At 43.6% G+C, this 63,139-nt stretch overlaps 1 protein-coding gene across 2 annotated transcripts; it reads left to right on the top strand.

The window, feature by feature from the left end:
• Positions 1 to 8,901: 8,901 nt before the first annotated feature.
• LOC138978559 (ATP-dependent RNA helicase DDX19A-like) lies at positions 8,902 to 45,460 on the top strand. Of its 2 annotated transcripts, XM_070351303.1 has the most exons (12): positions 8,902 to 8,996; positions 9,298 to 9,362; positions 10,797 to 11,004; positions 17,208 to 17,346; positions 17,662 to 17,754; positions 24,950 to 25,052; positions 25,800 to 25,914; positions 28,247 to 28,424; positions 31,778 to 32,018; positions 33,637 to 33,799; positions 34,764 to 34,955; positions 43,473 to 45,460. In XM_070351303.1, exons 2-12 carry the CDS (start codon positions 9,306 to 9,308, stop codon positions 43,532 to 43,534), a joined length of 1,551 nt encoding a protein of 516 aa, XP_070207404.1. In that variant the 5' UTR covers positions 8,902 to 8,996; positions 9,298 to 9,305; the 3' UTR covers positions 43,535 to 45,460. The 2 variants fall into 2 exon arrangements, with proteins under 2 accessions (XP_070207404.1, XP_070207405.1); XM_070351304.1 differs by lacking the exon at positions 9,298 to 9,362 and having other exon boundaries at positions 8,924 to 8,996.
• Positions 45,461 to 63,139: the final 17,679 nt, after the last annotated feature.

Genomic DNA, 63,139 nt, shown 5'->3' with positions numbered 1-63,139 from the left:
TTTGTATAAAATATAATTAAAGATTATCAAGATAAGTGTTGAAGCTATCACTTGTTCGCCATGTTTTGCTATCTGAATGTGTATTGATTATAATTTCAAGAACGTGTCCATAAGCAATCTGCTTGTTAACGTTCTTAATGTTGTTATTGTTTGAAACGTGTGTATGAGAATTTGAATAAACACGCTTAAACCAAGTATTATATCGCGCGCGTATCTCCAGACTCGGACTCAAGGCGCAGAGATCTATTTATGCCGTGTGAGATGGAATTTTTTACACAATACATCACGCATTCACATCGACCAGCAGATCGCAGCCATTTCGGCGCATATCCTACTTTTCACGGCCTATTATTCCTAATCACACGGGTATTTTGGTGGACATTTTTTTTTATCTATGCCTATACAATTTTGCCAGGAAAGACCCTTTTGTCAATCGTGGGATCTTTAACGTGCACATCCCAATGTAGTTTAGAAGCTGTCATCTTGATTTTCAAGAGCAGTACTTTATTATGGAATGTAGGCTATCTCCACTTGGCTAAAGTAAACATACGAGTCGGTAACAACACGCACAGAGAAATGTCGAATATATTGATGATGGAATATACAACTACCAGGGATTTTAAATGAAACACTGACTTTGGTACCCACCTCAAAGTACGTACTCAGCAAATAAAAACATAAAAATTGAAAGTGAAATGACTTCTGTGTACTTTCAAAAAAAATGTTTCGAATTCGGGGAACTCGTAATCTGCCTTTTTTGGATTTTTACAAAAGTATTATTTAGGGATGAGTGAATGACTGTTTGTTGAGATCGGTGGTCACTGATAATCTAACAATGACAGGCCAGGGTGCACCGTTCAAAATTACACGGATTGCGAAGACGACTCGATATTTTCCTGACTTTTACCAATTCATTCAAAATACCCCAAAACAACATTGGCAACCGGGTCACACTCACTGGTTGTCGACATGTTGTTGACATGTTTTCACCTTTAAATACAATGTCAAATTTTTACTTGTGTCGACCTGTTGTTGACATGTTTGCACCTTTAAATACAATGTCAAGTTTTCACTTAATAATAATAATAATAATAATAATAATGCAAACTTTTATAGCGCTATTCTAGAAAAATGTCTACTCTTAGCGCTTTACAATACATACATCGACCAAGCATACTATACACGCACAGGCAAAGAAACCGACCAAACATAAACAAACATACTATGACCAAACATAACCAACATTCTATACGCGCGCAGGCAAAGAGAACAATCAGCACATGTAATAATTACTGACAACTAATAATGCAGGCATACAATGACAATCCAATACACAGCCTAGGCACAAGAACCACAATAGGCTTCTGTATAAAAACGTGTCAACAATACTATTTACACACACACAAACAGTGCTGACACAAAGCGCAGAAAATATATATACACGTTATTTTAGGCACTAGGTAGGGGGTGAGGTGGGGCGGGATGGGGTGGGTGGGGAGATGCTGGAGGGGAAATCACTTGCGCTGAAAGAGGTGTGTTTTGAGATTTGTCTTGAATGTTGTGAGAGAGTCTGTGTGTCTGAGAGGCAGAGGTAATCTATTCCAGGTCACAGGGGCTTGATAGGCGAAGGACCTCTCGCCACATGTCTTTGTTTGCACTGTGGGGTGTCGGAAGAGTCGAGTGTACAAGTTTCTGGTTTTCCCTCGAGTTGCATGCTTTGTCTTATCAGTACTGAGTGCTTGAGATGACTTATTCTGTCTGAGAGGCTTGTATTCGAACTTGAAAAGAAGTACCGCCTGGACAATGGCCAGAGCTATCCCTTCAAAGTGTGCTTGAGGAACACGCTCATTTACATCACACAGTTGACGCTACGGCACTAAAGTTTTATTGACTGTGGTTCACGTGACCCGCAATACTTGCGTCTCCCACCTGACCAACCTCGGGTCTGAGGCGGTGCCCTTTGCGTCTTCAGGTGTGATATTAAAACAACCCTCAAATCACTTCCACCGCCCCAACAAAGGGTGACCAGTAAATTCGGAAGCCATCCGCTCACAATTACAGGTTAATTCCAGGGTAGCCGTCCTTTGATTGTGGTGCTTATCTCCCTTAGGTGCAGCCTCGTTATGAAAGCTAGCGGTCAGACGTGAGGTGGCGTACAGGTGCGAGAGCCGTTAAATGGTTGTAAAACTAAAAGAGGCCACTTTATTACGGCCTGGACACACTAAAAATCACACCTTGAGGGTGCATTGAAAGAAATAAGTTGAAGCAGGGTGGGAAGGTTTGAAGATAGATAGAGATTAGAGAGAGAGAGAGAGAGAGAGAGAGAGAGAGAGAGAGAGAGAGAGAGAGAGAGAGAGAGAGAGAGAGAGAGAGAGAGAGAGAGAAAGCCGACAGGGGGAGAGAGACAGAGAGACAGAGACAGAGGGACAGAGAGGCAGAGAGAGAGAGAGACAGAGAGAGACAGAGAGAGAGAGAGAGAGAGTGTGCGAATTTCGTCATTTTTAATCCAGCGTCAGTGTCAAAAACGTACGGTTTCCCGCGTTGAAAACTTATATTAGTCATCTCAAAAACATTTAAGTAAGAAGACGAGTTGACATTTCGACATTCTATCTGGTTTTCACCCTTATGTTGTTCACTTCAAAGCTTGCGAGTTGTTCACATCGTTTCTCTGACATTTCGTTAAACGTTCGATGAATAACCGTGGTTTTTTTGGTCATAGAAGCAGCAATCAGTTTCTCACGTGCGTTTAGTGTACACAACTTTGACATATTAAACAACATCATATACTTTATCAGTAAAAAAAAACATCGACTCGATGCACTATACATTTTGCCTGCTGTTTATTCTTTGTGCCCCACAACCTACTTCCGTTTTTGCCGGAAGCGGAAGTGATTGTGTTTGTGACTGATCAGCGGACTATATTCAAAATGATAAGAGACAATGAAACGTCATGCGAATTGACTAGCAGCACGCTTTTCCTCCTGTAATGGCTCTGCCGGATTGATGATCCCGGGTCTAAAGGATAAACATGCTCTACAATCAAGCGTCTTGCGATAAATAATAGGGAAAGGTTCCAGAATAGTGTCGCAATTCACTGAGGTTGTTGCAAGGTATCAAACTCTTTGCAAACAGAGGGAACAGTGGCACTGTCTCCAAAATGAGGCAACACTGTGAAACAAGCTGATTACACAGGATGACCCCAACAATTGCAACCCACAAAAATGGTAATAACTTCTACATCCGTTGACTGAATTGCTTTATATTTGGTGTACATTGAAGGCACATTCAGCTTCACGTAAACCATCAGTTTCTGGTCACAGACACTGTCAGGCTTTTACACACAGTACAAACACCCTTTCGTTTAAATCCTAGGTCCACTCCGTAAAAAGCGAGCATTTTTCAAAGAATTTATTTCGTGCAGTCAGACAAATCGGACGCCTCGTTTTGGCGCTGGAACTAATTTTTAACATCTCAATAATAAAGTGACAGCTTGTTAAACAAACATTCTTAAATCATAAAAGAATTCTTTTTTCATCAAAACAAGATCAGTACAATTCGAAGTTTTGAAAGTTTGAAAAAAAGGAGCCCGGAAGCAGCTCACGCAAGGTCGTGTTTCCCAAGCAGACGAATTATCTGCATAGCGCTTGGCTTCGTTGAAGACAACCGCCGCCGATAAGTTCGTGTGACTCGCAGTCGTTTGTTGCATTTTAGATTCAGAGGTACACAATAATTCGTGATGTTGCAGATACAGCGAGTCGCATTGAAATCACAAACTGACGACTAAATTTTGAAAAAAAAGGAAAGTGGATTACACGGGTTCACGATGGCTCAGGGGTAAAATAAACGAAATATGGTGTGTGGTTTACGCAAGCTAAATAGCCATTCAAACGAACTGTGTCATTTAATGCTATTTAACGCTATTGCAAGTGTGTTCCATAAGGTTAGAACTGCTTTTTCCGTGAGAAGATTTAAATCGTTCTGTAAACCATTTGAGGGAGAATGGGGCTTTAACTTCAGCTTGTGCATGACCAGTCAACATAGTAGCACATTTGGAGGTTAAAGGCACAGTAAGCCTCCTGTAAACCTTCACAGATACTGTCAGGTTTTTACACACAGTACAAACATTCCATTTGAACGCTCACCAAATGGGAACATCCTAGGTAGCGAGCAATTTTCAAATAACTTATTTTTGCGTGGTTCATCTTATCGTGAACCCGTGTGATCAAGTTTCCCTTTTTACATTTAGTCAAGTTTTGACTAAATGTTTTAACGTAGAGGGGGAATCGAGACGAGGGTCGTGGTGTATGTGCGTGCGTGCGTGTGTGTGTGTGTGTGTGTGTCTGTGTGTGTGTGTAGAGCGATTCAGACTAAACTACTGGACCGATCTTTATGAAATTTGACATGAGAGTTCCTGGGTATTAAATCCCCGAACGTTTTTTTCATTTTTTTGATAAATGTCTTTGATGACGTCATATCCGGCTTTTCGTGAAAGTTGAGGCGGCACTGTCACGCCCTCATTTTTCAACCAAATTGGTTGAAATTTTGGTCAAGTAATCTTCGACGAAGCCCGGACTTCGGTATTGCATTTCAGCTTGGTGGCTTAAAAATTAATTAATGACTTTGGTCATTAAAAATCTGAAAATTGTAAAAAAAAAAATAAATTATAAAACGATCCAAATTTACGTTCATCTTATTCTCCATCATTTTCTGATTCGAAAAACATATAAATATGTTATATTTGGATTAAAAACAAGCTCTGAAAATTAAATATATAAAAATTATTATCAAAATTAAATTGTCGAAATCAATTTAAAAACACTTTCATCTTATTCCTTGTCGGTTCCTGATTCCAAAAACATATAGATATGATATGTTTGGATTAAAAACACGCCCAGAAAGTTAAAACAAAGAGAGGTACAGAAAAGCGTGCTATCCTTCTTAGCGCAACTACTACCCCGCTCTTCTTGTCAATTTCACTGCCTTTGCCATGAGCGGTGGACTGACGATGCTACGAGTATACGGTCTTGCTGAAAAATGGCATTGCGTTCAGTTTCATTCTGTGACTTCGACAGCTACTTGACTAAATGTTGTATTTTCGCCTTACGCGACTTGTTACATTTAGTCAAGTTTTGACTAAATGTTTTAACGTAGTGGAATGATCGAGACGAGGGTCGTGGTGTATGTGTGTGTGTGTGTGTCTGTCTGTCTGTCTGTGCGTGTGTGTGTGTAGAGCGATTCAGACCAAACTACTGGACCGATCTTTATGAAATTGGACATGAGAGTTCCTGGGAATGATATCCCCGTATGGTTTTTTCTTTTTTTCGATAAATACCTTTGATGACGTCATATCCGGCTTTTTGTAAAAGTTGAGGCGGCACTGTCACAATCTCATTTTTCAATCAAATTGATTGAAATTTTGGCCAAGCAATCTTCGACGAAAGCCGGACTTCGGCATTGCATTTCAGCTTGGTGGCTTAAAAATTAATTAAGGACTTTGGTCATTAAAAATCTGAAAATTGTAAGAAAAACAATTTGTTTTTAAAACGATCCAAATTTACGTTCATCTTATTCTTCATCATTTCCTGATTCCAAAAACATATAAATATGTTATATTCGGATTAAAAACAAGCTCTGAAAATTAAAAATATAAAAATTATTATTAAAATAAAATTTCCGAAATCGATTTAAAAACAATTTCATCTTATTCCTTGTGGGTTCCTGATTCCAAAAACATATAGATGTGATATGTTTGGATTAAAAACACGCTCAGAAAGTTAAAAAGAATAGAGATAAAGAAAAGCGTGCTATCCTTCTCAGCGCAACTACTACCCCGCTCTTCTTGTCAATGTCACTGCCTTTGCATCGAGCGGTGGACTGACGATGCAACGAGTATACGCTCTTGCTGTAAAAATGCAGTGAGTTCAGTTTTATTCTGTTAGTTCGACAGCTTGACTAAATATTTTATTCATGTTTTTATTACTTAGTTAGTGGAAGAATCTTTTGTAATGTATGTTTGATGGTGTATGCTTTTAATTAAGCGTTGCTGACTATGAATGTAGATGTAAATGCTTGTATAACTGTGTTTTAATTTTAAATGTGTCAAGCGCAAAGAGCATAATTGTAAAGTTATGATGTTGCGCTATATAAATGCTCATTTATTATTATTATTATTATTATTATTATTATAAATGTTGTAATTTCGCCTTACGCGACTTGTTTACAATGTAGTCGTCAGTTAGTAATTTAAATGCGACTCGCTGTGAACTTATCTGCAATAGCACGTTATTATGTACCTCTGACTATGCACGAAACAAACGGCTGTGGTTCACACTGAGAACTCTAGCGATGGCTTTTGACTGTTCAGAGGAACTGGCGATAAGTATAAACCGTCGTCTGCTACGAGAACCACGACCTTTGCGTGACCCTGCTTCCGGGCTTTTCTTTTTTCAAACTTTCAAAACTTCCAATTGTACTGATCTTGTCTTGATGAAACAAGAATTTTTTTATGATTTAAGAATGTTTGTGTAACAAGCTGTCAATTTATTATTTAGATTTTAAAAGTTAGGTCTAGCGCCAAAACGCACCACGGTCTCTGACACTCTCTCCGCAAAATTAATTCTTTGAAAATTGCTCGCTCTTTACTGACGTAGGGCACCTAGGATGTTCCCGTTTGGTGAGCGTTCAAATGGAAGGGTGTTTGTACTCTGTGTTAAAGCCTGACAGTATCTGTGATGGTTTACGGGAGGCTTACTGTGCCTTTAACTGGTCTGACTTGTGTGCTCTTTCGAGAGAACAAATCCGAATTTGGGGATTGACTCAACAGTACGAGGTTTGAAATTGTGCGGTAGCCAAACACTCATTTCTACCTTTGAGGGTATTTGAAGGACTTAGCATACCAACCTTAGACACTCAGTGACTTGAATACAGAAATGACAGGTAGGATCAGGGCATTTCCCATGGAGTAAGGCATCCATGGTATGGATGAATTTTGCGCACCATATTGCGCAAGTCTGACTTTACAATGATCGAAGGGGGGTCATTTTCCAGTCATTTGAATGCAGCGAATATCTTAATAATTGCTGTGCATGAACTTCAGTTTGTCCACGATCATTCCACAAAGTTTACCTTCTGTGGATAAAATGGTCCGACTGGAGAGGGGGTTGTGTACTCGGACATTCAGATAACCCAAAAGGTAACAGTCCGGAGGGTTTAAATCAAGTATAGGCCTATAACCAACGTGTATAACCAACTGTTTTTTCAAATTTTTCATGCATTGATTTTTTTAATCTGCACTCTAAAACTGGCAATCTTTTTGAAGTTGACATTCATTCAAATAAATTAGAAATATGGCCGCTGTGTATTTTTTTCGATTTTTTTTTTTAAACAGAGGTAGTGCACAACGAAAACAGTGTTCGCTCAAAACAGGGGACACGCCTTTTTCTAGAAAAATACGTACACTTCATGAAAGAAAGTTGTAAAGAAAGTTTCACACAATGATTCGTGATCTTATCTCGATTTATAATGTTGAAAATTGGTGAAATGGACCACATTATCCCGGCATTTATTGTGATCACCTCACTTCTACACATGTACTGCTAGTCAAGTCTTGACCGCTCTAATAGCCCGCCGCCGCTTACGTGGGGGGGGGGGGGGGGGGGGGGATAAATACCAACACTGGGGCATTATTCTGCATCGACAACCGTGTTCTGTACTGACGTTAAACACCAAATAAATAAAGAAAGAAAGACTTCAGTAGCGGGGGTTGACAAAAATTACTCCGATCCGTTCGGGAGAAAATGAGATTCACGTGACACGGTCGTTCCTATGGATAGCCACAAATACAGTGATAAATGAGGTAGGCTACACTAATTTGAGGGAGAAAAGCATGTCAGTTTCTTGCAAGTGAAGGAAATTCTGGGGGAAATTCGATAGATCCGCTCACCCAACAAAATTCGATTCCTTCGAAAACTCAGTGATGCACGGCCGGGTGCACCGAGTGGTTACCGTTTCTTGAATGAGAAGCGAACGACTTTGCGATGAAGCAAATTTTTAAGTTAAAATACCATTTCAAGTACATAGTAAGGTCGATCATCAGTACTTTGGGAGAGACTAACTTCACTAAGAGGGGATATTCATCAGTTGTGGAGTTTATACAAGATCAACCACAGGCGGAAGGTATCGTCCACTGGACTACTACTATCACAGAAAGACTTTCTGTGATAGTAGTGGTCCAGTGGACGATACCTTCCGCCTGTGGATCAACAAGGCCCGGCGATTACGAAAACTGGGCGGGACCAGGCGAAACTTGAACCAGGCTCACTGATCATCGGTTTCACGGCTGTCACGTTTGACACTCGCTCATGAACACTGAAACCAACCTATCTTTATTTATACATAATGTACCAAAAAATCGGCGTACATGTATTCTTGAACCGTTTGCACTGATCTACTCTGTGCACTAAAGTTCACTACTGCGTCGAGCACTATGGTAGTCACTGTAGACGTTGATTCAGTGTGTGATGCAAACTGACAATGCCCAAGGTTATAAACTCCAATCGTACCCCCCCCCTCCCCCTTGGTGTAACTCGCCTGTCTAGTTTTATTTTTTACCAGCAGCGTATTCTGTTATTGTTTCATGGGTTTGTGCACAAAGGAGAGAAGTACTGACACAATATTTGCCTGCGTCGTCAGTTATGGTAGTCATTACAGGCGTTGATTTGAAACCTTCGCGGTTGAACTGATTATGTCTGGGCGTAACAGCGCCATTTACAGAACTCATTTATTTTGAAGAGCGAGCAAAAGCGAATAATGTTATGCTATGATTACCATGTAAAGATTATATTTCATAAATAGTTCGCTGATGTGAGTTCGAAACTAACATAGAGGAGGAAGTAAGTGCCAGCTTTTCATACGCCATTTTCGGCGTCATTGCGATTTCCGCTTTGGTTTCTCCGAAAGAAAATATATTTTGTGAAACGATTTACACTATTAGAGAAGTAAGTATGACACGACAAATATTACTTCCTGAATAAATGTACAGAAAATATGTTTATTTATTAAAAGTTAGTGGAAAAAGTGTGTAAATACGTTAAATGTCTCCGTATATTGTCGTCAAAGACTGAAACGAAAGAGCATGTGAATTGTGATACGTGAGTCAGACATTTTCAGTTTCACTTCGTGAAATCGACGCAGTTTCATTCAATTTCAAGCTCGAAAAAGTCTGTATTAACAAAACTATTAGTTCCACTGTACAATCTGAACTGCCCTTTGAATAACTGACTGATTCCCATATTTCAGCCGACACAATGGCTGACGACTGGGGTACATTGGTTGCAAAACAAGAACAAAAGCTTGTTGAAAAGGTACACTTTTGTTATTGTAGTCAATGTAGATGTATCAATTACAGAAATGTATATTTAGTTGATTGTCGAGAAACTACACAACAGTACGATTCTTTCATGGGAAATGGAGTTATTAGAATCGGTAATTTGTCCATAGAATCTGAATGACAAAATTAGTCTCTGATAGTGATAGTGATACTGTTGTGTTATTCACAGGTCACTTTCGTTTGATATGTATATTTTGAGGTTTGACGTCATAAGTCATGCATGGCTGCCTTTGAAGAGAAAGAACAGTGGCGTGTAACTGTAACAGACAGATTATATTATATGCTATCGGAAAACAATTTGCTTTTGGCGAACACTCCTGGTGTCGGTCTCCTTTGTCTGAATGGCAGAGGCCTGTGCCCTTGCTCTCAAAAATGCAGGGGTTCATATCCATGTCGGACATCGGACATACACGGATGTTTTTTCCAAATGTCTTATACATTTTTAATGCAAGAGGACATCTATTGTTTTTGTCACAAAGTGGTCATTGTCCGATTATGCTGTCATTTGATCCGGACATGGTCAGTACTTTCCAATTTACAGTAGTTTGATTTCCTATTTTATCAATGTTTTGCGAAGCGATGTGTCTCTCCAAGCAGACGAAAATTGGGGAGACTTTATGTGCTTTTTATAGAGAAGAGCTTCCAAGAGTCGCAACTCCAATCCGGTTGACAGTTGCGGTTTTTCTCTCCAAAAAAGCAACATGCCGCCGAACCGAAAATTGGTGCTAGAAAAAAAGGCCAGAAGCGCTTATACTTCAAATCTCTGCCCTCATCAGCGGCTAGTACCACTGAAACTGAGCTCCCTCTGGCCTCTGAGCAGCCAGAGCCAGATGAAACCGTCGCTCTAAAAAGTGAAACTTCGGCGCCGAAGGCTTCGTTTCAAGCTGGCCAACTTCATTTTGAAGAAAAATGTCCATGCTTGTGTAAAAAGAAAATGGACATTAAAGTTTTCGTATCTTATCTTATCTTATTCCAATGGGTGTCGCACCTTTTTGCCAAGAAAGTTATTTTATTTGTTCTGTTACCTTTGTGACAAGGAACTAGTCAAGTTTAATTAAATATACGTTTTGTCACGAAAAAAAAGTCCATTGATTTATTTTTGTTCAGGACAAATGTCTTATCACTTTTTCATTGTCCAGGACATTTGTCCTCTGCCACCTCTCATGGATGTGAGCCCCTGAAAATGGTCACTCAAGTACGCCAACAACAAACCTGGACATTGCAAAGAAGTCTTGAAAGAATAATTATATGAGTTTGTTGGATATCAAGATTTGGTTTGTACTGTTAGATTTTGAAGGAATCTGTGAGTGTGAACATGAATGTAATTGGAAATGTGACGCTTAAAAATGTAAAAGTGATTCAACTTCAAGACTCAAGTTCTCAAGAATATTTATGTTTTTGTATTCAGGTTGACACTCTCAGCATTAGACAGCCCCAGGCCAGCAGCAACAGTAGTGGAGGTGGCAGCAGTAGTAATACAGCCCCCGCCACTAACTCCGTACCCGCGGCAACGCCATCAGGGGACAATGCCGCAGCTCAGGCGCCGTCACAAGGAGCCAGCGGTGGTGCTGCCGCTGCTGCTGCCCCTGGGTGGACAGAGGAGGTGGAGGAAAAAGGTGGGTTGATTTTTGTCTTAGGCCAAAACAAAAATAGTCTGTTTACGGTATCCCGACCGACCCGATTTTTTCAAGGGACCCTAGACTTTTTTTTGGCATTTGGGGAAGAAAAAAAAATTAAAAATTAAAAAAAATATAAAAATAAAAAGTCTTTGTTTTTTGGCAAAATAACTTAAAAATATGTTTTTTTGGGAAAAAGGAAAAAAAAAAAAATCCCGACCTACCGACCCTATTTTTTTGCTCATGTTACCGTAAACAGACTATTTTTTTTGGGGGGGGGGGGGGCCTTATTAGTAAATACATGAAAGTGTTGTTGTTTTGTTTTTGGCTCACGTACGTGTAGCCTATGCGATCGTAACTTTGTCTGTCTGTGCGTGCGTGCGTATGTGCGTGCGTGCGTGTGTATGTCTGTGGTAGAAACTCTAACATTTGAAGACGTCACATTAAATTGACGTCACATTATGACGCAAGAGGGTTAGACGTCACGCGAAGGAAGTACTGAAAGTCTCGGTCATTATTATTTTGAGCGGGCCGAGACTAGTTGGCAGTCGTGTCCCTGTAAGTAGGCTACATGCAGACAGACAGATCTAGATCTAGTGTCCCGCTTTCTTGCACAGTTTCACCTATGCTCTTTCTGTGTGTGTGTGTGTGTGTGTGTGTGTGTGTGTGTGTGTGTGTGTGTGTGTTACTGTTTGTCGATTTCTTACGTGAGCCTTGATGGCTTCGCCTCTTGTTTAACATATAAATGATATTTTCAGGGTTTTACAAGCAAAATTTGGCACACATAAATGTTGAGCGTAAACATCAGTGTTGTTCTCAGGCTTGTACTTGTCTGATCTGTCACATTGTGTCGACCCCTGTCTGGTTGACCGTTTGTCAGTTTTGACATGAAGGAGGTTCTCTGAGGAACAATTTGTTGTAGCCAGGACATTTGGAACCGTACATATTTTTAATCTATACTACATGTACCCATCATAAAAAAACCTAAGCAGATGCGTTTGAGTGCAGATCTATGTAATAAGGCCGTTTATCGTAAACCCAGTTGTGTGACTGGAAAGGTCATTCAATCCCCCTACCGCAGTGATGTACATTTTAGTCGGTCTCCGGTCTCTGACCGATCCAATTTCCCCAGGACCTATAGCTTTAACCCGAGCAGGACACAGGTCCGATTAACCTACAGAAGAAGTGGTCAAGGGTCCGATCGTTTTTGACAATGAAGCGGACATGCGGACTGTTCAATTTTCAAGAGGAAAGCTTGTTTCGGTTTTGCCAAGCGAAAGTAAACACTGCGTGAGGAAAGCTGGTTTCGGTTTTGCCAAGCGAAAGTATGCACTGCGTGTGACACGCCGTAGACGGTGGCACGCCCAGTTTTTTCCACCGCAGGAACAACACCCAATTCGTTCCCCCGCAAGACGAACAACATGGTAGGTGTCTCCAAATTAATGCCTTAAAATAGTAGATAACCAGACTTTCTAGTATTGAAGTTTATATCATACTGTTCGGTACTTTATTTTGCATTGGATCAGCTAGTTGTCTTACCATTTACACTCTCGTGTACTACATAAGAGAAGAAATGTCATCAAGACAAGTCAGAAATACTGTCTCCCACGTTAAAAATGTTGAAATAACACAAAGCACGGTCAACAGAAGGGCTTAAATCTTTTTGCTGGTCAAAGTCAAACTACTTGTGGATACTGCTCTTCATTTTTAAGTTTAAGCTTACCTTAGTTTAGACTCACGATCGGTTCAAAGATCAACAGTGAAATTTGACGGGGTAAGATCCCCCGCAGCTTGGTCGATTTGCCTACTACGCCCCACCGCAACACTAGGGTAAGATCCCCCGCCCTTATGTTTATCAGAAAAAAATGACATACAGCTATAATTTTTGTGTAAATCCACTAATTATGGATGTGATTGGACTCTGACATCTTCAGATGTACTCCAACATTTGGCACGAGCAATAAGTCACCGATTAACCATTGTTTTAGTGTGTGTGTGCGTGTGCGTGTGTGTGTGTGTGAGCGCGTGCGTGCGTGTATGTGTGTGAGCGCGTGCGTGCGTGTATGTGTGTGTGTGCGTGCGTGCATGTGTGTGTGTGTGTGTGTGTGTGTGTGTGTGTGTGAAAGAATTGCACATAAATATGTCCACTTTACACAGGAAGCTGTGAGGTTGTTACTTTTTGCTTTGAGTCCAGAGATATACTCTGACAGGCATGCAAGACTTCATATGATGAGGAGAATCGTTTGTACTTGAAGGATTGTGCTTTTTAACAAAGCAGAATTATAAAACAAAAACAAAAAGGACTCAACTCTCTGTCTTTTTTCTTTTTTTGTGGTCATAAACAAAACAAACCTGATTAACTGCGTGTCATATAAAACTGTCGAGCACACTTATTCTTGAATGTTATGGAAATTAAAAGAAGTTGTTCTTCTGCAAGTGTGTGAATGTAGGCATTATAGTAGCCTATATGTGTTACAGCGATGTTAAATATGCTGTTCCATGTAAACAGATAGTCTCAATAGTGCAGTGTGTGGGGTTTGCACACTTCTTTTAGACTTATTTTTTTTCTCAAAAATGTGACTCATGTAAAAAGATTTTTCCATTTCTTTACCAGGTAAAAATCATACATCATACATTACATCATAGTATTTCAGCCACAATAAAGTGTAACCACCCCCCACACACACACAAGCACACACACACACACACACACAAACACACGCGCACGCGCACACACACTGGACGCACACACAGTCAATGAGAACAATGTTCTTTTAACTGTATCACTCTTTTCTTGGACTGATATTTTTTCAAAGTAGACAACGACCCCCCCCCCCCCCCCCCCCAGTTCAACTCCATAGGAAATCAAACAAAACCACACACAAATTACTTGACCGCACTTAAGTGACTAACACACACACACACACACACACACACACCCACACACACACACACACACACACACATTCTGCAAGTACAATTGTCTTTAAAATGTATAACTCAAGAACGCACATAAAAAAATAAACAATCATAGAACGTGATTGTCAAACCATTCTGTTTGAACTTCAAAATGAATGTTAACTGTTGATTTTCAACACAACCTTGCCAGTCAAATTAAAAAGAATGTTTCCGTGTCACAGTGTTGTTAAAAAAGAAAAGGGATTTACATACTTTTTACGCTTTACATTTGAAATAAACAACATCAACATTCCTTGTTGTCTGTGTGTTGTCTGTGAATGGAGCGACAGAACAGGATAAATCTAAACGAAATCATGGTGTCAAACAGCAGTTTCCATCTTGTTGAGCCCGACGCCTATGCCTGGCAAGACCAGAGCGATGCTTATACCGCTTCATGCACGCATTGCATGAATAAGCGTAGCCAGCAGAGTGGGTGATTTGGTGGTCACGAAGATACTTTCTTCTCATGAACGACTTTTGACAGGTTTGGCACTCAAACCCCGGCTTTTCACCCAGACATATATGCTTGTCCAGACTGCGTTTGTGTGCGTAAGATTTTTTGCAAACACCACACTGGAAAGGTTTGGTGCCTGCATGTTTGTTCATATGAGACTGGTAATCTACCTGTCGACCAAACCTCTTGTCACAAACTATGCATACAAAACGAGATTCGTTGCCATGTTTCTCACGTTTGTGATTGTCCAATGTTCGCTTGTGTTTGTATGCTGATCCGCATTCGTCACACAAATGGAGGAGACCAACCTTCTTCGGTGTAGAAGTCTGTAAAGGGACTGTCTCACCTTTTGTCACCTCACTACTGATGTCTATAGGTAGCTGTCGATTACTTCCCCAGACACCTCCCCGGCAGATAGCGTGTGGTCGCTGGTCTCCATCTGTCAAATAAAAACGCTTCAAACGGGTCAGTTTTGCTGTGCATGATGTGCTTTTTCAGCGCGCATGTGCGGGGGGGCGTAGTAGGCACTCCGGCAAAAATGCGGGGGACCTTATCTGGTGTCTGCGGGGGACCTTACCCACTGAGAATCGAGTACCACAAAATAACGCTAGATTAGAGCAGCTTATCCACGATGCTGGTGCCCAAAAACGCGCATACAAGGCTGCAAGGTATCGAAGATTAAACTGTGAGTATTAAAATAGTGCTTTAAATGGTAGTTCTAGGTTAATTTGTACGAAATTGAGACCTCTCTGTATAATTTTCACGGACTTCGGCAGAAAATCGAACGCCACTGTTCACGAGTACACAACAAGACATAAGTTACATATTATACATATAGCCTGGGCAATTCTGCTTCAGAATATCTATACTTGATAATGTGATTTGCCACAACGTACCTTCACAGGGCAATTCCTTTGCGAGATAACAATTTTGCTTCCGTGTGCGGGGGAACGAATTGGGTGTTGTTCCTGCGGTGGAAAAAACTAGGCGTGCCACCGTCTACGACGTGAGTTTGTTGAGTGAACGAGGCACCATATGGGATCTGATTCTTTGAATTAATTTATCCTCAAGTTGGATCAAGAAGAAAACAAGTCGCGTGAGGCGAAAATACAATATTTAGTCAAGTAGCTGTCGAACTCACAGAATGAAACTGAACGCAATGCCATTTTACTCGTAGCATCGTCAGTCCACCGCTCATGGCAAAGGCAGTGAAATTGACAAGAAGAGCGGGGTAGTAGTTGCGCTAAGAAGGATAGAACGCTTTTCTGTACCGATCTTTGTTTTAACTTTCTGAGCGTGTTTTTAATCCAAACATATCATATCTATATGTTTTTGGAATCAGGAACCGACAAGGAATAAGATGAAAGTGTTTTTACATTGATTTGGACAATTTAATTTTGATAATAATTTTTATATATTTAATTTTCAGAGCTTGTTTTTAATCCGAATATAACATATTTATATGTTTTTGGAATCAGCAAATGATGGAAAATAAGATAAAGGTAAATTTGGATCGTTTTATAAATTTTTTTTTTTTTTTTACAATTTTCAGATTTTTAATGACCAAAGTCATTAATTAATTTTTAAGCCACCAAGCTGAAATGCAATACCGAACCCCAGGCTTCGTCGAAGATTACTTGACCAAAATTTCAACCAATTTGGTTGAAAAATGAGGGCGTGACAGTGCCGCCTCAACTTTCACGAAAAGCCGGATATGACGTCATCAAAGACATTTATCAAAAAAATGAAAAAAACGTTCGGGGATTTCATACCCAGGAACTCTCATGTCAAATTTCATAAAGATCGGTCCAGTAGTTTAGTCTGAATCGCTCTACACACACACACACACGCACACACGCACGCACGCACACACACACGCACATACACCACGACCCTCGTTTCGATTCCCCCTCGATGTTAAAATATTTAGTCAAAACTTGACTAAATATAAAAAGAAAACCGAACCCATATGGTGCCTCGAGTGCATTCATTGGCTCAGCAATAAATCGTTTAAACCAATGGGAACCACCCGTGCATGTTCGCACATGCGCAAGGCATTACTTTTCGTCATAATATCCGGAAAAACCGTTGTACGTTCGAACGAAAATAAAACGAAAGAGAAACGACATGGGTCCGAAAAAAAAGCTCAAAGCAGATAAAAATGAAAAAAACGTTCGGGGATTTCATACCCAGGAACTCTCATGTCAAATTTCATAAAGATCGGTCCAGTAGTTTAGTCTGAATCGCTCTACACACACACACACACACACACACACACACACACACACACACACACACACACAGACACACACACACACACACACACACGCACATACACCACGACCCTCGTTTCGATTCCCCCTCGATGTTAAAATATTTAGTCAAAACTTGACTAAATATAATCAGCAGACATTGATGTCCATGCTGCGTTCGCCAGCCACTGTGGCTTCAGCTGAACCAACAACAACGTCAACCGAGAATTTAAACTGAAAAATCTTTTTAAATGCGGTTTTACGAGTCGTGTTTTTGTCCTATTGAAATTGCAATCTCAGGACACTGTGTCCTATTGATTTTCAGTCTTCAGGACAATTGTCCTAAAGGCTGCTAGAAAAATGTACATCACTGCTACCGTATTCAGCAAACAGATTGATTTTACATGAGGTAGTGTCTATACAGTGGAACAGGAAACACAGACGCCCCTGAAAAGAGTACGATGCTTGAGATTTTAGTTCGATTATTTTCATTTATATTTCTTCATTGATCATCTGTCAATTTTGTTGCATGTATATAGAGGTGAAGAAGGAGGAGGCCTCCCTTCTACACAAGCTACTTCACTCCGGGCTAATCAACTCTAAGAACGACATTGAGGTTCTCCGCAAAGATCCAAACTCTCCCCTTCACTCTGTCAAGTCTTTCGAAGCCCTCAACTTGTAAGTCAGAAAATGTTATCATTTCTTGCGTATTGTGTGTGTGTGTGAGTGATAAAAGTGTGAGTGTAATGGATAAAACTAAAAGTTGCTTTCAAAAACAAACAAAAATCCAAAATAATTCCACCCTGTACAGAAAACATCCCGACTGTTGATTGTTGGTATGTATGCCCAGATGGAGGGATCATATACATCCCATGCCAGGACCAATGTGAGATGATGAGCTAAATCGTATACACAGGAAGAACTGTGCTTTAAATTGGGTTGTTTTTGATCCATGGTGTTATACAATCATGCTGACCTCCATTTTTGCTGCAGAAAACCGGAGTTGCTGAAAGGTGTGTACGACATGGGTTTCAACGCTCCGTCCAAGATTCAGGAGACGGCTCTACCCACGTTGCTTGCTGACCCGTAGGTTTGCTTTGTCTCCTTGTCCGTTAATTATTTTTGAGTCACTTGAGAAAAAGTGACTCTATGTAATCGGTCAGTGTTAGTCTGTCCGGCCGGCCGTCCGTAGACACCACCTTAACGTTGGACTTTTCTCGGAAACTATCAAAGCGATCGGGCTCATATTTTGTTTAGTCGTGACCTCCAATGACCTCTACACTTTAACGATGGTTTCGTTGACCTTTGACCTTTTTCAAGGTCACAGGTCAGCGTCAAAGGAAAAATTAGACATTTTATATCTTTTCTCGGAAACTATCAAAGCGATCGGGTTCATATTTTGTTTAGTCGTGACCTCCAATGACCTCTACACTTTAACGATGGTTTCGTTGACCTTTGACCTTTTTCAAGGTCACAGGTCAGCGTCAAAGGAAAAATTAGACATTTTATATCTTTGACAAAGTTCATCGGATGTGATTGAAACTTTGTAGGATTATTCTTTACATCAAAGTATTTACATCTGTAGCCTTTTACGAACGTTATCAGAAAAACAAGGGAGATAACTAGCCTTTTCTGTTCGGCAACACACAACTTAACGTTGGGCTTTTCTCGGAAACTATAAAAGTGACCGGGCTCAAATTTTATGTGAACGTGACTCATTGTGTTGTGAATAGCAATTTCTTCCTGTCCATCTGATGCCTCATATAATATTCAGAACTGCGAAAGTGGCTCGATCGAGCGTTTGCTCTTCTTGTTATTTCAAATTCTCATACTGAAAATTATCCCATTGTTGGAAAGTTGACATCACTTCCTCCTTGTGAAAAGCTATCAGCAACAACAGTCGTTCTACCCAGGTGTGCGCATGTTAAGATTGAATGATCCACTTGCACTTATGACAGGATAGCCAAAGTCATTTACGTACCATGGCAATAACATAGTGGCAGGACATGAGACTGATGAGTACTTTCTCTGAGTTGTCACATAAAGTTGACCCGTGTCTGTCCCGGCCTGGATTCAAACCTGTGACCCTAGGATCACAAGTCCAGTGCTCTACCAACTGAGCTACCAGGCCCTAATTGTGCATTAAATTACATATCCATACCCAACTCACAAATAGCAATTAACTCTAGTTCAGTGCTGGTAACGCTGTACGCGTCCCCTTGGTAACCAAGGGAGACCACTCTAAAAAAGAAAGTGATCCATCCCATAATGCCCGACTATCAACAGTCAGACATCCGTATGCGTGCGCATACGCCGCCATCTTATCATTCCACTCTCAGCGAGCGACGTGTCTGGTCGCGTTTTGTTGTACGCTCCGGCTGTGTTCAGCCTTGGTCTTTGTTTCCTGACTTTGACTTCGCCCCTTGGTCTGCCGCCGAGCTTTGTCAATACCCTGGCTGTTTTTGGGTGAGAGATTTCTTGTTTTATGTAACTTTGGCGACGTTTCTGTCGCACGTTGTGAACTTGTAAAATTTTTCAGTTCGAAAATTTTTTGTGAGTTCGTTTTGACATGGCGGAGTGCGCCAAAAATAGGACTAGTTCGAGACAGGCTGCTGCTTCAGCTTCTCCGGCTGCTAGTTCTTCTTCCTCTAAGAGAAGTTCTTCGTCTAGAAGAAAGAGTGATGGAATTTCCGCCACTTCTCAGAAAGAACCGGGAAATGTAGGATGTGATGTTGATGTTGTTGTTGACAAGCCTTCGCCCGCCATTTTGTCCGCTAAGAAGGACAAGGTCACACGTAGTGAAAAGGATAAGGATGTTGTTAAACCGGTTGTTTCGCCGGGGGCCCCTGGTGATTCAGGTGTGTCTCCCGCCGATATTGCGTCATTGCTTTTGACTTTAAGTACACAGGTTTCTACTTTGGCGGCCGATTTGTCGTCGACGAAAGCAGAGATTCGCGCACTTCCGGCTGGCGTCTTCGATGTTTCTTCCTTGGGTAGAGTCAGGTCTTCACCGACTCCTTCCACTTCCGGTTTCGCTTCAGCTCCTGCTGCGACTTCCGCTGTGGCTGCTCCTATTGTGGTTCGGGCGGAGGTACATGCGTCTCAGCATGCTGATGGACGGCGGGTGTCCCTTCTGCATGGGCCGGTGCGCTCTAAAGGTATGTCTAGCCCTCAAGTTACCAGGTTCTCTGGTGACGAGGGTTTGCGATCACAGGAGAGAGTAAGCCACATGCGTGGTGAAAGCCCTCCTGCAATTCCTGGCCAATGGCATTGCGCCGATCCAGCAGTTGCAGGGAGCCCTGTGAATCGTAAGAACGCTGCATATACCTCTGATTCAGTGTCGGGTATGCCGGTTCTATTTCCGTCCGGGGGGACGGATGGTGGGCGTGACTCCGAGGACTTTGCAAGTCTCTCTGGCGTTGGCCCACCTGGCTGTGATAGCGACCAGGAAGGAGGGTTGGAGGAGGGCAATGCCACGGCTGTGGATGACACCCTTCTCAACCTGCCGTTGAAGCTGTCGAGCGCGGTGGCTCAGGCAGCGAAGACGGCTTCCAAATACTTTCCGGAAGGGGTGGTGAGAAGCAAGGAGAGACTTCTGCCACCCAGGTCGGCTTTTGACGATTTCCGGGCTGCCAAGAATGATTCTGGTCAGTTCCGGTTTAAAGAGTCTTCCTCAGTTGCCTATGTTATGGCAAAGGTTTTCAAGGGAAGGAACGGACCGGAGGTGCCGTTGTTGTCGCAACGTGGTGATGCACCCGAGGACGTTCTCCCGTGGTTGGCCAAGGCGGGGGATCGGGCTGTTTCTGGTATTCAGAAGTGGAGGCTCGTCCCCCGGCCTGTTAAGCTGATTGAGCATTTCGCGTTACCTACGGCTGTGTTGCCGGTGACGCCTGAGCTTGCTTTGCTGCGTGAAGTCGGTTATGGTTCTAACACTGTGATTCCGTGTACCGAGTCTTTGATGACGGCTCTTGAGGATGCAGCGAGGTCGTTGCTTGAGCTGACGTCAGTGTCAGAGTCTCTGCAACGGTCTCTTTCGAGGTCGATTGCGACCTCTCTGGACCCCTTTGAATTCAGGTTCGACGCTTCGGCGCTTGACGTGTCTACCCTTCTGGCCACTTTGGCCAAGGTGACAAGGGAACAGATGTCGATTTCAGCCAACCTTTATGTACATGCAGTGCACTCAAGAAGGTCGGCGTTTTTGGCTGGGTCAAGGATTTGTGATAAGTCCACGATTGAGGCCTTGAAAGTGTCCCCGTTCTTAGAGGGATCGCTGTTGGGTCAGGCCTCTTTGGACGCTCTCCAGAAGGAGACAGCGGACGCGAGGGACCTCGCTATAGCCCGCATTGCCTTTCAGGGTTTGCCTAAGGCCCAGGGCAAACCTCAGTTTCAGTCTCAGTCACGGACTCAGACGCAGTCTACGGCCAAACCTCAGACATCCTCGTCTGGTGGTGGCGGCAAGGCACAGAAACAGTCGTTCTCTTCAGGGGGTAGAGGTCGCGGTGCGCCCTACCCCAAGAGGGGTCAATCCTTTGGTGGTTCTAGGGGGTCGGGGCGCAAGCCCCACCCCCAATGAAACTCCCCCGAACAGGCCTTCCCGGTAGCTCCCGCACTAGTTGTGGCGGGCGGCCCGTCCAGGGCCCTCTCTTCCTGGCTGCAGCTAGTGGACAGCAAGTGGGTTACCGGGATTGTTCGTTCGGGGTTCAGGCTTCTCTGGTCAGGGGAAAAAGCACCTCTGACCAGGATAATCCCGCTTTGCAAACCCCCCAGGGATCCGGAGGCGAGAGCCGCGGTGCAAGGGGAGGTGTCAGCCCTTCTCTCGAAAGGGGCGATAGAAGAGGTCTTGGACTTACGGTCCCCGGGGTTTTACGGCAGACTGTTTGTTGTACCAAAAGCCTCGGGGGCTTGGGAGACCAGTTCTCGACCTGTCAACTCTGAACTTGTATCTCCGGACGGTGAAGTTCACTATGGAGACGCCGGCCTCTGTGCGAGAGGCGCTTCGTCCGGGCGATTGGGCTACCTCAGTGGACCTTACGGACGCATACTTCCACGTCTTGATGCACGTGACGGACAGGAAGTGGTTGCGCTTCCGCTGGGGAGCCAAGGCCTACCAGTTCAGGGCACTGCCGTTCGGCCTATCTCTCGCGCCTTGGATATTTACCATCGTGGTGCGTCAGCTCTGCGCTCTTGTGCGCAAGGAGGGCGTGCGTCTGCGAGCTTATCTGGACGATTGGCTGATCCTACATCAGGACAGAGAGTTGTGCCACGTCCATACTCGCATGGTGCTCAGTCAGGCTGCCCAGCTCGGGTTCTCTGTGAACCTGGGCAAATCAGAACTGGTTCCATCCCAGACGTTCACTTACTTGGGGATGGAGTTCGATACGCTCAGATGGTCGGTCCGCCCGTCTCAGAAGAGGGTGGCCAAACTTCAAGACTTGCTCCGTGCGCTTCACGGAGAGAATCTGGCCAGTGTACGGGTTCTGACATCAGTACTTGGCCAGATGGAGTCTATGGCTACTCTTATCCCACTGGGCAGGGTACACAAGAGGCCGTTTCAGGCAGCTCTTCAGGCCCGGTGGGATCAGTCAACCCAGGGGTGGGACACCCAGATTTCTCTGGGAGACTGGTTTTTCGAGACCACGCAGGTCTGGCTTCTTCCCTGGGTCTCACAGGGAGTCCCGATAGTGCGCCCGGCGCCAGAGAACGAGCTGTTTACCGATGCTTCTCTGACGGGGTGGGGAGCGCACCTGGGGGAGCATGTGGCGTCGGGGGAGTGGAACCTGTCTCTTCCCACGCGCCATATCAATGCTCTGGAGTTGGAGGCTGTTTCCTTGGCCCTCCAAGCTTTTCTGCCGTTCGTTCAGAACAGTCATGTCAGGTTGCACACCGACAACAGGACGGTCGCGGCTTACGTGAACAGGCAGGGCGGAACGAGATCCCTCAGCCTTTCAGACAGTGCGTGCCTCATTCTAAAGTGGTGCGCTTCGCATCATATTCTGCTGTCAGCCATCTTTCTGAAGGGCAGCTTGAACGTCCTTGCAGATGCGCTGAGCAGGGGGGACAAGGTGGTCCATTCAGAGTGGACTCTGTCGCACCAATCCCTACACCGTCTTTGGGAGCAGATAGAGAAGCCTCAAATCGATTTGTTCGCAACTCGGTATTCAGCGAGGCTACCTCTGTTTGTATCCCCCTTCCCGGATCCTCTGGCGTGGGGCGTGAATGCGCTAGAACTGGATTGGACAGGGCTGACAGCTTACGCCTTCCCTCCGTTTTGCTTGTTGGGCAAAGTTCTCAGGAAGGTCGACCTGGAAAAGCCAGCGCTGGTTCTGGTTGCCCCACTTTGGCCAAGCCAGCACTGGTTCCCGGACTTGCTGCGACTGGCGGTTCGACCGCCTATCCCCATCGCAGTAAGAAAGGGAGAACTTCTTCAACCCAGGTCGGGAATCCCTCACGAGAACCCTCAGGCCCTCAACCTTCAAGGGTGGATTCTGTCAGAAGCGCTATGCTTAAGGCAGGCGCCTCTTCTGCCACTGTAGATTTTGTGAAGCATGCTCATAGGAAGTCAACCAGTTCGGTCTACTCGTCTCACTGGGCCTCTTGGGTGAAATGGTGTGGTCTTAACAGGGTTAAACCTTTGGCACCGAGGTCCATGCAGGTGGCAAATCATTTAGCCTGGCTAGCTGGACAGGGGGGGTCAGCGTCTTCCCTTCGTGTTAGAAGGTCCGCGATTTCGTCAACACTTAGGCAGCTGGGACATAAGATTACTCTTGATGGGGTTGTCGCTAGCGTTATTAAGGGTGCTGCCCTTAAAGCCGCGCGCGTGAAGTCTTCGCTCCCTGCTTGGGATTTGTTGCTTGTGTTGAGATTTTTGGCTTCTAACGAGTTTGAACCGTTACAGTCATCTAGTTTGGCTAACTTGACGCGCATGGCGGTTTTGCTAACATTGCTCGCGACGTCGCGTAGAGGGAGTGAGGTGCATGCTTTATCCGGCTTAGCTAAAGATATTGCAACCGAAAAAGATGGTTCCATATCTCTTAAATTCAGGCCTGAATTCTTAGCAAAAAATCAAAAACCAGGTCATATGTCTCCTGTCGTTAACATTCCTGCCTTGAGCAACATCCTTGCTCCTGGAGATCTTGACATAGTTAACTGTCCGGTCAGAACGCTCAGCGTTTACCTGTCTCGAACTAGGTTCATTCGTTCAGAAAATCAAAAGTTGCTTTTTATCTCTCCCAATACAGCAAGGGGCAAAGATATTGCTAAGGTGACTTTGGCTAAGTGGGTATCCACGCTAATAAGGCAAGCTTACGCCTGGTGGCATACTCAGTCCGGAGAGGTTAGGGCAGTACTTCCCCTGACCTCGGCAAGAACGCATGAGGCGAGAGCATGGGCCTCCTCTGTGGCAGTGCTCCGTTCAGGCCGTCTGGCTGACGTTTTGGAGGCGGCCTATTGGAAATCGGAGGATGTCTTCATGAATTATTATCTGAGAGACATCTCCTCCCTGCGGCAAGATGGCAGTTTTGCACTGCCTTCTATGGTGGCAGCAGGACAAGCTCTTCTACGTTGATGTTTGGTGAGTACCCGCCACCTATAGTAGCAATCTGCTATTTGTGAGTTGGGTATGGATATGTAATTTAATTAAAAATTTTAAGAGTAAATTTTCATTTAATTAATATACTTACCCAACTCACAACGTTTATTCCCTCCCACCTCCCCGCTGTGGTTGGTACTGGGGTCTAAAAAAGAGTGAGTTGGGCTTCGTTTTGGAATGATAAGATGGCGGCGTATGCGCACGCATACGGATGTCTGACTGTTGATAGTCGGGCATTATGGGATGGATCACTTTCTTTTTTAGAGTGGTCTCCCTTGGTTACCAAGGGGACGCGTACAGCGTTACCAGCACTGAACTAGAGTTAATTGCTATTTGTGAGTTGGGTAAGTATATTAATTAAATGAAAATTTACTCTTAAAATTTTTAATTTATTTACATTTATTTTGTAGCTAGGAGGAACATTCTCATTTGCGTAGGTCCCTGCGGCAAAGGACAAAATGAAGACAAATGCGCGTTAGTGAAACTTAGAGAATAATTGTAATATTGATTGATTATATATATGAACCATCAGAGTAATTTTGCACGTACACGGGGAAACAAGTAGCCAAGAGGGTCATTTTAGCAGAGACTTCCAAGTTACAAAAATTTAGCAATTTTAATGTTTCTGATGGCGGTTTCCGTTTTTGAATGTTATGGGGGAAACAACAAAACCACTTGTGTGTACACTTGCAGGCCAGTGAACATGATTGCACAGAGCCAGAGTGGAACAGGGAAGACTGCGGCCTTCGTTCTAACCATGCTGAGCAGAGTTGACATCAGTCAGAACTATCCACAGGTAGGTGCAGGGGACTGTAATTTGTCTTGTTTTATTAGACTGGTGCCATCTGCTTGGAAGTTGAAGTGTATAACACAGCCGTGAGTAGTGGCTTGGTATTGACTGGGATTTGTCTTGTTTTCTTAGACTGGTGCCATCTGCTTAGAAGTTGAAGTGTAGGACACAGCCGTGAGTAGTGGTTTGGTATCGACTGTGAATTGTGTCAGGTTGTAGTCAGCCTGTCGCCTGAATGACACAGAATTTAGCATATGTACATCTTGAAATAAAAATCCTGGAAGGAAGGAGGTTGTGTCTGCAACCAGTTTTAAGTTGACAGGAAGACGCTCATCCAGGGAGAACCCTTGTGATGCATCTGGAACATTCCTCCCCCAGACTTGAAGCCTTGTTTGCGCCTGTGCAAATTCTTGCAAATTATTTTGCATAAATGTTTGCTTTACAATTGTGCAGAAGTCTGACTCATCAAAATGCTGTCTTCTGTTTTGTACACTTGATTATCTTACTCCTCACAAGACTCTCTTCGCTTGTTGTAAACTTGATTCGAATTACAGGGGTTGCTGCGACGCAAGGCCTCTCCAATGAGAAGACACCTCCCAAGAAAGAATACCTGCTACAGTCTCTTATTGTGACCAAAATATTCCTGTCAAGTGTCGTGTCATGACAGGACACTGTCAATGTAGGACACTGCCAGTTTGTCCTCAAGGGTTGCAAGGACCACTGTGTAGAATACTTGTGTTTGTGTGTGTGCAGTGCCTGTGCTTGGCACCAACGTATGAACTGGCGATCCAGATTGGCAACGTGGTGAAGAAAATGTCAAAACACATGGTGGGCCTCAGTATCAGATTTGCCACGCGTGGAGAAAGAGGTATGAACTTGCAGATATGTAAACTGTGAGAAAAATGAATGTAATTCTGTCTGTAAACAGTGTGAAAGAACTATGAACTTCTTTCTGTAAACTTCTGTCTGGGGGGCTGGGTAGCTCAGCTGGTATAGATAGCACTGGACTTGTGATCCGCGGGTCACGGGTTCGAATCTGGGTCGGGACGGACACGGGTCAACATTATGTGCCGACTCAGAGATGGTATCCATGTTCAGATTGTTTCACCCCTGTGTCACCACTGCGGCACGTAAAAGACCTCGTTTATTCTGCCGTAAGTGCAGTTGGCTGATTGCACCTAAACACACACACACCTGGGTAGTGCGACTGTTGCTGCTAGATTTTCACTGGGAGGAAGCGACCTGAATTTCCCAGCAATAAAGTAGTAAAGAGTTTTGAACTTGTGTCTGTTAACTGGAGGAAGAGGTACAGCAGTCCCTCTCATGAAGGGACACCCTTGGGCCATAGCAAACATGTCCGTACATTGCAGGTGGCCGGTCACGGGAGGGGTGACCACACCACCCCCTCCCCCATGGTCACCCCTCCCCCATACACTCCCACAGAGACACACAAACAACATGATTGAGTCTATGCTAACCACTTCTTGTGGCTACTAAACGATTACATCCAACTCCTAATATTTTTTTAAACGTTCTGTAAAATATGATTTGTATGAATGGTGTTGGAAAGAAGAGATAAAATAAATCCTCAAGGCAGTGAACGCACTCACCATGCACTGACATCATACGAAAGTAGCCACACAAACACAGCACAGAGGCTGGGGTGCAGATGCTTTGCGAGAATAAGCATTGAAAACCAGTTTGAATAAAAACCAGCAGATAGAGCCGCATGTCATAATCATTCTTCTTGTCTGGCTTTATTGACTGCATGCCGATCTTGTGGCAGTGACTTTTCACTCTTCAGTTGGAAATACACTGTACACTAGAACAACACCGATCTCACTCTCCCTCACTGCCTACCTTAAGCCCTGACAACTGATACTTGGAAATTGTGGAGAGGAGGACAGCTCTATTTCTCTCCAGTGCTCTTCCTGCTGACATGCAGTGACACCAGACACCCGACTGAGTTTAGCCAGCTACCCCTCACCCCCCCTCCTCTCTCTCTCCCTCTCTCTCTCCTTCCCCCCAGCCATGTACTGTTTGGGGTTGTGGCCAGAGAGGTGTCACCGGCTGCCAGCTGCACTGTTCACTCAGAGCAAAACCATTTAACTGTGTCTAACTTTTGACAAAGCAAGACAACTGAAGGGTTCACAGATTAGGTAATCGACTCACTGGTCAAGACTGAGGGGAAACAAGAGTATCTTATCAATGAAAGGTTACACACAGGCACGCGATGGTGAGAACTGTACCCCCCCCCCCCCCCCCCCCCCCCCCGCCGCGGGTTAGGGGGAAGAATTTACCCGATGCTCCCCAGCATGTCGTAAGAGGCGACTAACGGATTCTGTTTCTCCTTTTACCCTTGTTAAGTGTTTCTTGTATAGAATATAGTCAATGTTTGTAAAGATTTTAGTCAAGCAGTATGTAAGAAATGTTAAGTCCTTTGTACCGGAAACTTGCATTCTCCCAGTAAGGTCATATATTGTACTACGTTGCAAGCCCCTGGAGCAATTTTTTGATTAGTGCTTTTGTGAACAAGAAACAATTAACAAGTAGCTCTATCCTATCCCCCCCCCCCTTTCCCCATCGCGATATAACCCTTCGTGGTTGAAAACGACGTTAAACACCAAATAAAGAAGGAAAGGTGAGAACTGTGGCCGATTTTTCACTCTCTTTCTTGGAGGGCCTTCATCGACTGTGGCTTCTGTTGTTTACGTCCAACAGACAAGAATAAAGAGCACAGTGCAGTTTCATGTTGGCATCTTCGCATTTGAAATCAAGAAAGTGCGTGTACTCCACTCCTGACCTGAACTACCCCCCTTCTGATGGGTACACGTGCACCCAAGTTAAGAGACTGTCATCAAGCCTTTGCGGCTGTGACCTTTGTACCAAGAGCCGGACTGCTCTGTTATTGATTTTGGTGTGGTGAAAATTTGGCGATGGTCTGTCCGTACAATGCAGGTATGACCTGCTGTTGGGACCGAAAATGAGTGTCCGCGTCCACGTTTTGCAGGTGGCCGTTTAAGGGGGGGGGGGGGGGGGGGGGGGCGTACATTGCAGGGACTGCTGTATAAACTTGCTGTAGAAAAAGAGGTTTGTGTTTGTAAACGGTGGGACAATAGGCATGAACTCACACACACACAAAACAGACACAAAAACAGAAGTTGGAATCCAATGTGTGACCATAACTTTGCTGTGTTCAGTGGAGCGTGGGCAGCCCCTGGAAGACCACCTGATCATCGGCACACCCGGCACGGTCATGGATTGGTGCACACGCCACAGAGCGCTGAACCTGGAGAACCTCAAGGTGTTTGTCCTGGACGAAGCTGACGTCATGATCTCCATGCAGGGACATCAGGACCAGTCAGTCCGCATTCAGAAGTAAGTTGTTTTCATTGTTGTTAGATCTGTCCGCATTCAGAAGTAAGTTGTTTTCATTGTTGTTAGATCTGTCCGCATTCAGAAGTAAGTTTTTTTCATTGCTGTTAGATCTGTCCGCATTCAGAAGTAAGTTGTTTTCATTGTTGTTAGATCTGTCCGCATACAGAAGTAAGTTGTTTTCATTGCTGTTAGATCTGTCCGCATACAGAAGTTGTTTTCATTGCTGTTAGATCCGTCCGCATACAGAAGTAAGTTGTTTTCATTGTTGTTAGATCTGTCCGCATACAGAAGTAAGTTGTTTTCATTGCTGTTAGATCCGTCCGCATACAGAAGTAAGTTGTTTTCATTGCTGTTAGATCTGTCCGCATACAGAAGTAAGTTGTTTTCATTGTTGTTAGATCTGTCCGCATACAGAAGTAAGTTGTTTTCATTGTTGTTAGATCTGTCCGCATACAGAAGTAAGTTGTTTTCATTGCTGTTAGATCCGTCCGCATACAGAAGTAAGTTGTTTTCATTGCTGTTAGATCCGTCCGCATACAGAAGTAAGTTGTTTTCATTGCTGTTAGATCCGTCCGCATACAGAAGTAAGTTGTTTTCATTGATGTTAGATCTGTCTGCATTCAGAAGTAAGTTGTTTTCATTGTTGTTAGATCTGTCCGCATACAGAAGTAAGTTGTTTTGTTTGTTCGTTCATGGGCTGAAACTCCCACGGCTTTTACGTGTATGACCGTTTTTACCCCGCCATTTAGTCAGCCATACGCCGTTTTCGGAGGAAGCATGCTGGGTATTTTTGTGTTTCTATAACCCACCGAACTCTGACATGGATTACAGGATCTTTTTCGTGCGCACTTGGTCTTGTTCTTGCGTGTACACACGGGGGTGTTCGGACACCGATCAGAGTCTGCACACAAAGTTGACTCTGAGAAATAAATCTCTCGCCGAACGTGGGGACGAACTCACGCTGACAGCGGCCAACTGGATACAAATCCAGCGCGCTACCGACTGAGCTACATCCCCGCCCGTAAGTTGTTTTCATTGCTGTTAGATCTGTCCGCATACAGAAGTAAGTCGTTTTCATTGCTGTTAGATCTGTCCGCATACAGAAGTAAGTTGTCTTCATTGCTGATAGGTCTGTCAGCATTCAGAAGATGTTTTCATTGATGATAGATCTGTCCGCATACAGAAGTAATTTGTTTTCATTGCTGTTAGAGGTGGCAAAATGCTGTTCACATCGCAAACTTACAACCAACTTTCCTCCAACTTTCAAGTGATTTTTGTCAAAAACAAGTCAGTTGAAAATTGCTGCCCATGTGAACAGTGCTAATGCTAAGACTAGTCTCAAGCAACGATTCTTAGCTGAATTTCACATTGGAGTTTTCCCAGTTGGCAGTTGTCTTCATTGTTTTCCGGCTAGACCTAATCGGAAAACCCGATAATAAAAGTCTGCCGGAAGTCATTTGTAAATCACTGAGGAGTCGAGTTTTCAAGTCGTTGCTAAATTGGAACTAATTCAGAACTAAATTGTCGGGACTGTTCACATGACAGACTTTTCTCGAACTTGGCCTTAGTGTGTAAGTGGTGTTTGTGCCTGTGGTCTGTGGGTGTGTGTTTCCAGAATTCAAACTTGGCAACATGGTGCAAAATATCCCTGATCTCATACTAAACCACTGTTTGCAATATAAGCATGTGCATATGCAAGCACGTATTTCTGTATGTTAAGTTATGTAATTTACCGTAGAGAAAAACTGCTTGGCAGGTGTTGAGACTACTGTAAGAAAAAGAAAACCAAAAGGAGTTCAGTCATTCTCACTTGACTGTAAGATCTACTGATTTTTGGCTTCCCCCTTTTTACATTTAGTCAAGTATTGACTAAATGTTTTAACATAGAGGGGGGAATCGAGACGAGGGTCGTGGTGTATGTGTGTGTGTGTGTGTGTGTGTGTGTGTCTGTCTGTCTGTCTGTCTGTCTGTCTGTCTGTCTGTGTGTAGAGCGATTCAGACTAAACTACTGGGCTGATCTTTATGAAATTTGACATGAGAGTTCCTGGGTATGATATCCCCGGACGTTTTTTTCATTTTTTCGATAAATACCTTTGATGACGTCATATCCGGCTTTTTGTAAAAGTTGAGGCGGCACTGTCACACCCTCATTTTTCAATTAAATTGATTGAAATTTTGGCAAAGCAATCTTCGACGAAGGCCGGGGTTTGGTATTGCATTTCAGCTTGGTGGCATAAAAACTAATGAGTGAGTTTGGTCATTAAAAATCGGAAACTTGTAATTAAAATTATTTTTTTATTAAACGATCCAAAAACAATTTCATCTTATTCTTCGTCATTTTCTGATTCCAAAAACATATACATATGTTATATTTGGATTAAAAACAATCTCTGAAAATTGAAAATATAAAAATTATGATCAAAATTAAATTTCCGAAATCGATTTAAAAACTATTTCATCTTATTCCTTGTCGGTTCCTGATTCCAAAAACATATAGATATGATATGTTTGGATTAAAAACACGCTCAGAAAGTTAAAACGAAGAGAGGTACTGTAAAGCGTGCTATGAAGCACAGGGCAACCGCTGCCGCGCCAAACAGGCTCGTCACTTTCACTGCCTTTTGCACTAGCGGCGGACTACGTTCAGTTTCATTCTGTGAGTTCCACAGCTTGACTAAATGTAGTAATTTCGCCTTACGCGACTTGTTAAGACCTTGCTTTTTCAGATGTTTTGTTGAAAACCTCAATAGATTTAACCCCACTTTAAGACTCCTTAATTTTTAAGACCTGATTTTTTTAGATTTGTTTGAGGTCTTACAAGGGGGGTGGGGGGGGGGGGGTGTGTTTCACCGTAGTTTCCGTCACTGACTGTGTGTTTCACTGTAGTTTCCGTCACTGACTGTGTGTTTCACTGTAGTTTCTGTCATTGACTGTGTGTTTCACTGTAGTTTCCGTCACTGACTGTGTGTTTCACTGTAGTTTTCGTCACTGACTGTGTGTTTCACTGTAGTTTCCGTCACTGACTGTGTGTTTCACTGTAGTTTCTGTCATTGACTGTGTGTTTCACTGTAGTTTCCGTCACTGACTGTGTGTTTCACTGTAGTTTCCGTCACTGACTGTGTGTTTCACTGTAGTTTCCGTCACTGACTGTGTTTCACTGTAGTTTCCGTCACTGACTGTGTGTTTCACTGTAGTTTCCGTCACTGACTGTGTGTTTCACTGTAGTTTTCGTCACTGACTGTGTGTTTCACTGTAGTTTCCGTCACTGACTGTGTGTTTCGTGTTTCTGTCACTGACTGTGTGTTTGCTGTTTCTGTCATTAACTGTGTGTTTCCTGTTGCTGTCCCTAACAGAAAGCTGGGTCCAGGGTGTCAGATGCTGCTGTTCTCGGCCACGTACGACACGCAGGTGATGAATTTTGCGGCCAAGATCGTGCCCAACGACCCGGTGATCATCCGCCTGCGTCGTGAGGAGGAGTCGCTGGAAAACATTAGGCAATTCTACATTGAGTGCCACAGCGTGGAGGACAAGTACCGCGCCATGTGCAACATCTACGGCTCCATCTCCATCGGACAGTCCATGATCTTCTGTCACGTGAGTCATTGAATTCAGTGAACCAGGGAGCCCAGTAACCACTTATTTTCAATATTTTACTAGTTGCACTGTAAATACTACAGTGAAACCTCTCTTTTAAAACCTTTAATTCAAAAAATAAAATGTAAAAAAAGGTTACATTTTTGGAATGTTTTTAATTCAGGACGAAGCAACAAGTTCACAAGAACCTGGACCTTAAATGGCCTTTAAAGTGGATAAGCAAGAGTCTAGACAGAAAAAGATAAAGCAATGTTGCTTTGGCTTATCTTAGAATGAACCCAAGATGGTCGTGGCAACGACCTCTATTTTAAGACTCCCTGTATATGAAGATACAATTTTCTCAGAATGTTTGGTCATAGTGTCAGTGAAGTTACCTCTCTGTTTAGACCTACATTTGTCTGAGGTTTGGAGGTCTTAAACGGAGGTACCACTGTATCAAGAAAATAGTCGGTCAGTGGCCTACAGGCAGATATGTGGACTGGGTGGCCGAGTGGTAACGCACTTGCGCTCGGAAGCGAGAGGTTGCAAGTTCGACCCTGGGTCAGGGCGTTAGCAATTTTCTCCCCCCTTTCCTAACCTAGGTGGTGGGTTCAAGTACTAGTCTTTCGGATGAGACGAAAAACCGAGGTCCCTTCATGTACACTACATTGGGGTGTGCACGTTAAAGATCCCACGATTGACAAAAGGGTCTTTCCTGGCAAAATTGTATAGGCGTAGATAAAAATGTCCACCAAAATACCCGTGTGACTTGGAATAATAGGCCGTGAAAAGTAGGATATGCGCCGAAATGGCTGCGATCTGCTGGCCGATGTGAATGCGTGATGTATTGTGTAAAAAAATTCCATCTCACACGGCATAAATAAATCCCTGCGCCTTGAATATGTGCGCGATATAAATTGCATAAAAATAAAAATAAAAATAAAAGATAAATCCCTGCTCTTAGAACTGTACCCACGGAATACGCGCGATATAAGCCTCATATTGATTGATATTGATTGATATGTATTTGATGACATTGTTTTGACAATGTGACAGATATACTCAGTAGATAATGAATCATGGGTGCAACTCTGCCGGCTACACGCCGGCAGCCGGTTTTTGGTTTCATCGGCTGCCGATGTTTTTGTTCCAGGAGAGGTTTTTTTTGGCATTTTAAATACTAAAAAAGCTGGACCCCAACTTTTGCCGGTTTTTGGAATTTTCCAGGTTGCACCCATGATGAATGCATCCTTGCGCTTAGTATTCAGTACTTGCTTGCCAACCGGTTTCTCAATAGCATGATTCAGACTGGTTAGTGAGTGCAAAGTTGCAGGATGGCTTATACGATCACTAGCAAGTCAATATCTGGACTTGTGGTCTCAAGTTTTTAACCACAATCACTGTGAACTCAACTATATTCTCACAGACAATTAAAGAATGCAGAAAAGTGTGGTAATTTTTCAGTGGAGGAAATAAATGTACTTAAGTGACATGACAGATGGCAGGCACAGATGAGCTGTGTGTTTAAAGTGCCTGTAGAACAGGGATTTTGTGTGCTTGATTATCTCTGCAGTTTTGCAAACAGCTAAATTGTAACTTAAATTACCAACATTAATTGACTTTTTCCACATTGTTTCAGAAACGAAAGACAGCGGCATGGCTAGCAGAGAAGATGGTGGCGGACGGAAACGCAGTGGCACTGTTGACGGGAGACCTGACCATCGAGCAGCGTGCCGCCATCATCCAGCGTTTCCGTGACGGCAAGGAGAAGGTCCTTATCACCACCAATGTCTCTGCTAGAGGTACGTTTGTACACATAGACATTTACAGTATTGAACATGTTTCCACATAACCCAAATTCTTCATTATCGTGTAAGCCACAACTGAAGGCCCAGTTGAAGGCGTGAATTTTACACTTCAGCCTATAAACTTTGACCTCTGCACCCTATTGACCAGTAGATCATTATGTATGACTAAAGTAAAATATGCATGCACCCTCATCGCCGTACATATCTTGAAGGATAACACCCCCTCTGTAGACCGGCATGGTTGGCCTAGTAGTAAGGCGTCCGCCCCGTGATCGGAAGGTCGTGGGTTCGAACCCCGGCCGGGTTAACCTAAGATTTTAAAATTGGCAATCTAGTGGCTGCTCCGCCTGGTGTCTGGCATTATGGGGTTAGTGCTAGGACTGGTTGGTCCGGTGTCAGAATAATGTGACTGGGTGAGACACGAAGCCTGTGCTGCGACTTCTGTCTTGTGTGTGGCGCACGTTATATGTCAAAGCAGCACCGCGCTGATATGGCCCTTCGTGGTCGGCTGGGCGTTAAGCAAACAAACAAACAAAAACAAAACTCTGTAGCAATATGCATGTTAGTGGCACTGTGACCATGGCACCATCTCTTGGGGCTGTCGGTCTGGGACATGAAAGGCCTCGGTCTTGGCGGCGAACATGGGGCCCGTGTCTGTGAATGAGAGCAGGGCTGAGGTGCACAAAGCCAAACTGGGTGTCACCCAAATGGGTGGTACGCACTTGCGGGGTTGGATTAGTTGAAATAGACGGTTTTCAGAAATACTCTGCCGGGTTTGCATGGGTTCTGAAAGAGTGAGTACCCTTACATTTGTGCAGACAAACTTTGCCATGTGCTTCCTGTTCACATGTTTGAGACACTCCCTCTCACTAGTGACTATAATGTCACGTGGGAAATAATGTCACATCGGGAAACTTTCAGTCATTTACTTTGCCTACAATTCTTCATGTGTTTCCAGGTATTGACGTGGAGATGGTGACGGTGGTGGTGAATTTTGACCTGCCTGTGACCATGGAGTGGAACGCTGACTGCGAGACGTACTTGCATCGCATCGGGCGCACGGGTCGCTTCGGCAAGAACGGCATCGCTATCAACATGGTGGACGGTGCTCGCTCCATGGCCATTTTGAAGACCATAGAGAAACACTTTGGTGAGTGCAACAATAATGCAGAGACTAGTTCTAGGATTATACTACAGTGAAGGTACAGGGGTGCCCCCTTTTTAGAAAAACACTTTTGTGAGTGAGAAAGCCGTACACAGGCATCTGTTCTACAATATACGATGTTCGGAAATAACTCTGTTAGGATTTCCAAGCATTGTGGAAGAGTTGCGCCCCGCTTTATTAACCCAAACAATAACACATGGTCGACCAGTTAAAAACAGAAATCGCAGCTAATAACTGAATCAGATGTGTATGTTATGCAGGGTCCGCTGGATATGATGCCTTTTTCTTTCGAAAATCTGCTAATTGAAGCAACGATTCACTGTCGGTGTACTGCAGTGATTGCTAAGCATGCGTGTTACCCAAACTCACGTCAACGACTCAGGCAAGACATGTTGTCAGCAATCACTGAAGGCAAGCGATCATTGCCGCAACAAATCGTAAACTCTGATGTGTATATTAAATTACATTCTTATCCCAACTCACATCAAGCAATTTACTCCAGTTTAGTGCTAGGACGCTGAATAGCATCGCCTTGGTAACAAGGGGAGGTCACCCTAAAAAAGAGCTACCTTGACCCCTTATCATGACAAAGTCACGCGTGACTTCCTGACCTTGCCGCCATCTTTGAATCATTCACTCTCCAGCGATCTGTGTCTACAGACGTGTTTTGATTTTGCTCCGGCTTTCAGCCGGTTTGTCTGACTTCTGCCTTTGTCAGACCCTGCCTTGGTACTTGCACACGGGCCCTCTGCCTTAGGCAGCTTCGCGGTATGTACGCCCATCTTTGGTGCGGCATACCTCTTATTTTTCACCTTCTAGGGTGAAGTTGCTAAGGCCTCAATTTTTGTTTTTTGCCTCTGTGGTGAAAAACAAGGCAAGCTGTTAAAACTTTCTCGGCTTTTACGGCTTACGGAATTGCGCTTTCTCATCAGGGTCATAAGCTTTGGTTTCTGACAAGTCGCCAGAACATGTCCAAATTATGGGCTCACATTCTGACTAAATTTTTAGGCTCACTGAGCCATTGCTCGTAACCTCTCAGTCGGAACTTTTCCGGCTAAGCCTACCTCTTGAGGCAGTGGCTTCTGTCAGCGACTTTCGCTGCGCAGCACAAAGGACTCGCAGGAATTCCTTAGTTTCAGCTTTTCTTTCTAAGAGGTTACGGAAAGAACTAAACACCATCATGTGGCTAAGCCTAGGTTTGGCACAGACGTTTTTAGCATTGGGGTTGTTTTTCTTCCACACGCAAAGACATACACCGTCGATTGGCGGGTACGCCCTTCACAGAGAAGGGTGGACAGGTTGCAAAGTCTGTTTCGTACTCTGTCCTGTACGTGTTCTGACCTCTCTTCTTGGCCAAATGGAATCGATGGCCACTCTTGTGCCCTTAGGCAGAGTCCACAAGCGGCCATTTCAGGCTGCCCTGAGTTCGCTGTGGAAGCCTTCTCTTCAGGGCTGGGAGACAGTAGTCTCTCTTGAAAGCTGGTTTCGGCACACAACGAGGCAGTGGCTGCTCCCTGGGATTTCACAGGGAGTGCCAATCTCGTTTGCCCCCCCCGGACGAGTTTCTGTTCACAGACGCGTCTATGGAGGGCTGGGGTGCCCATCTTTCTGTTCACACTGCGTCAGGTCTGTGGAACGAGACGCAGAGTGGGGGGCACATTAATGCCCTAGAGTTAGAGGCTGTTTTCCTGGGACTCCAATCGTTTCTGTCTATGGTCAGGAACGAATAAATTGGGGTTCGCACAGACAACACGACCATGGCGGCCTATTTCAACAAACAGGGAGGCACTTTGTCTCTCGCTCTTTCTGTCAGGTCAGGTCAGATTCTTGCCTGGGGCAGCCAGCACCTTATTCTGTTGTCAGCGAAGTACGTCCCAGGCATACTCAACGTTCTTGCGGACTACTTCAGTCGCCCGTAGTGTACGATGCACACGGAGTAGACTCTGACTCATCAGGTCCTACAACGTCTGGGTGGCATTTCAGCAAGCCTACAGTCGATCTGTTTGTGACAAGATTCTCCTGCAGGCTTCAGGTCTTTATCTCCCCCTTTCCAGACCCAGAGGGGAGGGAAACAGACGCCCTCGAAGTAAATTGGTCGCGTCTGAGCCTATGCTTTCCCCCCGTTTCATCTCTTGGGAAAGGTTCTCAGGAAGGCGGAGCGGGGACAGCCTTGCTTGGTGTTGGTGGCCCCTTGGTGGCCCAGCCAACATTGGTTCCCCGTCCTCCTTCGCCTCGCAGACGGCCCTCCATTCTTTCTAGGTCGCTGCGCCGTTCTGGCTCCTCAGACGCTACTTTAGGCTTTGTCCAAAAGGCCCACAGGGAATCGACCAGCACTGTTTATGCGTCACACTGGTCAGCTTGGACAAAGTGGTGCTCGGAGAATGGAGTTACTGCTACTTCACCTCGCTCTATGCATGTAGCAAATCATCTCTCGTGTTTGGCTGCTCAGGGCTTGGCTCCTTCTTTTTTGAGAGTCAGGCGCTCAGCCATTTCTTCTACTCTGAAGCAATTAGGGCATAGCATTAACCTGGGCGGTGTAATTGCTAGTGTTCTTAAGGGGGCAGCGATTGGTTTTACGAAGGCTAAGTCCCCTCTTCCCGCGTGGGACTTATTTTTTGGTACTCAAGTTTCTAGCCTCTTCGGATTTCGAACCTTTAGCTTCAGCGAGCTTAGCTAACTTGACTCGTAAAGCCTTGTTCCTCGTTTTGTTAGCCTCTGCCAGTGGAGGCGGTGAGGTGCACGCTCTTTCAGGCCTGGCTAAGGATATTTCTTTTGAGAGCTATGGCTCTTTTGTTTTAAGATTTCGGCCGGAGTTCCTTGCCAAATCCAAAAACAAGGTCTGTCCTCCTCTGTTATTCGCATTCTTCCTTTAAGTAGGATTCTTGCGTCTGGTGACCCTGATATGGTCAATTGTCCTGTTCGTACTCTTACCAGCTACTTATCCCGTACCACGCCCATTAGGTCTAGGGACCATAAACTGCTCTTCATCTCAGTTGACACTGAAAGGAGCAAGGACTTGTCGCGGGTCACTTTGGTAAGATGGGTCTCTACGCTTATTAAACAAGCGTATGCGTGGTGGCACAGACAAGTTGGGATTGGGCATTCTGTCCTTCCTATGAAGTTGTCAAGAACTCATGAAGCCAGAGCCTGGGCTACTTCTCTGGCAGTCCTCCGCTCAGGCGTGCTGGCAGAGGTCTTAGGCGCTGCCTACTGGAAATCGCAGGGTGTTTTCATCAACTTTTACCTGCGAGATGTGGCCAGCACTCGTCATGGTGGCAGTAGCTCCCTACCAGCCATTGTCGGCTGGACAAGTGGAATTTTGTTTCCCCACCTCCTTCATTAGCATTCTGCTTGATGTGAGTTGGGATAAGAATGTAATTTAATTGAAAATTTTCATCTAAATTTTAATTTGATTATATACTTACCCAACTCACATAGTTGATACCCGCCCGCCTGCCCCGCTTTTGGGGTTTTTATGGGGGTTTTTTCCTAAAAAAGAGGGAAATTTTTCTATGTTCGCTTTCGATTGAATGATTCAAAGATGGCGGCAAGGTCAGGAAGTCACGCGTGACTTTGTCATGATAAGGGGTCAAGGTAGCTCTTTTTTAGGGTGACCTCCCCTTGTTACCAAGGCGATGCTATTCAGCGTCCTAGCACTAAACTGGAGTAAATTGCTTGATGTGAGTTGGGTAAGTATATAATCAAATTAAAATTTAGATGAAAATTTTCAATTTTTGAAAGAAATGGATCATATCGTGCGGACGCTGTACAACATATTGTTCGGAGTCAGTTAGTCGCTGCCATTGCTGGTTTGAACTGATCAACCATGTGTTATTGTTTGGGACACTAAACTAACTCTTCCACAACTCTTGAAAATCCTGACAGAGTTAATTTCGGAACACGTCTATTATACTGCAATAAATTAAGTTCTTTTAGGAATTTGTGGAGAAAAGATGATTGAAAAGCATTTTTGTGAGTGACAATAGAAAGACCCTACTTCTCCTCGAATTATACTGTGGCACCTCTATTTTAAGACTAACAATCTGCATAATCTAGGTCTTGAAAAGAGGGAGTCTTTAAAGAGAGGGATTGAGGTATTGCTCAGTTGTTGGTGTGTCTGGATTAAAAACCAGGTTAGCCTTGATTTAAAGGTTTGGTTTTCAACAGATTAACATGTGTGATATAATAATCTAGTGGTAATGTTCAATCTCAGTTTAAAATTTGTTGTTGTTGAGTCCCAATGATGAGCACATCCTTGCGCACAGAGTACGGTTGTTGCCAGGTATTGTTGCCAGGCAACGGCTGTGTGCAGACACACTAGGGCCCTGTGACGTTCGGTGAACGAAGCAGGGACTGAGGGACATTGTTCTGCAGTAAGATTGACTACATGGCATTCCTTGACAGCACAAACTGTCTTTATTGAAGGTTAAGTCCTCAGGGCTGGAATCAGCTGAGCCGTTAGTGTGTATAGCTGAAAGACCAGTTTATCTGTAGCCTGTAGGCATTTATTTCCATGATTCAACTCTGCACATGCTCTTGTTAGTGTTTTCCTTGTTTTCATAAGCACAGTAAAACTGATCTGGAGTCATGAGTGTTCAAACGCCATTTTGTGTGGGTGTGTGCATGTCCAAGTATCCAAAGGTCATAGTACAAACGTCAAGGCTCAGAAAACAGTAAGACATGCACACATAGAAAGGAAAAACGTGTGCCATGATACCAGTTCAGGGCATGTGTTAATTGTAAGCTTCAGCATTTACTTTATATCATTTCTTTAGTATAAGCATAGCTGCACCTAAGTGAGTGAGTGAGTGTGTTTTTGCTGCATCATTGAGACTTAATCCTAGAGAACACTGTGCAAGATAGTGAGACTGGCAATAATACGATTTAGCCCCCTGTGAGGTTCACGCTCACAGTCCAACTGAATGAATCTTTAATTCTTAAACTGTCACTCTTCTTTCAGCATCATGTGACATCACTTCACACAATATATTATTGTGTATTGTATTAGGTCTAGCGCTACTCTTTAGCCTCTGAGCTTTTTTCTTTTTTTGTGTGTGTGTCCCATTTACTTGTTTTATTTGAGTCCCAATGATGAGCACATCCTTGCGCACAGAGTACGGTTGTTGCCAGGCATTGTTGCTAGGCAACAGCTGTGTGCAGACACACTTGGGCCCTGTGACGTTGTGTGAACGAAGCAGGGACTGAGGGACATGGTTTGCACTGCAGGGTTTAGCCTGGAAGAAAAAGACAATGGGACATTTGTCCCCCTCAACCAAATTCTGATGGGACATGACATAGTCGAAGGCAAAACGCACTAGCAGGCGGTCCAAAAATGCTTTTGTCGAAAGATGCAAAATAGTGCTATTTAGTGCCATATGATGATATGAGAATTTGCCAGTGTATCTGGTTAGTGTATGTGTGTGTGTTTGTCTGTGTTTCGATCGATATTGCTTCTGTTGACAGTTTCCACAGAGGTAATCGCGCAAGCACAGATAGTTCGCAAAATTGGTTGAATACTAATGAATTACATTTTAAATGCAAATCACATTGCATTTTACAAACTCGCAAGTTGCTCGGCTTGGCACACGTTTTTGCCTAGCTCACTCCGAACATTGTACTCCCGTAAAAAGTGTGCATGGGGTGGCGCAGTGGTACGTAATCTCAGTGCGCCTTTTGACGCACAGAAGGCAATTCCAATGGGACATTTCGAGATGTTATGCGCCAATGGCGCAAGGCGCACTAGTAAATGAAACCCTGCAGTGAGAGTGGCTGCATGGCATTCCTCGCCAGCACACACTGTGGTCATGGTTGAAGCATCAGTCTGCTATTAGTGTGTTTGGCTGAAAGACCAGTTTTTCTGTAGCTTGTAGGTTTACATTCTGGGAGGCATTTACTTCCAAGAGCAAACTCTGCACATGCTCTTGCTAGCGTTTTCCTTGTTTTTATCAGGACAGTAAATTCTTGAGTGGTTTTTAGTGTTTAAACACCAGTTCATAGTATCAGGTCATGGAAGATAAGAAGACGTACTCACATAAATATTTTTTTGTTAAAGCGTGCCATGATACCAGTTGAAGGCATGAATTTTACACTTCAGCATATATTTTAAATCATTTCTTTGGCATAAGCATAGCTGTGTTGAGGTGAGCGAGTGAGTGTTTTTTTGCTACAGCATTGAGACTAAATCCTAGAGAACACTGGAAAAGATACTGGCAATAACCCAATTATAGCTTTGTGTGAGGTTCATGGTCCCAATCGAGTGAATATCAAACGATAAATCTTCTTTCAGTGTCATGTGACGTCACTTCCATGGGGTTTATTCGGGGCGGGGATGTAGCTCAGTCGGTAGCGCGCTGGATTTGTATCCAGTTGGCCGCTGTCAGCGTGAATTCGTCCCCACGTTCGGCGAGAGATTTATTTCTCAGAGTCAACTTTGTGTGCAGACTCTCCTCGGTGTCCGAACACCCCCGTGTGTACACGCAAGCACAAGACCAAGTGCGCACGAAAAAGATCCTGTAATCCATGTCAGAGTTCGGTGGGTTATAGAAACACGAAAATACCCAGCATGCTTCCTCCGAAAACGGCGTATGGCTGCCTAAATGGCGGGGTAAAAAACGGTCATACACGTAAAATTCCACTCGTGCAAAAAACACGAGTGTACGTGGGAGTTTCAGCCCACGAATGCAGAAGAAAAAGAAGAATGGGGTTAATTTCGGGACTATGACTATATTATTGTGTATTGTCATAGGTCTAGCGCTGCTCAGATTTTGTTTTTGTTGTTGTCCAATTTGCTTGTTTTCTTTGAGTCCCAATGATGAGCTCATCCTTGCGCACAGAGTATGGTTGTTGCCAGGCAACGGCTGTGTGCAGACACACCAGGGCCCTGTGACGTTCTGTGAACGAAGCAGGGTCTGAGGGACATGGGTAGCGGTGAGAGTGCCTGCATGGCATTCCTCGCCAGCACAAACTGTGCTCATGGTTGTAGCATCAGTCTGCAGTTATGGAAACAGCTAGTGTGTTTGGCTGAAAGATAAGTTTATTGGTAGCCTGTAGGTTTTCATTCCGGGCCGGAGGCATTTATTTCCAAGAGCCAACTCTGCACATGCTCTTGTTAGAGTTTTCCTTGTTTTCATTAGGACAGTAAAATCTTGAGTATTCAAACACCATTTCATGTTTGTGTGCGTGTCTAGTATCTCAAGTTCATAGTGTGAGGGCTTGGAAGACAAGAAGACAATGACATACAAACTACCAAAAATGGGTGCCATGATACCAGTTGATAGCATGAATTGTACACTTCTACATATATTTCAAATCAGTGTTTTAGCGTAAGCATAGCTGCTTTTAAGTGAGTGAGTAAGTGTGCTTTTTCTCTTCAGTTGCTCTTCTTTGAGTATCGTTTGATGTCTCTTCCATGGGTTTAATTCGGTAATTCGGGACTATTATAATATATAATTATTTAATGTGATTTGCCTTGGGTTAATATTTAGCCTAAAAACTAGTCTTCTTTTTATATTTAGTCAAGTTTTGATGTCTGGTCTGGTAACAGTGTGAGGGTCACCTTATGGACAGGCTTATAACTCAAACAGTTTTCGCTCTTTTCTAAAACAATTTTCACCACTGGATAGAGCATCCCGCAGTGGGACACTGCGGTTATGAAATTAAAGGCCCCTCCTGTTTTTGGAACCGCAGGAGCTTTCTAGTTTGCTGTTAGGTAGATTTTTGGTTCCTCTTTCCTGTCATGCTCTCTTTTTCTTCATGAATTCTTTTCTTTTTTCTGCCTTCTTGCTCATTCACCTGTATTTTTTCCAAAAATCTCTTCTCTTGCCGCTTGTCTCGCGATTCATGTATAGTTTAATCTGTTAGTGTTCTGATGTAAGTCCAGCAGTAGATAGGTTAAGCCTATTTTAACATACTGGAAACTGGTAATCTTCCAGTAGGTATTAATTTAGTTTTACTAAAGCCTGCTGGGACACAAGTAATGGGTTAGTGCATTTGTAAACAGGAATCGCTTGACAAGTGGCCCCCTTCATCCCCCCCTTCCTCGTCCTGATATGGCTCTGCGTAGTCGGCTGGACGTTAAGCAACAAATAAACAAACAAACAAACTGGATAGAGCATAAAATACTCTTTAGAAAATGTAAAAATATGAAAATCATGCAAAGGTGACATGCGGCCCATTCCGTAGTGGAGGGTCACAATATTATTATGTATACAAGTATGGTAGTGGGTCAATAGCCTCAATCCTTTTTATATGTTGTTGCTGTTGTTTTATTTAAATCCCAATGATGAGCACATCCTTGCGCACAGAGTACGGTTGTTGCCAGGCATTGTTGCTAGGCAATGGCTGTGTGCAGACACACTAGGGCCCTGTGACGTTGTGAGAACGAAGCAGGGACTGAGGGACATGGTATGTAACACTAACACTAACAGGGGCTGCATTGTGAACGCATCATTTAAAAAACAAAACAACAACAAAACTTAAAATGTTCTCTCCTTCTTTTTTCAGGTCGCAAGATTGTGAGACTGGACACAGACGACCTTGATGAGATTGAAAAGATTGGCAGCTGAAGAGAGCGACTCAGACATTACGTGTTTCTCAGACATTACATGTTTCTCAGACATTACGTGTTTACAAGCTAACGAGCTGCAACAGGGAAGCAATGTATGACTTTCTGGAGCTTTGAAAGCTGTGCACCACTTTTTCTAGCTGTCAGACGCATTTGGTACACTGGAACATTGGCAGCATTCTTGAAAACTCTCTTAAAATGTGAAAACAGTAATATTTCAGTGGTGGAGTCATCATCAAATGCTGCCTTGAAACAACTTCACTCCATTCAACAGTGGATCTATCAAGAGATTCTTTTTGGAAACCTAAGATGTTTGTGCTTTATACTTTCGGATGAGACGAAAAACCGAGGTCCCTTCGTGTACACTACATAAGGGTGTGCACATTAAAGATCCCACGATTGACAAAAGGGTCTTTCCTGGCAAAATTGTACAGGCATAGATAAAAATGTCCACCAAAATACCCGTGTGACTTGGAATAATAGGCCGTGAAAAGTAGGATATGCGCCGAAATGGCTGCGATCTGCTGGCCGATGTGAATGCGTGATGTATTGTGTAAAATGATTCCATCCCACACGGCATAAATAAATTGCATAAAAATTAAAAAAAAAAAAAAAATCCCTGCGCTTAGAACTGTACCCACGGAATACGCGCGATATAAGCCTCATATTGATTGATTGATTGATTGATATACTGACTTCTGTGGAGACAACAGTAATGCTGCCTTGAAACTCTTTACTCAGATCAGCAGTGGGTAGTTCAAGACGGACACTCTTTAATGTTCTTTTTTTATGGAAATTAAATTCATTGTGCTTTTATAATTTGGCATCCAATAGTTCAGTTTAGACAGCAGTATCAAACGCTGCTTTTAAATGCTTTCGTCATATCGGCAGTGAATCTATCAAGACTGTCAATTTCAATTTTGTAATGAAAATTCAAAATCATTTGTGTTTTTACTGTAATTTCTAATTATCCTTGTTTACCTGACGGGACAAATATAGGATTATTATGTAAAGTAATAGGTGGTAAAAGTTGGCCAAATGTTTGCACGCTCATTCAATCCGGCATTGTTGGTACAAATTCCTATTGGTGCTAAATTAGATATTGTACCGCTTGCAGGACACTGTTCGCATTTAGTTTTACTGTCACAAGTAAACATTGCTTCTACTTTATTCACTACCAACGATATCAGAAGAAGCAAAATATCATGACTAGATACACACTAGCACTCAATTTATTCCTCATAGACACAGATCATAAGGTACACAAGCTTGTATCGATTTTCACACATATCCTACGCTTTATTTTTGATAATAAAACAAGTGCTAAATGCTTTAAAAGTGGCACCTGTTCTTAATTCATTGAACGGGTTGTTTTCAGGCATAGAATTCTAACGCTTGAAATCTGGAGGTTTTTTTTCTCAAAAAGTGGCGTCCTTGGTGGAAATTACTACAACATATATGTGAATGAAAATCAATTGATTTAATATCCTGTTTAGTGTCAGTTCATGTTAGTTGAATCTCAGATTACTTGATATATCTTCAATAAAAGTCATGGAATGACTGCAGGTTTCTCAAAAGGTGGTATTGTGCATTTAAAGATAATGTAGGAAACAGTTAGTTTAACATGACATTTGAGGGTGGCAGTGGGTTTGGGTTTCATTTCTATGCTAACTATTGTTTCTGGGCGGATGTGCAGAGTGCAAGTGACTTTTGTATGAAAGACTTGATTTTTAACAGGCAGAGCAGGTGATAATACTGTCATGCTTTTGTTTTGTACATTGAAACCACTGAATGGCTCTTTAAGTTATGTGCTGTCTTATTTTACATTGTCTGTAACGATAAGATGTACCTGTCTACTGTGTTCTTTGGTTCACGTCAACACGTAACATTGTTTAATAATGTGAATAAATTGAACAGTTTTATGAAATAGTGATTCAGTCTTTTATCATGTCTATATCTCTCTGTTTCAAGGACAGATTGTGAAAAAAGGCCCAGCCTTAAATCTTTATCCTTGGTAAGGCAAAAAAAAAAAGTGTGGTTAAGCTAACATAGCCAAAAAAAATAGGGTAGGAAGGTAGGCAATCACTTTTTTTTTTTAAACTTTTTTTCTAATGTATACAAATTAAACCTACTTGACAGGGAAATAAGTGTGCGACTATGGATATTCTTTTGAACAATTTAGAACTTACCTTTTAAAAAAAAAAATCCTTAGAAGATCAGAGGAATTCGAGACGGAAACAGTTCATGGCTCAATTGGTGTTTGTGGCTTAATTCTCACTCAAATAAATCTTTTTTGACAAATGTAATAAAAAGTTATAGGGTCGGCCCCTAAAAATAGGGTAGGTCGGGTTACGTAACCACACCTTTTTTTTTGTTAGGCCTAAATAAAGTTAAGTTTGGTTCTGTGTGTGTGTGTCTGTCTGTCTCTCTCTCTCTCTCTCTGTCTCTCTTTCTCGCTCCCCCTTTCTCTCACGCTCCCCCTCTCTCTCTCTCTCTCTCTCTTTTCTTCTTCTTCTTCTTCATCATTTGCTATTGTGGTACCGCTGATGCTTGAGCACAAAAGGAGCGAGGAAGACAAAGCTTGGCGCGAGTTCTTTGAACCAATCACACCTGACGAAAACGAGCCAGAAGAACAGTCAGATGTATCTCCGTGTTCAATGACATTTTTGTTGAGATTGGTCACAAGCACAGTCGCGTGCCCCCCCCCCCCCCCCCCCCCCCATTCCCCCCCCCCCCCCCCTCATTCTCTTTCCCTTTTCAGCCGTCCTACCTCACCCCACCCTAAACGCGCCTCCTTAAAAACATTTTTCCGCGGTCACCCATTTTGCATGTTTCGTTTCTGTTTTCTGTCGACCTCCTTCTGTGTCACCTTTGACACAACGGCCTTGCGGGGGAGGCGGACCAGTTCTGTTTTTTGTCTTCACGCAGAAACCTCCCCCACCATAATGCCCCCCCCCCCCCCCCCTCCCCTTCCCCATTCCCTTACCGCCTTCCTTCCTCGACACACATCACTGGTACCCCGAACCTCTGTCTCATTCTCTTTCTCTTTCCACCCCTACCACTTTCCTTCCCTTTCTCTCCACCCACCCCCCTCTCCCTCTGTCTCACACTCACTCTCTCCATCCTCCGTCATTTTCTCCAATTATCTCCCTCTCCCTCCCGCTCTCAGTCTCCAACACACTTTCGCACAAAAAAGGTCGTGGGGGATTTTAATCAAGTTTCATCTCCATGTTACCTGCTCCCTGGGCACGACGTCCTTGGCGGTGAGATTAGATGTGGCGCATGGTGCCCCTCAAGGCCGCGCACTGGCTGCACCCTTCTTCGCTGCCACTTAAAGGGTCTGATTCGATACGAACTGGGTGCATTTAAGTTTTCTAGGCTTGGGAATGTTTGTTATTTTCCTTTTGGAGGACTTTCTCATTTTCCTGTGTATTCATTTTTTGGTCACTGGCGAAAAAGGGGTCTGATTCGATACGGACTGGGTGCGTTTCTAGACATGGGATTGTTCTTCCTTTTGTTCTCACTCCCTGGGTATTTAATTTTGGGTCGAATGGCCACTCTTTGCTGCCACTGGGGAGAAAGGGGTCTGATCTGATACGGACTGGGTGCCTTTCTAGACATGGGAATGTCCCTCCTTTTGGAGAATTCCTCCTTTCTAACCTCCCTCGGTATTCATTTTAAGGCTGTATTTAATAAAGCCCGAACTGAAATCTTTTTACCGAAAATTCAATGCCAAAGCTTCGTAAAGTAGACTTCGCGAAGTCAACTTCGCTCAATCAATTGAGGCTTGAGGGTCACCCGAGCAACCAGGAGAGTCTTGTTGTAGTGTGAGGCTGATCGTTGATGAAACACGTTACATCGCGGTTTTCTTGGATCGTATTGAAATTGGACCTGTGTACCTTCAGACACTTGCATGGTTAAATCACCTCAAGGTCACAGCGGAGTCAAGTTCGGGTCAGAAATTGGACACTTTTTATTTTCTCACAAGAATATGAAGCTTGAGCTTTGAAACTGCACGTTTGATTTGGTGACATATATACCTTATATATATATATTACTAGATGAATACCCGCTTCGCCGGGTACGGCTGCGCCGGGAAGAAGTCGAGCCGAATACCCGGCTGCGCCGGGGACCCGGCTATGCCGGGTGTACGCCGGCTTTGCCGGCGCACCGCACGGAGGAAGGGAGATAATCGCGGCTGAAAACACTGGAGAAGATAAGGAAGAGTTACTGGGAATGGATCCAGAGAAAAACCAAAATCGGTTCAGCGCTGCGCGCTGAGAGCACGTGTTGAAATATCTCATCGATGAGGTTGTGTCCGGGGTGTAGCTGAATACGGTCTCCAAATTTGAACAAGTCGCGTAAGGCGAAAATACAACATTTAGTCAAGTAGCTGTCGAACTCACAGAATGAAACTGAACGCAATGCAACGCAGCAAGACCGCATACTCGTAGCATCGTCAGTCACCCGCTCACGGCAAAGACAGTGAAATTGACAAGAAGAGCGGGGTAGCAGTTGCGCTCAGAAGGATAGCACGCTTTTCTGTACCTCTCTTTGTTTTAACTTTCTGAGCGTGTTTTTAATCCAAACATATCATATCTATATGTTTTTGGAATCAGGAACCGACAAGGAATCAGATGAAAGTGTTTTTAAATTGATTTCGAAAATTTAATTTTCATATTAATTTTTATATATTTAATTTTCAGAGCTTGTTTTTAATCCAAATATAACATATTTATATGTTTTTGGAATCAGCAAATGATGGAGAATAAGATGAATGTAGATTTGGATCGTTTTTAAAAATTTCAGATTTTTAATGACCAAAGTCATTAATTAATTTTTAAGCCACCAAGCTGAAATGCAATACCGAAGTCTGGGCTTCGTCGAACATTACTTGACCAAAATTTCAACCAATTTGTTGAAAAATGAGAGCGTGACAGTGCCGCCTCAACTTTCACGAAAAGCCGGATATGACGTCATCAAAGACATTTATCAAAAAAATGAAAAAATCGTATGGGGATATCATACCCAGGAACTCTCATGTCAAATTTCATAAAGATCGGTCCAGTAGTTTAGTCTGAATCGCTCTACACACACACACAGACAGACACACACACTCACACGCACATACACCACGACCCTCGTCTCGATTCCCCCCTCTACGTTAAAACATTTAGTCAAAACTTGACTAAATGTAACAAGTCGCGTAAGGCGAAAATACAATATTTAGTCAAGTAGCTGTCGAACTCACAGAATGAAACTGAACGCAATGCCATTTTTCAGCAAGACCGTATACTCGTAGCATCGTCAGTCCACCGCTCATGGCAAAGGCAGTGAAATTGACAAGAAGAGCGGGGTAGTAGTTGCGCTAAGAAGGATAGCACGCTTTTCTGTACCTCTCTTTGTTTTAAGTTTCTGAGCGTGTTTTTAATCCAAACATATCATATCTATATGTTTTTGGAATCAGGAACCGACAAGGAATAAGATGAAAGTGTTTTTAAATTGATTTGGACAATTTAATTTTGATAATAATTTTTATATATTTAATTTTCAGAGCTTGTTTTTAATCCGAATATAACATATTTATATGTTTTTGGAATCAGCAAATGATGGAGAATAAGATAAACGTAAATTTGGATCGTTTTATAAATTTTTATTTTTTTTTACAATTTTCCGATTTTTAATGACCAAAGTCATTAATTAATTTTTAAGCCACCAAGCTGAAATGCAATACCGAAGTCCGGGCTTCGTCGAAGATTACTTGACCAAAATTTGAACCAATTTGGTTGAAAAATGAGGGCGTGACAGTGCCGCCTCAACTTTCACGAAAAGCCGGATATGACGTCATCAAAGACATTTATCAAAAAAATGAAAAAAACGTTCGGGGATTTCATACCCAGGAACTCTCATGTCAAATTTCATAAAGATCGGTCCAGTAGTTTAGTCTGAATCGCTCTACACACACACAGACACACACACACACACACTCGCACATACACCACGACCCTCGTTTCGATTCCCCCTCGATGTTAAAATATTTAGTCAAAACTTGACTAAATATAAAAAGATCCACCGAGAACTTTGGCCGTGCATCGCGGACACACACACACACACACACACACACACACACACACACACACACACACACACACACACACAGACAGACAGACACAAGTCGTATATAGATAGATGTCTTTTTTACTCTCTTCATATTTCAAGGTCACAGCGGGTGGGGTCAAGTTGGGATCAAGGAATGGTAAATTGTAGTTTGAACTTGAAGGCCTACTATTTCAGATCTGCCAAGGCTTTCACTTCAGTGAAGGGCATTCTTCCACTTGACTACATACCAAGGCTTTCACTTCAGTGAAGGGCATTCTTCCACTTGACTACATACCAAGGCTTTCACTTCAGTGAAGGGCATTCTTCCACTTGACTACATACCAAGGCTTTCACTTCAGTGAAGGGCATTCTTCCACTTGACTACATACCAAGGCTTTCACTTCAGTGAAGGGCATTCTTCCACTTGACTACATACCAAGGCTTTCACTTCAGTGAAGGGCATTCTTCCACTTGACTACATACCAAGGCTTTCACTTCAGTGAAGGGCATTCTTCCACTTGACTACATACCAAGGCTTTCACTTCAGTGAAGGGCATTCTTCCACTTGACTACATACCAAGGCTTTCACTTCAGTGAAGGGCATTCTTCCACTTGACTACATACCAAGGCTTTCACTTCAGTGAAGGGCATTCTTCCACTTGACTACATACCAAGGCTTTCACTTCAGTGAAGGGCATTCTTCCACTTGACTACATACCAAGAATCAACATCCTGACTGCTTCCTGCGCAGAGTGGGATTTGTTTCTATGTACTAATTTCGCATATTGACAGGGTGTCAGTTTAGAAATTAATTCATCAACAAATTCTCACTCTGCAAAACCTGGAAAACGCCCCCATGAAAGACAGCCACGCTGTATCGAACGAGACCCCTTCTGCGACTCTGGCCGTTAGTGTGCGGAAGACCGGGCTTTGCCTTGCAATATTCTTTTGCTTGCTCTCTGATCAGCCTCGAGATCTTCTGAAATGAAGGGAAGAAAGGGGACGGGAAAAATGGCAAGAGGTAATAAATGCGTCATTATGATAATGATCTGATTTGACCTGGATCAGTGCGAGTCAAGGTCATTTTTAAATGAGGTGGTGACATGTGATTGGCTTCCGGCGTCCGTTTTTCAAGTTCGTTGGGGCGGAAGATGGAGATTTTCTTTCCATTTTTCTCCTGTTTCGATTTGAGTGTAGAAATAGAATTAAATGTGTTGAAATTAAAAAATAAATTTGGGAACGCAGAAGAAGAAGAGAAATAAAAAAATCGCATTGCTCCATTTGCTGTTTATTTTGGTCATCATGTAACGGGCCTCTCGCGTTTCAAACAACTGATTTCGTACAGAAATAATCAACAAATAAAATGCATTCATACGACTAGCTTTGCATCTTGGCCTCAAAATTCCAGTAGTTTGAAAAAAAAAAGAAAAATCGCGCGCGTGCGTGTGTGTGTGTGTGTGTGTGTGTGTGTGTGTCTGAGAGAGAGGGGGCGATAGAGAGAGAGTGCTTCTGAATCTGAAACTTAACTTTATTACAAAAGGGTAAAGGTGTTAGTAAAGAGCACATGGGCACATGCTCATCTCAAACCTGTCCTTTCCACATCGTAAACAAACACTTCAGTACATACACAAACTGCACATGTCATGATCATTCGTACATTTTTATAAACGAGTACAATAATAAATAAAGATTCCAGCAGAAAAAAATACAAAGAGTATGACTGTGGCATGTGTAACGTTATTTAGCAGTACATGATAAGCAACACATAATTATGCACCAAATATGGTAAGGTTCAAGATATTGCATTGAAGTATCCATTTTAGAGAAGCGTTTTTCACACCGGTGACACTGTGACGGTTCCCCTACGCTTTGTGTTCGGTGCCCTGATTCTTTGTGTTCGGTTCCCACTCGGTTCCCACACGCCAAAATTCGCGGACAAAACATCCATTTATGGTAGTATTACGCAATGTTGCTCTCTGAGAATGGTCTTGTTAGATCTGTGAGTGTTTACACTACATGCCTAGGTGCTGTTGGATTGAAGGTTTTTGATATTTTAGCCGTTATTAGGTAGAATGCCTTCCACTTTACTGCAAAACTGCATAATTCGTAGCATCGGCAAGAAATATCCTACCAAAAAATGCCTGCTTGGAACTGTCCGTGGTCCAGCAAAAAGTTCAACATGTCTGTAGCAGACAGCCCAAGTTTCAAGATTGTAGGGCCATCCAAACAGCCGTAATAATAAAAACAACAAAAGTAGTCAGTGAAATTGGCTGTGTTCGGTCCCCCCACACTTTTGTGACGTAGGCGTGACGGTTCCCATAATTCATTGTGTCGGTCCCCACTTTCTGTGTCGGACCCCACTTTCGACCTAATTTCTCTGTGACGGACCCCACAACCAGCCTATTTTGTGTCGGTCCCCACACCTTCTTGGATTTATGACTTGCCGGTTACTTGTATCATTGTATTCATTGAATCTAATTGTCTCGGAGTTATTTTTCAGCAAAAACCGGCAAGGCAGCACCTTTTGTGATACCAAGTAAGTCAGATGACATCAGTATGTGTGTGTGTGTGTGTGTGTGTGTGAGAGAGAGAGAGAGAGAGAGAGAGAGAGAGAGAGAGAGAGAGAGAGAGAGAGAGAGAGAGAGAGAGAGAGAGAGAGAGAGAGAGAGAGAGTTGTGTTTCCGTACCCGCGACAGCGTTTTTCCAGCGGCGCGACGAAAATCAAGCACATAGAAAATGACCAGGAGTGTTTCCACACGCGCGACGCGTTAGCGGCGCGACAAGCGGCAAGCGACGCGATTTTTTTGAAAGGGTCCTGGAGCGATTTTTTCGCGTTGTCGCGCGGCAACGCGGGAGTTTACAGATTTTACTGCATGTTTAAAACGCAAGTACGGAAACACGTCACGCGTTTGCGCGCGTTTTCTTTTGTCGCTGCCGCTGTCGCGGGTACGGAAACAGAACTTACCGCGAGTACGACACTACCGCGAGTACGACACTACCGCGAGTATAACACTACCGCGTGTCACACTAACGCGAGTATAACATTACCGCGTGTCATTTTATGACTTCCATGGCTGAAGGCAAAGGTTGAAATGTTTCCTTGAAATATAAAACAAAAAGGCCTGGTCTGTTCTCTGAACACTAATTCAATGTTTGTCATGCTAACCAAGAACTCAAAACGATCAGAACACACTATCAGAATACATATAGAACTAGAGGAATACCCGGCTTCGCCGGGGTGAATCGCGAGACAGAGACAGACAGCGTGGCGGTTCACCACAATCACCTTTGAAGGCGAAGTCCTGTCAAACGGGATTGAGAATTTTAGAGCTTATTTCTTAGCCCTATATTATCTGCTGTGGCTTCTCAAATGCCAGAACATACAGACAGACAAAAGCCGCTAGACCACATCACAAACAGAACTCTACAATACACAGGTTTTTGCCCACACACACACAAACACACACACACACAGAGAGAAGCCGTATATATATATGCATATCTGTATCTATAAATATATAGAGATAGGTGAGAGTGTATTTTTCGCGTGGCTATAAATTGATTCGACCTTTTCACTTTGACAGTAAGAACAACTTACGGGTGCAAGGGAAGCGTTGTGGACAGCGCAGTGGACAGCGCAGTGACATTCTAAAAATAGTAATAGTAACTTACAAACGGGAAAGCCACACGAAGGAAGGGAGATAAACGCCAAACACTGGAGAAGATAAGGAAGAGTTACTTATAATGGTGAAATGAACACAAAAACCAAAATCAGTTCAGCGCTGCGCGCTGAGAGCACGTGTTGAAATATCTCATCGATGATATTGTGTCCGGGGTGTAGCTGAATACGGTGTCCAAATTTGAAAAAGATCCAGCGAGAACTTTGGCGTTGTGATGTGGTGTAGCGGCTTTGGTGTGTCGGTATGGGGGCCCGGGTAGCTGAGGTGGAACCAAAATCGGTTGAGCGCTGCGCGCTGAGAGCACGTGTTGAAATATCTCATCGATGAGGTTGTGTCCGGGGTCTCTCTGAATAAGCCCACCAAATTTGAAGCAGATCCATCGAGAACTTTGGCCGTGCATGGCGAATACACAGATACACAGATACACAGACACACACACAGACACACACACAGACACACAGACACAAGTCGTATATATATACATATAGAATGGGTTGCTTCCAATCAAAGTTAGAACACAAACTCACAAGAAGTAAGTTTGCATGCGTTCTCTCTACGGTTATGGTACTCGCGGTTGTGGTACGCGCGGTAGTGTGACACGCGGCAGTGTTATACTCGCGGTAGTGTCGTATTCGCGGTAGTGTGACACGCGGTAGTGTTACACGCGGTAGTGACGCTCGCGGTAGTGTCGCATAACCGGAGTGATCTGGAAAGGTGTCAATCTCTCTCTCTCTCACTCTCTCTCTCTCTCTCTCTCTCTCTCTCTCTCTCACACACACACACACACACACACACACACACACACACACACACACACACACACACACACACACACACATACTGATGTCATCTGACTTACTTGGTATCACAAAAGGTGCTGCCTTGCCGGTTTTTGCTGAAAAATAACTCCGAGACAATTAGATTCAATGAATACAATGATACAAGTAACCGGCAAGTCATAAATCCAAGAAGGTGTGGGGACCGACACAAAATAGGCTGGTTGTGGGGTCCGTCACAGAGAAATTAGGTCGAAAGTGGGGTCCGACACAGAAAGTGGGGACCGACACAATGAATTATGGGAACCGTCACGCCTACGTCACAAAAGTGTGGGGGGACCGAACACAGCCAATTTCACTGACTACTTTTGTTGTTTTTATTATTACGGCTGTTTGGATGGCCCTACAATCTTGAAACTTGGGCTGTCTGCTACAGACATGTTGAACTTTTTGCTGGACCACGGACAGTTCCAAGCAGGCATTTTTTGGTAGGATATTTCTTGCCGATGCTACGAATTATGCAGTTTTGCAGTAAAGTGGAAGGCATTCTACCTAATAACGGCTAAAATATCAAAAACCTTCAATCCAACAGCACCTAGGCATGTAGTGTAAACACTCACAGATCTAACAAGACCATTCTCAGAGAGCAACATTGCGTAATACTACCATAAATGGATGTTTTGTCCGCGAATTTTGGCGTGTGGGAACCGAGTGGGAACCGAACACAAAGGGTCAGGGCACCGAACACAAAGCGTAGGGGAACCGTCACAGTGTCACCGGTGTGTTTTTGTGGTGAACTTAATCGTAAAAAGTCAAAAGGACATTGAATTTTACTGTGCTGTAATTTAAAACACGCCTGCAATGATAAAATCAAAAATTCTCCGTAACTTTGATAATAAATGAAATCTAACCTAACGGTTTCGCTACGAAAACAAACACACAATTAATGATCTGTGGACTTTTTTCAGAGAGTAAAATTGTGTGTGTGAGTGTGTGTGTGTGTGTGTGTGTGTGTGTGTGTGTGTGTGTGCGAGCGAGCGAGCGAGCGAGCGTGCGTGCCATCCTGAACTCAGGTCAAAAATGAGTTACTTCCCTTCGTATTCGGGTCTCATTCTATCCCTGACAGGATGCCTTGGTTTTCCTTGTCTGGAGAGGAAATCGATTTTTTTACATATTTAGATCTTTTTGTAATGTGTTATGGATATAAGCAGATTCGCGATCGCCGATAATGATTTTCATGGTGTTGTGTAATTTTTAAACTACAAAGGAATTGATATGTAAGACAGTTTCAAGCGAACTATCTTTCGCGGATGTATATATATACTGTACAAACAACTCTAAAGTGTCACGTGATAATCAACTTTGGCTCCGGTGCGCCCAGGTGCCGCGAGACGATGTTTTCTGTAACCAGTTGAGAGTGATGCAACCATATATCACGGTCTCCTTCCGACAGCAGTCTCAAAATTTCGACTTGTTTTGACCTTAGAACGATGTCTTTATCATAACTGTGAAGAACAGAACGGAGATCACTGTCGAAGTCGGCCAATCTGCAATCACTTTCGTCTCGCGAGGCTCGGATCTCAAATTTAGATCAATGCTCGCGAAAAACATATGGGAGATAACTCTGTATTCTTGTTTTGATAGATTCGCGCAATAATTTAGCATGCTGTCAGAGAGAAACTGGCGATAGCCGTGGAGCGATGATTATCAGAATGGCGTGCGTGCGTGTTTGCATGTTTGACGCTGTCTTCGATTGAATCACTGGTTTCTTGATTTTGAACGCTTCGGGCCGGGTAGATCTTGTTATTGCGGTGCTTGTTTTGATAACTGTAGTTGACGCTGTGTGTGTGTGTGTTTGGGGTGGAGGGGGGTGGGGGGAAGGTTAAACCTTTACCCACTTCTCAGCCTTAGCCCCTTTTTGAAGGGAGCATAGGATTTAGCCCGAAGGGGGTGGGGGGCCTTTTCGGGCTTCCACCCCGGGTCATGCCCATCCCATCACATCCCGTCTAGAGGCCGTGACACCCCGAACAGTTTGTAAGGCGAGCTGGCGTGTGCAAGGTGTCCAATGACTCGTTAGCACTACCTGACTATCTGCCCTGTTCCGGCCCACCTGGGAACGCTATTGTCAGGCCCCATCACACCTCTATGGCGGCATGCTGGTGCCAAAAGAGATCATTTTGTCATGTTGGGATTTATTCCTGTGTTAGTTTCGTCGTCACACCCAATGAATGTCAAGTTGCTTACTCCTCTGTCAGTATGTGATGTGCCTTCCACGGGGCTATTTCGGGAAATTGAACTCAGCTGGTTAAAACGTTCGGGTTTGGTTCAGTTTCCTGACACACAAGTCTGAATTGTTACTGATTATGTTGACTTTATATCCGAACTTTAACTGGCCTCTACGAAACTAATTGCCAATGAATAAACAGCAGGCAGCAGCAACAATTTAACCAGCTCATTGTCATTTTTTAATTAGTAATTTAGGTTCTAGAGGCGCGTTCACACTATTCTAACATTCTGCCACTGAGCCTGGCTTTTGCACCTGCTTGGTATTTGTCAGATGATAAACATCCGTATGCTTCCCAACACAGTCGTTCACACTGTCCAAACATTCTCTTTCTCGCACTCTCACACAAGTGCACAGACCAAGTACAAAAACACAAATCAATGAGGTCTTTATCATTATCGCTTTTGGCAATATTACGCTGCCGTACACTCTACACGCGATACTGAGCAAAACCGGAAGAGCGGTTGAAGGAGAACAGCATTGTAACATTTGCACACAATGGGGGAATAGGAGGAAAGGGCAAAGGCCCTGCCCCATAAAGTCCCCCAAACGGTTACAAGGGCCAAGGGTTGTTCACTGTGAATTGGACGGCTTGATTGGTTTAGGGCGGGAGGACTCAATGCTGACTTGACACGGCGCACGTGCTAGTCACGTTGTGCTATGTCTCAGTGTAAGGTGGTAGTGAATCGTGTTTATTTGTACCCCCCCCCTCCCTTCTAAGATACAATGATAGAGCTACAAACCGTCCAAGGCGACCCCCCCCCCCCCCAACCCCTCGTTTATGTGTGTGTGGTACTGAGGGGAGCCGGGGGGGGGGGGGGGGGAGGGTCGCCTTCGATTGTAGCTCTATCATTGTATCCTTTATTACAAAAAATGTTAAAAAATCTTACTAGTTTCCCTTTGGTTTTATCTAAATGTCGTACATGAATAGCAAGACTGTTTTTCTTCGTGTTCCTCTTCTTTATTTTATTGTTATTTGTTTTTGATATTTACCTCATCCACGGGATTTTATGGAGGAGACACGGGTGTGTGACTGTGTAGGGGGGGAGACCCGTCGACACTCCCCCACGATCCCGCCGCCCTTGGGTGGCTATATATAATTGCATGAGTGGAAACGAAGGAAGATCTACAACCACCGCCCAGTTCATCAAGGACATACTTATACATGTACGTCCATGTCTAGCTAGGACATGATCAGTCTACATAGAACGCAGAAGAAGAAGGAGCAACAAGTTGAATTCAGTTCAGTGTGTCGCGAGTGAGAGAGACGCAGCTTTGTGTCTGATTGTCACATGAAAAACTGCACGTAGAAACCTGGTCGTGCAATTGTAGACACGCTTCAGCACATGAATCATCTCTGTCTGTGTCTGTGAGACTGTGTATTTCTGTCAATCTGTCTGTCTCACTATCTCTCTGTTTTTGTCTGTCTCTGTCTTTTTGTTTTTGTTTCTCTGTCTCTCAGTCGATGTCTATGACTTGTGTGTCACACAACACTACACACACACACACACACACACACACACACACACACACACACACACACACACACACACACACACACACACACACACATAGTTATACACGGAGAGGCAGGCGCAGATGGTTTTTCGTTTAGGCAACTGATTGACCCTAATGATACCTACCCCATAGCCCCAAATAAATTGTAAAAAGAGAAAAGAAAAAAGTTTTTATTAATTTTTTTAAATAAAGACAAACTTATGGCTCAGATTGCACCAGATTGCACCATTTTCCTTGATTTTTATCCAAAAACATTCGGGGAGGGGGGGGGGGGCATGCCCCCGGACCCCCCTTGGAGCCGGCCATTCTTTTCTAAGTGGCGATTTCAGAAAGTAGTTGGGTAATTTGTTGGCTCAGGTTACACCAGATCGGTCAATTGTCCTTGTTTTGATCTAAATTTGTCTTCTTAAATTTTATTTTTGGAAGGTATATTAGGGGAAGTTTCTTGGCTCAGATTGCACCAGTTTTCTCCATTTTCGTTGTTTGTATCAAAAATGTTCGGGAGTGGAGGGAGGGGGGGCATGCCCCCGGACCCCCCTAGGAGGTTCGAACGCTTCACGCCCTCAACTAATCGCTTCGCGTCGTCAAATTGTCCCTAAAAAAGAAAATTGGAAACCCCCCCTAAAAATGATGTGACCCGCCCCTGGATATGGTGTGAACGAAAGGGTGACATCATTTCATCGCACTCAACACGTACACAAAAATATACAAATAACAGAGACATACAGACAGACAGACAGACAGACAGAGACAGACAGACAGACAGAGACAGACAGAGACGATACATACAGACACACACACACACACACACACACAGTATTGTGGACATGTACAAATTCACGCTGTTGATACTAGAGCCAACAATGACCTCTTGCAATGACTTGACCCCGCACTCAACAGGTGCCCTCGGGCAAAACGCTCGGCGAAGTGATGCAATTAATTGTTTCCGAGCTCTCCATTGTTTCCCAGGCCGCTGGGTGAAAACGCTTGGCTCTTTCGTAATTACATGTTTCGCCCTAACCACAGGGCTCACAATCAGCTGATGTCAGTTCAAAGTTGACAATGCCTGGCCAGAGCTATGATTATTCATGAAGCTTTCTTGTAAGAAAAGGACGCATTGGTCGGCAGTTGCAATATCTGAGATGTGCAAGAACTAAGCAATGCCGGAGAACAAGTCCAGGCTACCTTGGGCCTTGTAACGCGGCTTTGATTTAAAGATAGACAGCATTACAAATGAGAGAATTTGCATTTTATAAAAACAAAGTCAGTTTAATCACATAAAAGCTCTGCCCCCTCCCCGATATACGATCCCGACCCCCACCCGGTAGTTAGACCCCTGGGTCAGTTTGCAAGAGTCGAGGTTAGAGCCTTTAGTCCGGGATAAACTGTACACTCAGTTCAGTTTGTCCCGAACTGAAGTATCTGTACTCGACTTCTGTATACCGGCCATGTACTGCAGGTCAAAGATCTTTAGGATTAGGATCGATACATTGCAGGAAACTTTTCAGGTCATCATCGCAACGGAGAAGATCTTTGCTGTAGGTTCTGCATAGATATATATGTTCCGAGGGTTGGGTGCAGCACGTGACGTCATTCTAGTTGATCCACGGGCCTGTGGTTCTAGCCGTTCAGTGTTTCTCAGGCGTGCAGATCACCGCGTACACTACGTGATGGGCTGAAAGTCAGTCAACGCTGGGACAAACTCGAGTGGTCACTGATGATGCAATACCTACTGCATCGGGACGTGCATTGTTCTATCGCACTAGTGTTGTCTCGTTGTTTTTTGTGGGTTTTTTCCCCCCAAGTCAGAATACACGTACTCGTGCACTAACGTGCGATCGCACAGGGAGAGACATTGACGCAGGTCAGGTTGGGCTACGTTTTTTGTGGGTTGTTCAGAACATTTTAACTGTTGAGCAAAAGGGCTACATCAAATATCATTGCACGAAACGTGTAAAAGAGACAAACACATTATATCAATTGATGCAATATTGATATGCACACATTTCACTGCAATGAGCTAAAAGGTTGCTACTTATCTGAGCTTGATAGATGATGCATTTAAACAAATACACCAATACATTACAAATGAATGAACTCAGAGTCAACATCATTGAACATGTAAACTTGACGAGAAAAAGACGGTGGCTATGGTTTAGGTTGCCCTTCGGTAGTGAATGTCCCCTCGTCCCTTCCCCCCGGATAACCCCCCACCGCCTCCTCCCCAACCACCCCCTTGGCTTTACGCTTGTTGTTGTTGTTACTGCTGTTGTCGTTGTTGTTGTTTATGTGCAATTGCCGCGTCTGCTTTCCTACACACACTATTTCGTAGTACCTATTTCCTTGGTTTAATAAGGGCATTTTCCCACATTCATAATCGTCAGCTTTTCCTTGATTCGACAACTTCGCCCGAAGAAAAGCAATCACATTGAGTGGTTTTGGCGGTAATAAGGCAGAACCACTTGCAATTAAGTTTACTTTTTACTTACAGAGCCCCTTAGCCCATCGTGGTGTCGAGTAGCGACAAAAAGTGCAGCAGACGACAGTTCTTTGATTCAGGGACCAAATGAAGTGTTTTTCTCGCCGAGACTGAAGAGTGCAGCAAAGGAAGAGAACCAATAACCGCAACTCTGGTCACTGTGTCCTGGGAAAATTGTTTCGTGACAGTAAAATAAAATCTTATCGCGAAAACAAAAATGAGGGAAGAAGCTGCTGTTATTGTTTACAATGTCTGTCGTATGTGCATGCCCTATTTTCTGATGGCACCCCTCGTTGGTATACCAAATAAACAATACAGAAATGTTAGTTTAAGGAATGCTTGGAGAGTAGTTATAGTTTTGAAATAAACTGACAAATACCACCTTTTGATATACTGATGGTTTTACACGTATTGAACTAAATATGTGTACTATATTTGAGTTGATGAAGCGATACTAAATTCCTGTATCAGAGTTTCGCCCTAGCACAACTACAGTACTAACAAAAATCTAAAACAATTACACTGTCTTAGCCGCGGAATCTTTCAAAAATTACCCAACTTTGGAGCCGTACAACTGACCATTTTAAGTTTGTTGCAGCGAATGAGATTGGGTGGGAACAGGAAATCGTACTTTGATAACAATGTTCTTTGTGCTGTTGGGTGTATGCAAATTATGATTTATCATAACTATTGTGTTGCCAATGATAATAGCAATAATAACGAACACTTATTACTTGTCCCTTCTTACAATAGCTTAAGGCATTGTACAAACAAAAATGGGTATGTACATAATACAAACGGTGAGAGAATGTTAAATAAAAACCGACAATAGTAAAAATAATGATTAAACAGTTAATTACTAAATTTTCCTTTACCTTGATACTTGTTTTAACTGACCAGCCCCACCCGGATTTTTGTTCACTACCCCCTCAGAACACTATGGCAGTCTATGCCCGCCTCACCCCAACTAGCCCGGCCACCCGCCCAGCAAGTCTGCCATGCCCACAGGTGTGTGTTCGCTCGCGACGTGGGAGCTTTGTCCAAAAGTCGTCTGCATCCGGCGTGGGGGCAAGTGATATGTAACCTTTGCACTTTTTGCTGTAACCTTGCGCCTGGCATCCGTTTGTCGCTGTTTGCGCCGCGCAAATAGTCCCGCGAGTGTGGCATTATTGAGTGCAAGTTCGAACTGACGGGGGGGGGGGGGGGGGGGGGGGGGGGGGGACTGACTGGCCGCGGAGTCAAGTGGACGACTCGATGTTCTTCGTTTCTGTATCTGTTTCTGTGTCTGTCCGTCTTTGAGTCTGTCTGTATCTCTATCTCTGCCTATATGTCTGTATCTCTATCTCTGCCTATCTGTCTGTTTCTCTCAGTCTATCTGCCTAACTGTCTGTTTCTCTATATCTGCCTAACTGTCTGTCTTGCTGTCTACCTGGCAAAATGCTGACTTTCTTGAAAAAAAGAAAAACCGTCGAAAGAATGGTGGTGACAGGATTTCGCATTTCTTCCTTGATGGGACACGTCGGTCTTATAAGAAGAGCAACTAGATTCAAGTTGTTCCGCAGAGAAAGAAAGCTGTCACTAATAAGGATACTAACCCACGTTTAAGAAAACCAACAAGAAGAACAGAGAGTCAGCCAGTTTTCAAGAATAGACCAGACCGGTGTAGACCAGACCGGTGTAGACCAGACCGGTGTAGACCAGAATTAACTGTGTCTGTGATATGTTTTACGTTCAATTTTGTAATCAAAATGCAAGATATGTTAGTTATTGGAACGTCTAATTTTTGACAAAACAAGACAATCACTAAAATATTGTAAAACAAAAAAGAAGTCACGTTCCAATAACTAACCTTTTTTAAAATTATTTTTTATTCTGGATTTTGAAACGTTAGCACTAGTCCATATCTTTTTAAAGTTCTATTATCAGTGTGTCAAAATAGTATGGTAAAATCCTAAAGTGAGTAAAATCAGGTGGCGTGCTTTCTGAACAAGTGAGCGACACGCCTTTTATACCATATCGCCACAGTGTTGCAAGAATTTGCTTCCGGTTCCAATACTGAAGATAAATACAACTTCCTTTTTCATTCAGACTTTTTTTTTCTCAAGCTTTTGTGTCCCAATTCCTTTGCACCACCACCCCCTCCTCCAACCCTTCTCAGTCCCTTCAACCTTCCCTTCCACCCGTCTTCTATTTTCTTCTTCTTCTTGTCTTTTTTTTCTCTTCTTTTCTTTGTTATTTTCGTTTGTTCTGAGCACTACATGTTCTCAGATCTGGTTTGTGGCGGTTCATTCACACAACGTTTTGTAGTTTCTCGGTCGGTGTGGTAATATTGCGACCCGACTCCAGGCTCAAGACAACGCACCATCTGCCTCAGGAGTAGGTGGAGTTCTTTTGTGTCGGTGTGCAAGTGTCTGTACTGTTCGCAAGTCGACAGAAGACGGCACAGAGGAACCTCCCTTATAACCCCCGATCACTCCCTGCCTGTTTTCTCAGATGCTTTTGACAATCACCTCTGTATAATTATGTTTCCCCGTTTTAAGACTCCCTTCCTGTTAAAACGCTGTTTTCTCACATTTTCAGTTCAACTTCTGGTATTAACCTCTATTTCTGAAACTCACTTCTGTTTTATAAGACCTGATTTTCTTAGATGTTCTTCTATCTTGGATAAAAAGGGGGGGGGGGGTACCACTGTATGACACGCAAACAATTCCCTCCTCAAAAAAACTTTCCTCGCTGTTTCCATTCATAAATTACGGCACGGTCTATCGCA

The sequence above is a fragment of the Littorina saxatilis genome, linkage group LG10, assembly GCF_037325665.1.
Source record: "Littorina saxatilis isolate snail1 linkage group LG10, US_GU_Lsax_2.0, whole genome shotgun sequence".
Classification (NCBI taxonomy): domain Eukaryota; kingdom Metazoa; phylum Mollusca; class Gastropoda; order Littorinimorpha; family Littorinidae; genus Littorina; species Littorina saxatilis.
The sequence above is the reverse complement of the archived record's forward strand: the minus strand, read 5'-3'. Positions and strand labels throughout refer to the sequence as shown.

Bases quoted from the DNA above. Each gene is read 5' to 3' on its own strand.
- LOC138978559 (XM_070351303.1), top strand. From the start codon at position 9,306: ATGGCTGACGACTGGGGTACATTGGTTGCAAAACAAGAACAAAAGCTT. The intron at 17,347-17,661 runs GTAAGTCAGAAA...TTTTTGCTGCAG, and splicing joins TCTTTCGAAGCCCTCAACTT to AAAACCGGAGTTGCTGAAAG. The intron at 17,755-24,949 runs GTAGGTTTGCTT...GTACACTTGCAG, and splicing joins CCCACGTTGCTTGCTGACCC to GCCAGTGAACATGATTGCAC.